This window comes from Cryptomeria japonica, chromosome 7, assembly GCF_030272615.1.
Source record: "Cryptomeria japonica chromosome 7, Sugi_1.0, whole genome shotgun sequence".
Classification (NCBI taxonomy): Eukaryota; Viridiplantae; Streptophyta; class Pinopsida; order Cupressales; family Cupressaceae; genus Cryptomeria; species Cryptomeria japonica.
Genome location: NC_081411.1, coordinates 194,750,174 through 194,822,262, shown reverse-complemented (window position 1 = coordinate 194,822,262; position 72,089 = coordinate 194,750,174).

Genomic DNA, 72,089 nt, shown 5'->3' with positions numbered 1-72,089 from the left:
ATTATCTGATGACTTGTAGGATTCTCAAGAGTTAGTGGAACAAATTGAGACATCATCTGAGAATAGTATATTTGAAGAAACTGAAGAAATGATTGGAGTATTGAAAGAAAAGAACAAAGCATTGGCTGATCAACTAAAAGAAATGAAAAGAGAACATGAACATTTCAGTACACAGATGACTGAAAATCTAGATGCATTGAGGACAGCTGAGGATAACGCAAGAGATCTACAGAGAGAGAAACAATAACTTGAAGTCTTAGTATCTGATAAGAATGATGAAATCATAAGGTTGACTGGCATTCAACAAAATATGACAGATCAACTAGGTTATGCACATCATGAAGCAATTCTGAAGAATGATGAAAATCAAGCATTGAAACTTGAAGTATCAAGGTTGATCGATGGACTTGAAACAGAGAAGAAATCCAAAGAAACACTGAAGAAGAGTTATGAAGCATCAAAGATGTTGGATGAGCAATTGAATACAAGAAGACCCAATAGAGATGCATGACTCGGTTACAAAGGAAAAGACTCTATCGAGAAAGGAATTCATACTACCGAGAGAGGAGAATCATCAAAGCAAGCTGGAAACATGAATAACATCAAAAGAAAGAAGCCTATTTGCTACTACTGTGGAAATCAAGGTCATACTGCCAACATGTGCCAAATCAGAAAAGGTAAGCAATTGAATATCACTAAGTCCAATGATTATTGTTACAATTGCAATAAATATGGTCACACATTTAACCAATGTAGGACAAAGTTTTTTAACAACTATCAGAAGGAAAAATACAAAGGGTTTTGTAGCAACTGCAATAGATATGGACATAGTACTGAGAAGTGTTGGCTTAAGCAAAAGAACTAGATGTGGTCTGCACATCGAGAAAACACTAGAGGTTACCGAACTCACATAGATCCTTACCGACAATATGCAGTAGTACCATGGGATTACAATACAAGGATATGGTGTGAATGTTGTGGAAGATATGGACATATTAGTGCCAACTATTTTATAAGGTTTGGAATGAATAACCAAAGATCATGGAGAAATCCTAGTATGGCATGTTTTCATTGTCACAAAGTTGGACATTTAGCTAGAGATTACAGAGATCAACCTAGAGGAGACACTGAAGAAATAAAAGAAAAATTAAAGATGATTTGGAAAAAGAAGGAAATCATGTCAAATGAAGAAAGCACCTTACCTACCGAGTTAGGTGCACCTATTCCAAATTAATCAGAAAAGGTATGAAGGGATTGCATTATCTGAAGGTTAAAATCATAACAGTTCCTATTATATTATGTACTAAATTCAAAATTTGCATAGTTAAGATGCATTAGTAAGTTTGAAATTCTATCAAAAGTACTTTACAGGAAACCTGTCAAGTCGGTGAATACAGGAAGCCTGTCAAGTCAGTAAATGAAGGAAATTTGGTTACTTGGTTAAAACAAAAAAAAGGAGAGTAAATCGGTTAAAGGTAAACCGATTGCATTTAATGTTTTGACCTAACCTGCATGGAGCCCGATAAGGTATTTTGTGTACTTAAAAGCATTTTCGCGGTCATTTACATTCACCAAGTTTTTGAAAGAGCAAAGTAGAGTGAATCGAGGTGATCAAACCTCATTTAGAGCGAATTTCAAGGTATTTACATCAAATCTCATCGCATTGTCAAGCTAGTTTATCTATCTTATCAAATTGCTATTATCTGCTAAGTGTGAAGTGTCTGCCATTTGTAAACCATCAAACCCTAAGGATAGTTTGCTAAGTTTTTACCTGAAATCTACAATGGTTCCCAAGATCCAAGATCCCATAGTTGTCAAGAATGTGGAGAAGCCCTCACTAAAATACAATTTGACTCCTAAAGTCACCTCTGAACCAGATGACAAAACCGCCTTTTCACTCATCCCGGATTGAGTCTTGTTAGTTGAAGATGTTAGATTCTTCACCAAATGTCGTGTTGAAGAACTCAGTCATGTTGAGATTAGAGACACCTATGATGAATTATGTACTGATGGTGTATTAAACAACAAGTATGAACATATAAGAATCAAGGGATTGACTGAAGCCCTAACCTACCCTCGTGTGTTCAAGCCCCAATGGGTTAAGTTTGTTTTAAGCAGAGTTAATGATGATTTCATGTGGCTAGAAGAGCAACCATTCAAAATCACCAAGGAAAAAATTAATGTGATCACCGATTATCCTATCTATGATCATGCACGAGCTCAGAAGATGATATGACAAAAGGAGTTAATCAGCTTAACCAGAGTAGAATCTAATTATAGACGACTGAAACTGAACAATGTCACTGATGCAGAACTTAAGTTTGCCATTAGAGTAATCAATTACTATTTCTTCCAACCAGCAAGGGAAAATAGTGTACCCTATGTAGCAGTTGACTTAGCCTGTAAAATTGTGAAAAAGGGAATGAAAGTTGACTTATGTGAAGTGTTATTGAAGAACTTGTTTGAGAATTTGAACACAATAAGGAAGCCAAAGAAAAACAACTTGACAAATACACTGAAGTTTGGTTCACTTATTGTATGCATGTTTTTCTACTTTGAGAAATTCTTTCCATCAGTCGGTAAAGTAGTTTGGGAGCTACACCGGCCAATCACCCATCAAATTAATGACTTTATCAAGAAGTTGGGAGATAATTTAAATGATATAATGGATGACTACTTCAGCAAATTTCAAGAGAAGATGCACAACAGGTACCGGATTCCACCCCAGCTGGTAGAGAAATATAAAGATGATATATGCTTTAAGGTAGACACTGATTACTGTTATGTGAATGCTGTGGAACCGAGGACTCAATCTTTGCCACCAATGGGTTACGAGTTTGACTTTGATATCACGCAACAACAAATTGATGCATATCTTTCATTACCAAGGCATGCTACTAAGCTAAGATATGGAACTTATGAAGAGGTGAAGGGAAAAGTAAAAATGAGCATTGTAGTACCCAAGGCTACAAGAAAATCAACAAAGATGATAAAGGTTTTAACAGAGAAATTTAGAGAAGAATCTTCCTCCACACCTATCAAAGGCACTCTTGCCATCACCGAAGAGGAATTAGAAGCTCAAGAGGTAGCTATAACATTGAGCACTGAGTTGCCTAAGGGTAAAGTGTTGAAAAGAAAGAAACTGGACACTTCAAAGGCCCTACCGACTCCACCAACAAAGAGACCTAATACAAGAGCATTAGCTACATCACCGAGTAAGAAACAAAAGAGTGTTACTACTCCCAAGGTAACCAAGACCTACAAGAAATCTACTCAAAGACTCATTCTGGCAAAAGAGTCTAGTGATACATAATCCGAAGATGCAAACAAATTCTAGATTGTAAAGAGAAAGAAGGTAAATATTCATAGTGTTGAAAACTTCTGTGCCAATCTAAAAGAATATGGTGGATTTGCAGGATTTAGATATGTCAAGTATGAGACTAGGAATAATGATGAGAAGAGACAAATTGAAGAAGCTATTATTTGCACACTTCTAAAGTTTCGGCTAGCTCTGTTAGAACTAGTAAAGTCACTTCCAAATGAACTTTACTTACATATTGATAATAGGTGGAAATATGCAATGGACTCAGAGAAACAAATTAGAGAAACAAGTCTAGTCCATCTATTTCCTGATATGTCTGTAGCAGAAATAAAGGAACATTTGACAACCTACAATTCAAAATTTCTTGTCAAACAAAGAACTTTAAAATTGATGAATGGGCTATATATTGATGTAGAAAATGAGACAAAAGCAAAATGGCAGGAAATCTTTGAAACTAAGGATGTCGGTGAACAATCTAAAGTTGAAATTGTTGATGTTAGCGAACAAGATCCTGATGTCACCGAGCATGGTCTTGATGCTACCAAGCAAGACCCGACTGACACTATTCAAATTGATGAAGATGTCATGGATGCAGAAGCACCAGAGCAGGAAATGATCGAAGGCACTACATATGCAAAACTTGTATCTAGTGAATCCGTTTTAGAACAAGTTCAGCCTTACCCACTAATCAATCAACCTGTCTCTACTGAAGCTCCTCAGGATATAGCACAAGGCACCGAAGATCACAAGTCTGAAGCAGAAGAAGGTACAACTCAAGAAAAGACCTCTCAAGCACCCTCGAGCACTGAAAATGTAGCAGCTAAGACACCCAGCACCGAGACACCGAAGGACACCACAATAGCTACAGGAACCGACCAAAGTGTTGCCTCTACCAAGCAACCTACCAAGGGTCAACAAGCCTCTCAAGCTATTATCTTGGTCCAACCGACCCAAGGTAAAGAGAAGAAGGTGAAAAAACATAGTTTCAAAGTTGATTTATCTAAACCAATAGTGTTGCCTAATGTGGATATCTCAAAATTAAAGGGGCAAGCACTTATTGATTTCGGTGAACTATGCAAAGCAAAGGCCGAACAAGAAAAATAGATGGCCATTCAAAAGAAGAATAAAGTACTTCAGAAGGTGAAGACACTGCTGATAGATATGCCACCATCAGCTACAGTGTCAACCGATGCAGCCATCCACATTCAACTAGATGAACTCCTTAATCAAATAGAAACATCTGGAGTTGATGCATCTGAGTACTTGAGCAAGCTAAAAGACAAGGAGCTTACTGCAAAAATGATAGAAGAAGTACAAAAAGCTCTAGCTATTAGGAAAGTCAAGCTTGTCAAATTCATTGTTGAGTTGTCCCCTCAACTCAAGCATATTCTTTATTTATTTCAGAAACTTTGCATATTTTCTATATTCATTAAAGATATCAAGAATAAAACTGATGCAATTGAGAAAGAGATCACTGATCTCTCAAATAAGTTGACTACTGAGCCCAATTCAGTTCAAAAAATTTATACAAAGCTTCAACAGCTCATGGCTCAATAATTGGAACTAAGAAATGAAGAACACAAGATCAGGATGGATATAATGACACTCCAGACATTATTCCTTCATCATCTTTCATCAATTCAAGAATAGATTAACCGAGCTACACACCTATCTACTACACAAGAGGGAAGCACTCTTGATGGCTTAATATCCCTATTGGCTGATATTCAAGCACAAACTTCTTTAATGGAAAGTGTAAAGGATGCACTCTTTGTTGCTCTCACCAACACCCAGAAGAAGTATAAATCTATATTTTATCAGTTACCACCCTCGGATGGAAATTAAGTTTTTGATGTTTGTCAAAAAGGGGGAGTGATACTATATAAGGGGAGTAATATAATATATCGAGGGAGTGATATAGTTTTGATATAGTATTCAGAGTATTGTATACAGGGGGAGTATATCGAGCAGAGTATCCAAGGACAGTAAGCAGAGCACACAAGCACATAACCGAGCATGCAAAAATTAGAGTTATGTATAGTATAATGATAAGGGGAGTATATCTGAATATACTATTTCATTGACTATTGTATATATTGTCAAGTATAGTCATTTTTGCAATGTATATAGATTTTTGAGTTATGACTTTGAAAGTAGTTTTGTCAAACATCTCAACTAATGTCAAAAGGGGAGATTGTTACTACTTATCAAGTTGCCATTAGTTTTTATATTCAAAGTCATACTATTTACTCTAGTCGGTTAGCACTACTAAATCATGCAGTCGGTATACACAGAGAAGTTGATATGCATAGTCTAGTCGGTTACAGAAGAAAGCAGTCACAGAACACAGTACACACCGAGCTATCTACCAACTATCTTTTTATGTCTACCGAGAAGTAAAGATGACACACCGAGTTGATATACACCAAGTGAAACGTGTTACCAGATACATTGAACCTGGACATGCATATGAAAACGTGTTACAAGATCGAGGCACATCTAACCGTTATTACATTGGAAATTGCACCAGAAGATTGTGTATGATTTTGAGATCAATCTAACCAATGAAATATTTTGTTTAGTTATTTATTCGAGGAATCATGTTTGTAAGATCAAAGCAATGAATCAGATCACCGTCTTAAGAGATCTATTTATACAACATGAGTTAAGGGTGTATATGTATATGTGTGTAAGAAGACTGTTACAAAGACACAGAGGTCACCGAGAAGGTTTTCAAAAAATAGTTGAAGAACAGAGTAAACAAAAGGGCTTATCGAGTTACTATATGGGTTACCAAGGTATGCTATAAGCAAGGTAATCTATTTTGAGCACATAGAATCTGTTATAACATTTCAGATGTAAAGTTGCAGATATTTGTAATGATTTTATTGTAATATTGTGAAGTTGAAAGAGAAACCTTTAACAGGGTAAAAGACTCTAATCAAGTCTATAAATTGTAAAGCCTCTAACCAGGTGCAACATTTAGAATAAATGTTGTAAAATCCTTTAGCAAGGTGGATCTAATAGATCTTGTTACTCCTAATAGGTTAAGCTATCAGAAATAGCTAAAATGTAGCTCTAACTGAGCACTCTTTATTATTGCAGTATTGAAGTTGTGGGTGCCATCCCCACCGCAGTTTTTCTCTCTAACCAAGTGTTTTTGCATAACCAAAATATATGTGTTATGGAGTGAATCATGTATGATTGTTATCTATTTGCTTTAACTTTATTTTATGTTATTGCACTATTCTGTTTATGCATAACAGTAAAGTTATTATTCAAGAAAAGTTTTGGAGTACTGATTCACCCCTCCCCTCTCAGTACATTAGCTTTCCATATTGGGCCTAACACATACTTCATGTTTTGAAATAAATTTCAGTCATAAGTGATGGGAGAAGTGTGTATAATTCTGAAAATTAGTGATTGCATATGTTTTGAAAAGAATTTGTGAAACAATAAGATGCATGGTTAAGATAATGGTTTAGTAGATGTTTTAAAATTGATGGATCTAGATGTAGTTCCTAGATCTCCAAATCCTTTGTCAAATCTGAAAGAAATTGATAAAGAGATTGCAATATGTCTTCAAGAGATCCAAGATAAATTTGTCTAGTTTTTAAGAAGGAAAGTAGGGAAAAGAAAAGAAGAGTCATCATATGTTTTCTATGAAAGATTTATAGTTGCATTGAATGAGCTTTCAGCTGATGCTAGACCCCATGAGTCTGTTTTGATTGAGTTATTCTTAGAGATTGATGAGCTTGACTTAATTAATTGGTCTACTACCTTGAGAGAAGAAAGTGTCACATGTATTAAAGAATGGATCTATGAGATTGAAAGGATTAAATATGAAAATGCACATAATATTGAGTATACTGATGCTGACAGTGAAATTGGTGAATACCAAAGTAATGGAGATGAATATGTGAACAGGGATATCTCCTATGGTTTTGAAAATGATTCTTATGATCAGCATGACAGTACAAAATTTTGTTCTCAGTATGAGGAGGATGAAAATATAGATTGTTGTTCTAGTGTGTATGATTGTAACTCTTTAGAGTTTTTAGATTTGAGTAATATGAATGACAGTATTGTTAAGTTCAATCCACAAAATATTTGCAACCAAAGTTATGAAACTAAGTTGCAACATATAGCAACACTTTATGAGCAGCAGTTTAAAGGCTATGATGTGGATGTGAGTTGTTGTAATGATGAAATAAATGTGCATAGAGACATAGTACTGCTGATTTAATACCTTTATCAGATTGGGACAATGTTTACAGATCAGAGGATGAAGCCAAGGAAAATGAAAATGAAGAAGAAGGTTCACTAAGTCGTGAACAAATTTCAGAACTCTTAGCTGCTGATTTTCAGAGGTATGCATCCAAAAATGTGCCCAATCTCTCACACCCAACCAGTACATGTTATGATATTGATGATGTTTTTGAGGGTGTAAAGTATGATACATATGTCATTGATTCTTTCCCTATATTTGATTTGAGTGATGGACAAGACGAAGATGCATATACGCTTGATAGGTGTGATAATGTAGATTCATATGTTGATATGAACTCAGATTTTGATATGCATTGTGTGGATATTGCTTTTAAAAACCATGACAAATCTGAAATAATTTTCCCTGATTTGCAAGTGGGAAGTGAACCATTGATAAGTGATGATCATGTGTTTTTACTTGTGCAAGAGGCTGATAGAAATTGTGATCAGTATGAAGATGAATTGTAGTCATGTTATGAGGAAGTTTTCCTCTCTAGTTTGCAAGCCATCATTGTGGAAGAGTGCTCATCATTTGAGAAAACTAGCAATAGAGATGTGCCTGATGTTTTCAACTTTTAGAATAAGTTAGGCCACTTTTCATTCCAGCTAGGAAAGAATGGTAAAGAGCATGACACTCTTATGTCACCTAGTGATCAGCCCTTTCAGCATTTGTTTAGTTTTCAAAGATTTTATGATTATGAACATGTTGCTGATTATGTTTTATGTGATCAGCCTATTAGAAATGGAAGTGTGATTGATCAAGCAGATGTGAATGAAACTTCTAGTTTACCTCCAGTTTGTGGAAATGAAAGTCATGTGTTTGACAAAGGTAAGAATTGATTTCAGTTTTTAATGGCTCGGGGCCATTTATATGTTGTATATTTTGTACAGTTGATTTGCTTCAGTTGTGTGGTTTTCAATAAGGTGTCCAGTTGTTTGGGTAGAATAAGGAAGCCCTTTTCTTTTGAGAAGAGAAGAGAAGTTTTCCGTTTTTGGGTGGTCTGCTTAAACATAGATTCTAAATTCTTGTGTTGATCTTGCAATCAACCATCCTCAGTCAGAGCCACTGTTGGGACTCATTAAATTTGAGTGAATTTGAGAGGCCTGTTTCAAAATTTTGCTCTGCTTTTCCAAATGATCATAAAATGAGTCAGTTTGAATGGCCTAGTTAGAGAGAGGGTAAAATGGAGCCAGTTGATTTTCAGAGGGTAAGGCTTGGGAAATGTGTCCCACACATTTTATTTGGCCTATGAAGTGTGTTGTAACTTTCAGTTTTCAGTTTGGATCAGTTTACCAAGTACCCATTTCAAGGGGTGAGCTGAAAGTGCATTTTAGGCGCAAATGCAGATTTTATTGAGTAGCCTACTTTGAGTGCTTATATCTTTTACCCTATTGATAGTCATGGTGAAATTCAAAATGGATTGAATTCTATGCATAAATGTGAGCCTTTGTGTAAAATTTCAAGTCTTTGTAAATCCATTTGCTCAGTTTACAAGTTTAATCCGTTTACAGTTGTATGGTTTGACAAGTCACTGTTCAGCAGCTAGTCAGAGCCCTATTTTGCATAAGTGTAAAAGTTGACTTAGTGAGTGTCATATTAGAATGTTTTTTCTGGGATATTGTTGGTATAAATCAAAAGCTATGTTTTAAATTTCAAGCTCCTGCCAATCTGTTTAATCGGTTTTCAAAAGGGTTTCTTGAGCCATCTGTTTCAGTGTTTTGTACTTTCATTGCCGCATCAGTTAAAGTTGCTATTTTCATGAGCGTACCATTTGCACCCAGTCATCCTTTTGGTCGAACTGAGCATTTTAAGTTTTTATATGTACTTCAAGCTACCTATGCCTCAGATTTGCAGGTCTACGGAGGTCATTTGATATTTTTAAGAAAGGCATCATGAGTTGCCTGGGCATTGACTTCATCAGGTCCGCAGTGTCGACAAAGCTAGTTGGTCATTTTTGACCATTAATATCTCTTCACTCGAGATTATTCTTGAAAAACCCCTTGGTATAGTTCATGTTTGTATACCAAAGTACATGCTTGTCAGTTTGCAAGGTCCAGAAAGGTATTTTGATCAGTTTGAAAATTACGTCTTCGCGATTAAATGTGAAAATGTGGCGCAGATGCCTGAAAGTTGCAAAACTCAATTTGATGATCTGAAAATGGTGTCGATCGATTCTCGAGGTATGTTTAAGGTTTGTGAGGAATTTCAAAGGTCAGTTGCATGAAAACAAATTTTTTTTTAACCGGACCCACTTTGGGGCCCAACCTGGATAAATGCCTATGCATTAATTTTGTGGCAGAATGTTCTAATTTCATGACGATGCAACTTCCCATGCCTTGGTCTTCACATCACCATCATCATTGTTCAAATGATTCTACCTCTCATGACAATAATAGTGATATGATTAAAGTTTACTCTAGAGTAGTGGGTTCAGGAATTGCATATTATTTTCAAGAAGTATGTATGAGGATAAAGGGGCCTTTATTTGCTACTGCATTCATTCCATTGACAATTCAAGTTTTAGCAATCATGGATTCCATTATTCTTCATCAAAATATCTAGTTGGGCAGCGTGGTTGGAGGAGTGCTGATTTGTAATATGGATGGTATGGTGTTTGGAAGGCAATTAAAACTTTCAAGTAATGTGTTTGGCAGGCGATAAAGCTTCAGCAATAAAATTTTCTACAAATGAAATGTCAGTCAGAATACTCCCTCCATGTGTGAGCAGCTCCAAATAAACCAAATGTGATAGCAAGTTCAATTGCCAAAGCCAAATCCTCCTATGTGCATGGTGAATAGATTACATTTTATGGTTTCAGCAAATTTCAATTGGCTAGTGAAATGCTAGATGGAGGCGTTGAAGAAGGAGGCACATTAAAAGTCTTTATTCAAATGACATAACCAATATCCTCCCATGCATGGTAAAGAAAATGAAACATTTTAAGCAATTGCAATTTGGCAGGTGTATTGCTAGAGACTCCCATTCAGCATAGCAGACCATGTTATAAACTTCAAAGTAAATGCCATGACTTCTACCAGCACCCTTCCTCCTGTGTAATGGCGTTAAAAGAGAAAGGTTAAATTAGAAAGTTTGAAAGGCCAATGCAAATGGCAGACATTAAACCAGTCCTCCCTGTGTGATGGTTGAAAGGATACTAATTTTCAATGCAAGCTGAAACTAGCGCGACCCTTGCCACAATGTTTCCCTTGCCTGCGTGGATTTGACACTCTCTAGCAAATGTAATGGTAGTTATAAAGCATTCTCCCTGCTATGCGTGGAGTGGTATGGAGGAAGGCATAAGTAATTAAACAAACTCCATGATTTGTTGTATTCCCTGTTGCGTGGATGGTAAAGGCAACATGAAACTTGTTAGCAAATGCAAATAGCAGGGGTGTGTGGCAAACAAGATGGAGAATAGCAACATGGTAATTAAAAACCTCAGAAAATACCAAACAAGTGCAAACAAGCCATTAAAACTCAGGGTAAAACCTTCAAAATACAGTTCCAGGCTAAAATGCATTATCCCACATTGGCTGGGTGGGCAAACTTTTTGACATTTAAAACCAAAGTTCCACACTAATATAATGTCAAAGTCTCAAGGGCTTTTGACACAAGGTGCTGGCTGGGTGGCCAGGCGGACCCCACATGCATGGGCATGTTTCTTGAGGCAACCAAGGAGGCCGAGTGGTGAGCAGGTGGACCCCACATAGGCATGAATCCCAAGGTAAGTGATTTTTGTAGAGAAAGAATGGATTAACTGGTGAGCAAGTTTATCAAGATCTGACAGTGTGCGTTGATTCACAAAGGGAAGATGATCGAAACTTACCCTTCATGAAATGGCAAAAAGCATGTGCAGAAAAGCGAAGGTTAGGCAAAGGTTAAAGATCACACAGGTTCGCAGCAGATCGATGACCGGTGTGGTTTCATGAGCTAAAGATACACGCCCATTAGCCATCACAAAATGGTGAAAGATGACATGGCGTACAAGTGGCAGGTCCAAGTGGAGGTCTAGCTCGTGGGTCCTGCTGACGTGTCACTGAGGTGGTGATGAGGTGGCATACAAGCAAGCAGTCGAGTGGCAGTCGAGTGGTGGTGATGAGGTAGACAAGTGGTGAAAGGTGAGGTGTCATCCCAGGTGGCACCCAGTGGACCCCATCAGCAAATCATAAGATGACACGTGGCAGGGCATCAGGCCAAAAATTAGGGAAAAAATCAATGTTAAATATATAGTTTCAACTATAAGAGAAATTAAAAAATTTAAATGACAGGTGCACTCCAAGTTTAATTCGCCTGAGAGGTTATTTTTTCCCGAAATGGCAAGTATTATATACCGTTGGAAAGCCCTCGAAATGAGGAATCCAACTATGAAGTTTGTTTCAACAAATCTTAGATATTTTGAGAGAAGTTTCCACAGGAGAAAAGGAGATATTCTTGCAGTTATGAAAAAGGGACACTTGGCATGTTCTGATGGATTCTGATCTTTTCCCCTCTCCTCCTTATTCCCAATTATTCTCAATTGTATGGGTTCTAGTTTTTTAGATATTTTCTCCAAGGGAGAAATCCGAAATTGCAGGTTCCAAATTTGCAATGAATTTTCCAGTTCAATAATGTTTTCAAAGTTTTAGTTTTGTATGTGGGTATTTTGCATAAGATTGTAATTGGTTTAGTTGCAGGTCATACATGTGCAAGGCAGGTGTAAAGTGCCATAGAATTGTCTTCAGGCATTTGTTGTCAATCTCAATATAATTCAATTTTCAAGGGATTTTGAGATTATCCTCTCCAAGGGGGAGTGAAATTCTCGTCCTTAGGAATCTTTTATAGAAAGGATTTAAATTCTTGGAGCAAAAATTGTGGAACTGAATCATTGTTTGGATATGTATGGTTCTGTGAACGAATATATAATGTATTAATGTCAGGCATTAATGCAGGGATATTTTGGTAAGCCATATTTGCAACTAGGTTCTCTTATAATGTTATGTATTTGACTCCATACCCAGGTTATTGCATTGGTCCATTACAACTAGAGGTCATTTGCATCATTTTAAAAAATCAAATCAGAATTTAATGTCTTTTCTTTCTATTTTGTGGTAATGTCCCACCTATCTGAAGCTCCAATGTAGTTGAGAGTCAATGTGAATGTAGCTAGTTTGCAGTACTTTCCTTATTGTTGAGCTATGTTTGAGATTTCTGCTTTAATGGTGATGTTGTGTGTGATTTTAGACTGTATTTGAAGTGCATCATAGGTAAACCCGCCTAGGCCTTGCAGAGCCTCAAGAGAAGAAGGATTAAATATCCTTGTTAATTTGGTCCAGTTAGTCCTTTGAAATCATATTTGGGGTTGGTTACCTTCCAAAATTTGGTTGTAAATTATACTGGTTGTTGATTTTGTTGTTCAGCATAAAAAAGAGCCAAGAGTTTCTCAGTGAAATCTCTGTCAGTTAAACCTTAAACCCATGCCGGTAAGGGTTTACAAGAGTGTATGATAGCATCTGATTACCAAGTCAATACCAACTGACCAAAAAATTCTCTAGAAGCATGTAACACATAAAACCAAACATACTCCATTTATCCAAACATGTCGGAAGTGTCCAACAGATAGTCTCTTTTGTCGATAACACTAGATCTTCTACCGGTAACCAAAACCTATCTACCGGTAACCAACCATAACAACTAGTGTTGACATCAATTACAAAACATCAATGCAACACATAATCAATTCATCCATATTGCCAACATCATAAACACCTAATTAATTAATTCTCAATCATCAATGTCACATGACAATTAAATCATTCTATATTGATTAAATAATTATTTAATTAATTAATCATTCCAAGTAAATCATTTTAATCAATTATCCTACCTATTTAATTAAATATCCTAGCATATTTAATTAATAAATCAATTTTCCATTAAATCATGAAAAAAGGAATTAATTTGGAAAAAGGAATAAAAATTTGAGAAAAGAAATCAAAATGGAATTAAATTGAAAAATATCATAAAAGCAATTAAATATGAAAATTGAATAAAATATGGAATAAATCAATTTTTCTGATTTTATCTTAAAATTAGTTCAATTTCTTTTAAAGTTGAGAAAAAGAAGCCAATCACATCAATTCACCTGGAGTGTGCTTCCTCTTGGACAATCTCTGTCGTTTATCATTGATCGATCTTGACTGTTGATCTCTCTCTGGATTTTTTATAAATTTAGGCTCTCATCTCTCATAAAAAAACCATGGAGATTATTGTTATTATGTTGTTTTTGCTCTAGGTCTATTGAGAATATTGCATTAGCTTAATCATATTGCTTGAATCATGTTAGTTTGATTAAAATCATATAGATGGATAAATTGCTTAAATCATGTTAGCTTAATATTGCATATCTTGCATCCATTTAGCTCAATTTTGTGCTCATATAAATTAAATCCTTCATTTAGGTGTTGTCTAGTCACTGGTGTTGCATATAGAAATCTGAGAGCAAAACTAAACTCACATCTACTAGAAGGCTATAGGTCGCTTTGTAATTGTTTTCTTATTCACTGATTATTGATATACTAACCATGCATCTAATGACTTAATTTAAGTGTTGTGTATTCAAATACAAATACAGATACAGATACAAAAGCACTTTTCAAACACACATTTTTGGCGCCCATTGTGGGGCTTAAGAATTCAATTTTCGGCCTTGAAAATCTTATTTTATTTTTCAGGTTTCGTCCGTACAACCTCTACAAAAGGTCATACGAGTTTTTGTGCATTACAACACGAGTTCTAAGAATACTCATTTGGCTCTGTGGAAATTATCATACAAGTATCTGCTTTGTTCTCTTCTTTTGGGGTTTACTCGTTTGACTCGGTGAGAATAAACATTCTGATCTGTGAGAATTGTCATACAAATTTATGATTTGCTTGTTTTATAAACAGTATAGATTTTGGGGTTTTCTTGATTTGGCTTTGGATTTTATTAACTAACTCTGAATTGTCTTTTGTCTGCTTGAGATTTTTACAGCCTAACTGATTTTCTGTAGAACACTTGTCAAAGAATTTGTCAAATCAAACTCATGCATGTCAAAGAATCGAAAACAATATGGCTACTGATGCGTTGGTTTTGCAGGTTGCCCAAGAAGAATCGACCAAATATTGTGTATTCTTTAATTCATTTTTAGGCACCTAATTTTCTATTTGGTTGATGAACAAATCTGTCTTTTGTGTTTGAAGAAAAATCTAAGAGGTAGGATAGTATGCTCTTGTTTGCATGGACAATCAGAAATCCAGACCCTTGAAGCTTTTTCTAGGTTTGAGATTTGTGTACCTTTTAGCGGACCTGTCATAGTGGGAAAAAGTAATCACCCTGTGAGAATGACACAAGTGAGTACAACTAAACCCAAGCATTCCAACTCACTATAATAAATAGGCTTTTTGGGATTAAAGTCTCGGAGGATGAGATTATTTGAGTTTTCTCTTTTGAGATCTCTCATATCGGGCATTTTGTATGATGGTATGATGAAATAATAAGGATCTAGTCAACTACTGAGAGGGGGGGGGGGAATCAGTAGATAGAAAAATTGATATAAACTTTCACGAATCTCAGAAACAACCTCTCAAAGTAAACTTTAAATTGACAAGTTAAACCACTGAACTATAAATGCAATATCACTATCAAGATAAACTAGTTGCCTATTATAACATATTAATAGTAAACAACTAGAAACTCCACAAACATCCAAATACTTTACTGACATAAGTAAAACCTTATTTCATATTGTTGTCAGTTATCATGACATATATAAGTGGATTAAGAAGTTAAGGAATTCAACCATAGAAAACATAACCACAAAAACATTCACCACTTGACACAATATTTTTGACATGGAAACCCAAATGGGAAAAACCACGGTGAGATGAGACTCACAAGTTAACTATCTGAACTCTTCTGAAGTTCACCCTGTTAGGAGCCAAGCTTGTTAAAGCTTTTACGAAAAGTCCTGTTAAGAACAAATCCTGTTAGAGACCACCCGATTAAGGGATTGACTATAATGCCTTGTTAGAAGCAATACCCTGTGAAGAGTAACCTCAGTAGAGGATTTGAAATCCAAGCTAATGGACCACTTGGTTAGAGGATTTGAATAACACTAAGCTTGTTAGAGCTTACCTGATTAGGGGATTTTAACTGCTGTAATTGTTGGAAAACAACAAGAGTTTGTTGATCTGTTTGAATAGCACTACACTTGCTTGTTCAGATCCTTTTCATGCTCCTATATACCTTTACACAAACTACAGATATTTCATCCAATTTGGAAACCACACACTCAACTGAAACTTTGCCAAGTCTTAAACAAAACAACTCATCGACCTTATAAATAAATCACTAGGTCAGTAACACAACAAAAACCTAATTCTCTCATAGAGATTACACACAAGTCAGTTCAAGTATGATCATTGGATTACATAACAATCTCTACACATCATTCAAGAAAACATCAACCTCTCCTTGATGACCACTTCATCGAACTCGATAACTCATCAAACACTTTTTATTACATGCAATATACTTGCTCATTCCCAAGATAAAAACTGTTATCTCAACACACCAAAAACACTTTGAAACTCTCCTCACACAATATGCATATGTGTCATAATCATTACCACTCATAATCAGATCATAAACCAATATAACCAGCTTAATCAATTAGGGTTTATCAAATCAATAGGTAGGGTTTATTGGTTCAACTCTCCAATACTTAGCAATACCGGTTCACTCCACAAACTCACCTACCGGTTATAGTTCCTTTCACTAGCTCTTCATACTGGTTACAAAACAACACTATAATAATATCATTACCGATTAACTGACATCAATGACAACATAACATATCATTAATGCAATCTTTATGCAAATGCCAACATTGTAGGGGCTCGTGGTCTCAATCACACTTTCGTGAGTACAACTTTATTCAGTACCTTGTTGGGCTATAGGCCTCAATCGCGCTTGCACGACTTCATGGGATAATTTTGAACGAAGATCCTTACTATAAACTTTAAAATAGCAGCTACCTGGTTCACCTCTGAAAGGGGGATAACCTTTGTGCCAGAGAGATAGCAACTCTCCCAAGATACTTGCCATTTCATTCCCCCATTAGCATTTAGAGTCAGCTAATACGGTGTTGAGAATCCATTGCATGAGACTCAACAGTCGTATTCTGATTAGCCATTGGGTGTGTACCTGAGTCTGCAAGCAAAGGTTTTCTCTCTCAGCCAACTTCCTTAGAATTAGCGTGCTATGTTCGAAATCAGTTTGGATCTTCGTGTTTGCTATGTTTTTTGCCCAAAGCTGAAAACTGAAACTCTAAAAATTGAAAAAAACTCAAAAACAAATAAATAATCAAAATTTAGTGGTCAAAAACTCAATTTCCTTGTCAAAAATTTGTCTCTGGTCATAATTGTCATAGGAGCTTCCTAATTCATCGTTCGAGTCATCTAAATTGTCATACGAGTCACCTAGTTTTTCATTATGGTCCCTGAAGATTGTCATCTGAGCTTATAAACTTTGTCGTACGAGTCATAGTGGTCTTTGAAGAGTTGTCATCTGGTAAGATTTAAATTGTCGTTTGAGTATAGGCAACAACTCTTACAAGTATTTGTCTTTATCGTTTGAAATTTACTAAATTGTCATTCGGGTTGTCATATTTGGTCATACAAACCTTTGATTCTGTCACTCCAGAAGTCCATCTTTTGTGTCCTTTTTCAATCTATCATACTTGCCTAATCAGTCAGCAGTAAGCGTAAATATGGTCATTTTAATCTTTAGCATAAACAACCTTGATAGTATACCTCTATCATTATGTTGCATGACTTTGCCGATCATCTTCCATTTGTTTCAATCAATTGCTTATCAACTTATCAATTGCTTATCAACTTATCAATCGCTTATCAATCACTTATCAAACTTAATCAACCTAGGTTGCTTAGATCACGTCTTATACAAGATAGATCATTCCTGAAACCAGACTAGGTCTTTGTCACCTCTCTCAATCAATATGTTAAACACATAGTAGCTTTGATTTGATCTTGACATCTGCATCACATCTAAGCTACCGATCATGTCAGTTGTAAATGCATGTTCAAACTAGGAGCTCTTTTAAGAACAAGAACAAGAAAAAGTAAGGATAGTCTTACTCATTACAAACTAATCCATTCTCGCAAATCAAAACTGTCATAAATCTCCATGGCTACCTTGGCCCAACAAATTCAAGATCTCAAGAGATAAGTATATGACATTCAAGCCCAACAAAAAGATTCAACGACCCCTCTTGAGATAAAATTTTATAATACCAAGAACACCATACTTCAAGAAATGCTAAAACAATTATATAAGGTGGAACAAAAAGTGATTGAAAATAAAAAACAAATCTCATACAAGATCACAAGACATCTTCACCAAGACAAAAATACATCTATCCCCTAGATAGACAATTCACACCTTTGGGGCAATCTATTGAGTCATCTTTGAAAGAGCTTCTTGAGCACAATCTTATCATATTGCCTAACAAGACCACATGGGGATGTGAAATTTTGAATAATTATTGTTCATATCATAGACATAACAAATATAAGACTTCAATTTGCATGGAATTAAAACATAAAATTCAAGACCTCCTTGATTATGGTGTTATTGAAATTGAAGATCATAATAATTTGCCTAAGGAGAAACCAAGAATGATCAAAATTATGAATCAGTGTCTAGAAATGGCCCACATGTAGCCTCCATCTCTTCTATGATGCCTTCATCTCCTAAGGATTCTCAACAACAATCCATACCATATCCCTCAAATAATGAACCCAATGATGAAACTTCTCATGTTGACCCTCAAGGGCTATCTCAAGGGCCATCCCATCCAATGGTTGAAAAGGATCTTACCTCCCTAGAATCCCATGATGATCCCCTTATACCTTTCCATTTCTTTTAAGATGATCTCCTTCCATCTCAAGATCAAAGCATCTTTCCAAATCTCATTCCTAATCCACTTCCTAAGAAATATCATGATGCCTCTTCCACCTTTTCAAATGATCCTATTCAAAATGAAGAGTCAAACACCCTTCCTACTCTATCCAATGGTCTTATTCCATGTCAAGATCAAATTATCTCTTCATCTCCTTGTCATAATCCTCCACGTTCACCTCAAGGATCCATCATGCCTACAAAATCCTCTCATGATCCTAAAGGTCAAAATATTTATAAACGCAAAGGGGTAGACCTTCACAAGCAAGAACCCCTCCATGTTAAAGACAATATTAAGGGTCATGGGCTCAAGTGACATTCCTCAAGATGTTGGTATTCCTACTAAACCAAAATCCAAATACATGCCTTCCCCTTCATCTCTTCCATCCACTTTAGACCCTATATCCCTCCATCCCTTATGCAGGATCAACAAAGGTATACATCTTTGTGTACCTTCCATCCATCTAGAAGGACACAAAGGCCAGCTGAGCAAAAGAAAGAAAAATCAAAAGTTATATGGGTTCCTAAGGCACTTATAGATGCAATGCATTCCAATAAACTAAAAAAGCATGAAAAAACAAAAACCATGTGGATCCCTAAGTGGCTCCTTGAAGCACATCAGTTTAAAGAAAAATCCAAATCAACATCCAAAATTGTTGTTCCTCCATCTAAACTTTCCAAATCTATTTCTCCATCACCTCTTTTAGCAATTTTGGATCCTTAAGTCCCAAAATCCTTGGTTGTTCCTCCATCCAAATCTTAAAATCCGAGATCCACTTTTCCTCCATCACTCCACCATGTCTCAAATGTGTGCCAATGATGATCCCACCAACATTTCCATTCAATCATGCACCAACCTTTCAATATCTGATCCATTATCCAACACATCTTTTTCATTCTTTCATCCCCCTTATCCAATCCTTTGCATAAGACTTTACCCTAGTTTCATCGCAAAATCCAAAAACTAAGGAAATGTACACTTAGCTGAGTCCTTATATCCTATTGGACATGACAGCTTTATTTGACTCTTCAAAAAAAGACCAACAAACTACCTACACAAAAACCCCCTGACCCTATGCATAACATGCACCTTAAATGATACTATATTTAAGGGTTGGGTTAGTTTAGGTTTTTCTTTCTACATTGCATATCATTTTATTCAAAGCACTGCATCACATATAGTTTCTTTTTTAAAAATGCATCGCATTCACAAAATGTTTGTGTTTGCATATAGCAACATTAATAAAACAAGGCAATTGTCCAAGTTTATCATTTGTTTGCATTCAAGACAAAAACAAAGGTTGTCTCCTTTCTTAGATATTTGGGCATGAACTCTTTGAGGTCCTAAGGTCATTCATTTTCAATATTACTTCATGACGATGCTTTACTTATGGTTGGGTAGTGATTTCACTATTTGAGTCATGGTAACCCAAAATCTATGAATTTCTATATCTCAAACACATTAACAAAATCTCCAATTCATTCTAGACACCTAGTTGATCAAATGACTGGTGAAAAATATAACATTCTTCTTCAGCACCGCTGTAATTGTCACACCCAAGTAGTTTTTATTACTTACAAGTCAATGAAAGAAAAATAAAAAAGAAAAAGTGCTATGCCAAATATTCATCTCAAGGAAAAAGACCAATGATATATAACTGAAATATTACGCATACAAGTGCGACAAAAATCTTGACCATGGGAACATGTGAGTAACTCCATCAGGGCTATGAATGTGTGTTGGAAATGGAGCAATATTTGAGAAATTACAGTCTATAACCTCGTCAGAGCTCTAAAAGCTTGCTGGCAGTGAGGCTCTATTCAAGATGCTTTTTAAGTTTGAATAATCCATGTAGCTAGTCATATAGGATGCTAAGGATCTTTAGTGAACACAAGGGCAAGAATTAACTCATTTGCACTCACATGGGAAAAAGAAGATCAAAGTTTCAAGAATCAATGGGGAAGTTTTCCATGTCTCCATTTGTAAATCCTGGTCACTAAGTGTGTTAATTTGGATGTTCCAAGGGACCTTAAGGATCAATTGATAGATTATCCATGAAATTTTTTGTACCTCCAATTCAATTGGTGTATTAGAAAATGCTAAATAGACATAGTGATCCTTGTTCGAATATGAAAGGCATCTTCATCATGCATATTGCATTAACATAGGTCATATTGAAAATTCATTGTCTCTACATGCATTTTGCAGATCATCATGTCATACAGGTCTCCGTACTAGGGGCATAGTTGAAAAAATCCTAAAAATCCTAAAATCTTTTAAAAAATCCTCAAAATCATAAAATGTCATGAACAAAATCCTAAAAAATAAAAAACACCACAAAATCAAAAACTAAAAAAATAAAAGCAAGAAAGCATAGACCATCCATCAAACCAAATCAACAACAGACAAACTCTCAAGGTCTACAATCAAACTTATCACATGTCTTGTTAATCAGTCTACCAAACTCTATCAAACATCAACATCTCTTATACAAGGAAGGGTACACTCGAAACTAGACAGATCAGTCTTATACGAGGTACTTACTCTTTGAAACCAGACATTCCTATCAGCGATCACACAAATCAAAACAATGACATAGATCAATATGGCTACTGTATTTTGTCTAGGTTGATCTTATTTCCTGTATTGAAGTGTTGCATCTTTTCTTTAGCTTATACATATCCTTCAGTCACTTTCGTGACACCTTTTTTCTTCTTGGAACCTTCATGGCTTGAAACGGATCAATGTCCTAGTCTTAGGTTAATCAACTGATCAATTTAAATGTCCTAAGCAGTTCAACCAATTCATATTTCTATCAGTAGTACCAGGTCATCCAATCTAAGTTAGCCACTTGTCTCCTATCCACTACAGAGTTTTACCACTGAAGAAACACATAACGCAAAGAACACTGAAAACAATCACTGAAAATAGTTTGAGCTCCGATTGAAACTTTCTTTGAATTCTATCTTTTAACTTGGTTTTCAATTATTATTCCCTCTAAGTAACTCGAGGAAATCTATCTTGACTAAGAGGAACAAGAACTGGGGGAATTATACTTTTCTTTGTTTTATGCTTGTAGGAATGATTCTGATGATCTGAAAACATCTCATAAGCTAGGTTTCTATGATAAGTACCTTCACATCAAGGTGAACTCACCACACACACCTCAAATCCATTTATTTGTATGCTACGGAGAAGTTGGAATCATTTCCTTGTCTATTTTGAGTTACTTTATTTATCATGCAATCTGGATACATGCTTTATTTGTCGTAGGATATGAATGATACAAGGGTCATTGCAGACAAGATACTCAATATTGCATATAACATGAAAGGAACTCTACTTTGTCTAGTGTGTTTGCATGTAGACAACATTCAGGTCATCCTGGCTCTTTATTCCTTGATGCTTATGTTTTTTTTCTATATTAAAAAGGACGTGACATTTAGGTAATCATGACTCTTTGTGCTTTGATGCTTATGTTTATTCCTACATTTCTGCTCAATGATGATAAAAAGAAAATTTAACTCCAGTGACTCAATTTTAGGTTGCATTCATTCTTAATTTTGTGCATTAAAAGTGATTTCAGCATAATACAATTTATCTCTTTGTTCTTTGAATGAGTTCCTGACTTCAAAACAATCATCATTTCTTCGCCAAGTGGTCAACTGACTTTATCGACATGATTGAGTTCTTAAGCATCAAAATCTAAAATCTTACATGATATGTTAGATGCATTCATGAGTATATCATATATAGATCCATAAGTTCATTCAACATTCATTTGCATTCATACTATTACATGAAAAACAAAAAAATATACATTTACATCATTAGCTCATCATTTTTATCATTTATTGCATATGAAAAAGTAACAAAAACATCCATATTCATCTGCATTACATACATGCTGAAAAGATATGCATTGATTTAGAACATCATGTAGAAAAATGCATATAGAAAGACATCTCATATAACTCAACACAAGAACAATGAGATCGAATCATGTGTCAGATATATCTCATCAAAATGTCAATGTCAAAGGGGTAAAAATGATATAAACTGTCATAAATAATGTCTATTGGGGCAAGAATCGCGTAAACTACAAAACTGGGGTGTACAAAATAACACACATCCTATAAAAATCTAGCTCTATCCCTCTCCCTCATCACCTAGTGGAGGAGGAGATGCTTGTGGAACATCGACTTATTGAGGTGCTTGTGCTCTTGTGGACCTAGCCATATACTATGAGTAAGGAGCCCCATGTCTGTTTGCTGGCACTGTTGCACTGTATGTTGCCACATAATACATTTATTAACTAGACTGATGTAGAACCTCATGCTGGGAGACAACAAGCTCTACTCTCAATCTCTGTGCCTCTTGATCACGCTCTGATCTCAATCTCTGAATCTCCTAGTCACACTTTGTAACCCATGTCTGCGTGACTACTAGTTGGATCTTGAGGGTCCTCACCTTCCCTCTCAGTATACATATCATATCCGTTGGCGTGTGTCCTCAAGGTATCTCCTTCTCTCCTACCTCAGTCGGCTCATCTCTCCATTATCGCACCTATCAAGGGGAAGCTCTCTCTCCCATCTCCCCCTCACCACCAATACCACCTCTAGCCGCTACATCCTAAGCTGCAAATCCCTCACCTCCGGCTGCACCCAATGAACCACCCTCTCCCCTCCTCTGCTGCTCACCAATCACTGGTGCCCTGCTATTTCCCTCATCAGGATCACCTCCAACACACCTAGGTGGATCTCCTCTCTGTCCCTGTACCTGAGCCTATCCCTGCACTTGAGCTAGTACATATTCTCCATCCTCATCAATGCATGGCGCTCACTCTCCTAGATCTGTAAACCGCGAGAATGGATGTCTCAAGGACTCATCTGTTGAAATGTGGTGACTGATCAGCAAAGTACTGTACACTCAGCACGTATCCTCACCGGGGTCCGGGGCCAGGTCGGGCCTCGGGCAGGGGTTCGGGGGCAGCAGCCCCCAAGAAAAGCGGGGGTTCAGGGGCGGCAGCCCCCGAGAAAATTTTTTTTTGCCGTTTTTGTTGATGAAAACCGACATTGTAATAAAACCCTAAAAAGGCCGACTTTGTTTGTTGCCCTAAAAAATGCATGTTATAAGTGGCTGGGATGCTTAAGGCATTGTAAGGTTGATGTACTATTTTTGCTGGATAATAAGAAAGATTGGACGGCTGTGTATGGTGGATGTAACCCATTTTGGGTGAACCACGTTAAATCTCTATGTTATCTGTGTCCTGTTTTATTTCTTTATCTTTTGTATTTAAATCTGCATATAATTGTTAGTTCATATTTGCTTCGGATCTGCTTGAAACCCTAACATCATCCCTATACTCTGGGGTCACCCTGCATCAGTAGTATCCTCCAAATAATCCCAGCGCTGTGGCTGGAGGGCTATCATCTCCTGTACTGCTAGGGAATAAGATAACTTTGGCCCTCATCCCTTCCTCTCCTCATCCCCAAACTGAGCATAAGTAGTAAACTCCTATGAAATAGCCTCCACTCGACTATACTGCCTCATCACCCGGTTACAACAAACCTCTCAATAATTGTATGTGATCTCCCAATGAGTGGGCATGTCATAAACATCAATCTCCGCTCATGCCTCCAGTCATCCCACTCTTCTAATCCCCTGTGCGACCTCCAAACAACTACAATTAAGTCATCCAATTGGAGTCTCTAGAAACTTGTCCTCCCCAAGTGGGCTGCATCATGTAACCTAAATATCGACACACGATGGGCTGATGTGCCTCTCTCGAATCATCGACCACTGGCCTACACATTAGATATGCTACCATGCCCATATCTATAGAATAAGAACTCCAGAAGCCATTCTCTTCACACCTTGGTATGCGGTATCATGCATCTCATGATACATGTGTGCCAACAAGAAAGATCCCCAACCTAATCTCCTCACCTGAGCCACTAAAATCTCCAAAATCCTCCCCCAACCACACAAGAATCCCTGTTGACCTCTATCCAGCATAATAAAGCATCCTATCAACCTAGCCATCACACAAGGGACAAAAAATCTCCCTCCATATCTGCTCATCAGGTCATCCCATGAAAAGGATTGGCCTATTAGACTGTCATCCTAGAAAACCCCCCATAATGCTGTAATCTCCTAATGCAGAGAAGAATCATAGTCCACTCTGACACCTGAAAAAGGAATCATTAGAATCCTATATACTTCCTCAGGAGTAATCGTCATCTCCTCAGTAGGTAGGTGAAATTTGTTATGCTCTGAATGGAATCTCTCGACTAATGCACTCAACAATCCATGATTCACATGAATATATGGCATCTACAACAAGTATCAAAAAATAGATGCATCAATATGATGCCTCTGAGCATTTGAGAGCTGCCAAACTAATTTCATGGTAGGCGGATAGGTACATCGATATTGTATGTCCGACAAGCTAACCTACAAAATTAAAAGAAAACTCATCAGTACGCAATACAAATTGAGTTAGAAAGCTGTCAAAAGTGCCCATAAAATGAGTAAACGCAAAGGGGAAACAACTTGTATGAGTAAATATTTCATGTAGTATGAGTAACCTACCCGATATGAGTAACTAAACATTGCAGAATGACTAAACAGACCTTAATGAAATGTCTCGTACGAGTTGAGAGCACACACTGAATGACAAAACAAATGACTTTATATGAGTAAACACTATTTAATAGATACTTGTATGACAACCCCTACTTAGCAGTATGACAAACGATAAGACACGAGCTAAAACTAAATTTAAAACGAGAAATTCATGAAAAAATTTATAAATTCAGAAATTTAAGAAACTCAAGATTTATCACTTACTGCAAGGGATAGTTCCTAGGTTGATTATGTCATCTTTGCAGTTTGAATCAGTGTGTATGCTCAAGAACTACCATTTTTCTCTGTTGGCATTTGGCATTATAACAGACAAGAGGAGATTGTTGGCATTTCAATAAGGATATTGAGAAGGTTGTTGATGATTATGGATATAACTGATTAAGGATGTTTACTGTCTTGATATTATTATTTTGTCATTGATGTCAAGAAATTGATTTTTTAATTTAGTATGATGTTGCCATATCTTGAGAAGTATGATTTGAAAAGTATAAAGATGCTGGTAAAAGACACAGAAAGAATATGATGAATAAGGGGATGAATAAGATATTCAATGGGCAACTATTACCGAGTCAGACAATGATGAGATCATGATGTATAGATTGTTTTAACATCATACATATGTTGTAAATTGTAAGGTTAATACTATACTATGTTACCGAGCAAAGAACCTAGTCGGTAAACCCTAAAGAACCTAATCGGTAAACCCTAAGGTTATCGCTATCAGTTAATGAAGGCAGAATGTCTACCGAGTGAAGTTTAGTATTTACCGAGTTGTTACCGAGTTGTAACTGAGCTGTAATAGAATACATTAAATGGTTACATGCATTATTTAATGAAGGAAGCTGATGAGCTGGAACTGATTAAATGATTGGTATGTCGTGCATGAAGTTTGTTAATGAATCTATGGCAAAGGAAAATCGGCATGAAGATCTATAGCTTAGATTGAACCGCAATACCCTAGCACAAGTTCCAATAAATGTATGCAAGTTCCAAGGTAGGGTAAAATGTTTTTAGATTGAAGGATACATTGACCCTGGTCAAAGTTTGAAGATCTGATGGCTATGATTGATCATGGGAAAAGTGATCAAGGAGATTAAGCAGTTAGCTAATTGTTTAAAAATAGGGAACTATTGATAAACAGTGTATGCGGGCAAATTTATGCACAAGGATGCTACATAGTGATTACCGAGCATAGAAGCTTGAAGACCTATTTAAATAACAGAGTATAGAAGCCCAACAGATGGACATGATTAGTTCTATGTCTAGATTGTATTGAGCAAATAAGAATCTGCTTTAGCATTTTAGATGTGAAGTTGCAGATAGATTTTTATTACTGTTATTTTATGAAAGTGACAGAAAATCTCTTAACCGAGTGGACTTAACAGTCTTATTTGTAAAACCCTCTAGCAAGGTGACATTCTGATTGAGTGTTTGAAATTCTTTAACAAGGTCACTTCTAACAAGGTGAAGATCCTAACAGATCTGAGGGAAATCCCTTAACCGGGTCACATCTAGCAATGTGTTTGTAATCTTTAATAGGATTTGCTTTTAACCGAGCATACTCTAGAAGAGTAAATTTTTTAGTGGGTCTGAAATCCCACAGTGGTTTTTCCCTATTTGGGTTTCCACATTAAATCTGGTGTTATGAGGTTTATGATGTTTATATGCTTTTGAGTTTGCATGTTTAACAGTTTTGGTTATATTACTGAAGTATATGTTATTGAGGTTGAATCTGATGTTTTTATGGTAGATTAAGTTTGTATGATTCACCCCCCCCTCTCATCTTGTTGGCTATTGGATCTGTACTTACATTAAGTATCAAAACTATCAATTAGTATCAGAGCTTTGGACTCCGGAAGAAAAGTTTAAAGGTACTTGAGGAAAAGATCCAAAGATGTATAAGAGGGATGCACCGAAGCTGAACAAGTCGAGTTTCTCTACATGGCAGAAAAGGATGAAGCTACACCTATCAGGAGTTGGAGAATATGTTGTATATTATTTGGAGAATGATTTCATCACACCGAGCACCTATCCATTGACAATGGAAGAGATAAAGGCAAAGCAAGAACATATCGAAGCAATGATTGAAATAACATTTGCATTGACCGACTCAGAGTTTAATGATCTAGAAGGCTGCAATGATGCAAAGGCAATGTGGGATAAGCTCATATCAGTATATGGAGGAGATGAACATGTTCAAAGAGCAAAAGTAGATAGTCTAAGAGGACAACTTGAATCTATGAGGATGAATGAAGGTGAGAACATAACCCAGTATAGTACAAGACTAAAGGAGATTGTCAATCAATTCAAAGGAGTAGGTGGAACTATTGAAGAAAAGGATATAACAAGTAAGTTGTTAAGAACCCTTCTACCGACTTATGCAATCAGAGTCTTTGCAATCAATGAATTGAGGTTTGTACCTAATATGCCAGTTTCTTTAGATGCTACTATTGGTAAGCTACATGCATTTGAGTTAAGTAACTTTGATAACAGTGGATCTTCGGTAAAAAAAGTTGAATCTGCATTTAGTTCTTTTCATCTTGATGAATCTAATGATTACAATGAAAGAAAGTATAAGTACTCTGAAGGAGATCACAGTGGAGCAAGTGAAAGATTTCGTAAGAACATGGAAGAAGTACACAAACTGTATGAGGAAATCAGAAAGCAGGAAGAGTTTGAAGCACTATTAGCCAGAAGGTTACTGAGAGGCAAAGGTAAGTATAAAGGAAAACTACCTTTGAATTGTTTCAATTGTGATAAAATAGGACATATGGCTTCTAACTATCCTGACAAAGAATCCACTGAAAAGATAGATTACCGAGATGACAAACAGAAAGACAATCATTATAAAGGACACTGAGACTTCAAAAGAAGAGATAGAAAGACATGCTTAATAGCTGATGAGGGATCCAATGATGATAAATTAGATGAAACTGATATAGAGGAAGTAGTTTATGTGGCTATCAAAGATGGATCAGATGAAGAAAGGTATGAAGAAAAAGCCCTAATATCTCATGTAAATACTAATGATTCTTGGATCATAGATAGTGGATGCTCACATCATATGACAGGAGATAAACACAAGTTTGTTATGTTAGAAGATTATGATGGAGGCTATGTAAGATTTGGTAATGATGCACCATGTTTGGTTAAAGGTAAAGGATCTATAACTCTTCTTGAAAATGCAAGATGCAATGATGTTTATTAGGTTGAAGGTTTGAAATACAATTTGTTGAGTGTAGCACAGCTAAACAATACAAGTTACCGAATAGAATTTCAGAAGGGAATTGTCAAAGTTCATGACAAGAATGGAAAGTTAGCTGCCACCGGGACACAAACAAAAGGTAACACATTTCACCTTGACTCAACTCAGAACAAGTGTTTGTATGCAAAAATAAATGATACCTAGTTATGGCATAAAAGGTTTTGTCATGTAAATTTTGATAATCTGATAAAAATAAGTAAGAAGCACCGAGTAAGAGGTCTACCGAGTCTTGAAAAGCTTGAGAATGCTATGTGCCAAGGATGCTAGATGGGTAAGATGACAAGATAAATCTTTACAAGTAAGTCTTACACTTCTAAGGGAATTTTAGATCTTGTGCAAACTGATCTTTGTGGTCCTATGAAAGTTCAAAGTTATTATGGTGATAAATTTTTCATATTATTTGTGGATGACTATTCATGGATGATGTCAGTTATGTTTTTAAAAGAAAAATAAGAAGCTTTTCAAATGTTTAAATGGTACAAGGCAAGAGTTGAAAATGAAACAGGAAGACAACTGAAATGTCTTAGATCAGATAGAGGAGGAGAGTTCACATCTGATGAGTTCAATTTATTCTGCAATGATCATGGTATTAAAAGATAAGTCTCTGCACCGAGAACTCCACAGTAGAATGGAATAGCTAAGAGAAGAAACAGATCTATTGTAGATTGTGCTAGAACACTAATGATTGAAAAGAAAGTGCCACAAACATTTTGGAGAGAAGCAATAAGCACAACAGTTTACACCTTGAACCGAGTACAACTAAAGAAAGGTACTTTGAAGACACCATATGAAATCTGGTATGACAAGAAACCTAATGTAAGTTATTTTAAAATCTTTGGAAGTAGATGCTATGTACACAAAGATGATAGAAATGGCAAGTTTGATCAGAAAAGTGAAGAAGGAACATTTCTAGGTTATTCTTCTAGAAGCAAAGCATTTAAATGTCTGATCAAATCATCTAACAAAATAGTAGAAAGTGCAAATGTGAAAATTGATGAATTTGCATAAAGAAATGATGAAGGAAATTCCAAAGAACTAGAAGATTATGATGAATTTGTCTATGTTCAAATGACAAGTTTTACCAAGAAAACTGTTGAAGAAAATATCTAGTTATAGAGTGATGAAGAAGATCATACAGAGCCTACCGAGCTTGTATTAGCTAAGTATGTCAGAAGACATCATGCACCAAGTCAGATTATAGGAGATAAGGATGATTCAGTGATGACAAGGAACAAACTGAGATAGAACACATGTCTGATATCTGAATTTGAACTGAGAATAGTGAAAGAGGCATTCAACAGTGAAGATTGGATAAATGCTATGACAGAAGAGATTGATCAAATCAAGAAGAATGACACATGGACACTAATCCCAAGACCAAAGGACAAAAATATAATCGATACAAAGTGGATTTTCAGAAACAAGCTAAATGAAAAAGGAGAGGTCATTCGAAATAAAGCAAGACTAGTTTGCAAAGGTTATGCTCAAGAAGAAGGAATTGATTATGGTGAAACTTTTGCACCTGTGGATGGACTTGAAGGAGTAAGAACATTGTTGGCATATGCTGCTTTCAAAAACTTCAAGGTATATCAAATGGATGTCGAATTTGCATTTCTGATGGAATATTAGAAGTTTTTATTGAACAACCTAAAGGATTTGTTGAAGACAATAATAAAGATCAGGTATGTAAATTGAACAAAGCATTATATGGTCTGAAACAAGTACCTAGAGCATGGTATGAAAGATTGCACTCTTATTTGATTAAGATTGGTTTTATAAGGACAAGTGAGAACAACAATATGCACATGAAGAATGATAAAAATGGAATATTGATCTCAGCTATATTTGTTGATGATATTATATTTTGTGGAAATGACTCTCTTTGTAAGAACTTTGGAAAGGAAATGAGCAAATATTTTGAGATGTCATTAATCGGTGAGATAAAGTATTTTATAGGTTTACAAATACTACAAATGAAAAATGAGATTTTCATTACTCAATCCAAGTACATAAAGGAAATCTTGAAGAAATTTGGAATGGAGGATTCAAAACCAGTAAGTACTCCTATGACTACCAACTGTAAACTATCAAAGAATGATGAATCTGCATTTGTTGATGAGACACTTTACCGATCCATGATTGGAAAGCTACAATATGTTGTTCACAGTAGACCAGACATAGCACATGCAGTAGGTATAGTTGCAAGATTCTCTGCAAATCCTAAGGAAACACACATGACAACAATCAAGAGAATTTTCAGATACTTGAAAGGCACTGAAGATTATGGCTTAGTATATCAGAAAAGAAATGATTTTGATTTAAAAGTTTATATTGATGCTAATTGGGCAGGCAACATTGATGATAGGAAAAGCACAAGTGGAGGAGCTTTCTTTTTCGGAGAAAGACTAGTGAGTTGGCTTAGCAAGAAACAAGGATGTGTTTCATAGTCAACATCAGAAGCTGAATACATTGTTGCAACATTGAATTGTACCAACATAGCATGGATCAAACAACTGTTGGAAGGAATAAATGAGAAAGTTACCGAGCTAGTAACTATATTCTGTGACAATACTAGTGCCATTAACATTTCAAAGAATCCTATTATGCACTCTAAGACAAAGCACATCTCTATCAAATATCATTATCTTAGAGAAGAAGCTCAAGAGAAGAAAGTGGTGTTGGAATATGTTAGCACAAAGGAACAAATAGCAGATATCTTCACCAAGCCACTACCAAGGGACACTTTTGAATATCTCAAAAGTAAGTTAGGGGTCCTACCCCTATCTTCTACTCACTGACCAAGTTCGATGAAAGCATCAATTCAATGACTCTATCGAATATCTTTTTAGAGTTGATGCTGATTTACACACTTTAGGATGTTTTCTAAAGGTGTGCAGTAAACAATACATGAAACAATACATGATACAATACAAGGAACATGAATTGAAGACAAAATTCTCTGACTGAGACTCAGTTGATAAACATTACAACAGGAATTCACTTCATACAAGAAGAAATTATGTTTTAATTCTTTACTTTTTGGCATTGTTGTCAAAGGGGGAGAAGACTGATTAAAAAGACTGAAACTAAAGGAGAGAAGACTGAAAAAAAAGGAGAAGTCTAATGTATGGAGGAGAATTCTGATGACAGCAAGAGAGCATTTCAGCATTTCAGAATCACAGCAATCCGAATCTTTTTAAGGTCAAATCAATTGGATTTTCCATCAATGCCAAAGGGGGAGATTGTTGGCATTTGGCATTATAACAGATAATGGGAGATTGTTGGCATTTCAATAAGGATATTGAGAAGGTTGTTGATGATTATGGATATAATTGATTAAGGATGTTTACTGTCTTGATATTATTATTTTGTCATTGATGTCAAGAAATTGATTTTCTAATTCAGTATGATGTTGCCATATCTTGAGAAGTATGATTTGAAGAGTATAAAGATGTCGGTAAAAGAAACAAAAAGAATATGATGAATAAGGGGATGAATAAGATATTCAATGGGAAACTATTATTGAGTCAAACAATGATGAGATCATGATGTTTAGATTGTTTTAACATCATACATATGTTGTAAATTGTAAGGTTAATACTATACTATGTTATTGAGCAAAGAACCTAGTCGGTAAACCCTAAGGTTATCGCTATCGGTTAATGAAGGCAGAATGTCTACCGAGTGAAGTTTAGTATTTACCGAGTTGTTACCGAGTTGTAATCGAGCTGTAACAGAATACATTAAATGGTTACATGCGTTATTTAATGAAGGAAGTTGATGAGCTGGAACTGATTAAATGATTGGTATGCTGTGCTTGAAGTTTGTTAATGAATCTATGGCAAAGGAAAATTGACATGAAGATCTACAACTTAGATTGAACCGCAATACCCTAGCACAAGTTCCAAGAATTGTATGCAAGTTCCAAGGCAAGGTAAAACATTTTTAGATCAAAGGATACATTGAACCTGGTCAAAGTTTGAAGTTCTGATGGCTATGATTGATCGTGGGAAATGTGATCAAGGAGATTAAGCAGTTAGCTAGTTGTTTATAAATAGGGAACTATTGATAAACAATGTATGCGGGCAAATGTATGCACAGGGATGCTACATAGTGATTACCGAGCACAAAAGCTTGAAGACCTGTTTGAATAACAGAGTATAGAAGCCTAGCAGATGGACAAGATTAGTTCTATGTCTAGATTGTATTGAGCAAATAAGAATCTGCTTTAGCATTTTAGATGTGAAGTTGTAGATAGATTTTTATTACTATTATTTTATGAAAGTGATAGAAAATCTCTTAACCGAGTGGACTTAATAGTCTTATTTGTAAAACCCTCTAGCAAGGTGACATTCTTATTGAGTGTTTGAAATCCTTTAACAAGGTCACTTCTAACAAGGTGAAGATCCTAACAGATCTGAGGGAAATCCCTTAACCGGGTCACATCTAGCAATGTGTTTGTAATCTTTAACAGGATTTGTTTTTAACCGAGCATACTCTAGAAGAGTATATTTCTTAGTGGGTCTGAAATCCCACAGTGGTTTTTCCCTATTTGGGTTTCCACGTTAAATCTGGTGTTATGATGTTTATGATGTTTATATGCTTTTGAGTTTGCATGTTTAACAGTTTTGGTTATATTACTGAAGTATATGCTATCGAGGTTCAATCTGATGTTTTTATGGTAGATTAAGTTTGTATGATTCACCCCCCCCTCTCATCTTGTTGGCTATTGGATTTGTACTTACATTAATTATCAGAACTATCATGCTCCAGAGAAGGTTTTTGAATTTTTAAACTTCAAAAATTGAAAATGAAATGAAATGACCATTTTCACCCCTTATATAGAAAACCCTAATTTTTTAACTTGCTTCGATGGATGTGAAAATTATACCCTTGACTAAATTGACTGTCCTGAGTCCATTTTCGGGATCAAAATCAAAATATGAGATCATATTTCTAGTAAAATTCTCACACCATTGACCATTTGGTACTTTCATCTTTAGGTCACTTTTTCTCATCATTTTGTGCTCAAAACAATTTTGATTTCAACTTAATTCTTCGATACATCTTCGTGCTCAGATTATCATTGCTAAATATTTTTATCCTATCAATGGCTTGAAATAATTGTAATCTCTCCATCTTTTGATTTGACTCCCAAGGGGGCATCATCATTACATCATCATTATCAATGATTGCATCATCAAAAGTCAAGATTTTTTTTCAAATCTTCATCTAAAGTTGATCAAAAAATCTTTTTAATCAAAGATTAATCAAACAAAACCTTATTGTTCTTCAAAATTGAATCAATATCTAGGGGCATATTAGTTTCATCACATCAAATCAAGCTGATATTGTCTTCATCTGAATCACATTTGATTCAAGTCAATCTGTTTAGTTTCATCGCTTCAAATCAAGCTAAACAATCTGTTTCGCTAATCGGTTCTTATTCAATCAAGTTTGAAATCGGTTCCATCTCTTCGCTCAATCTAGTTCAATCAAGTTCTAGATCGATACTCATTTCTTGATCCATGAAGTTCAAGATCGATATCTCAATCTTTGTCGGTCCTAGTTCAATCAAGTTTAGGATCGGTGTAACTTTAATCAATCTGTTCAATTTCACATGGCAAAATGGGTGAAAGAATAGTGTTGTGTCACACTTTTAGCTAAGTGCGACACAAAAAGAAATCCTACTCGACTGAGGATGAGTGGCGAGGTACACTTGGCCGAGTCCTACTCGACCGAGTACTACCTGACCCTACATATACCCACCTTCTTGCTTTTAGCCCCCCATTTGCACGGTCTGAAATAGTTGAAGCGGAAGGGGGGCTAAGAAGACTTTCAGTCGAGCAAGGTAGGGCTGAAAGGCTTTTTTTCATTTTTTTATTGTTTTAATAATTTATATGTATAGATTTTTAATTTTTTAGTTATTTTAGTAATTTATATGTATAGATTTCTAATTATTTTAATAATAATATATGTATATATATATATATATATTTTAATTACATATAATTAAAAACATATACAACCAAAAAACATATACAATCGAATCATATACAACCAAAACATATACAACCAAAAATTATATACAACCAAACTTATACAACCAAAAAAAATATACAACCAAAAAAGATATAATTACAAACAATATAAGAGATTATAATTTACAAACAATCTCTCTAATTACATTCAGGTATCCATGTATACCTTTCAATAGTTTAGGAGATCTTTTAGTTTCATGGAGTACCAAAGAATACCATATTTAATAAAGGTAAGTTTGATAAGATCATATTTGAGACACTTGGATAATGTCAAGGTTTCGGAAAAACATACACATAATTGGGAAGTAAATTGGACTATAGATCAACCCATCACCTTAAGATTGATCAACAAAAAGAGAGTGAACCAAATTCTTGAGGACTTGTGAACAAAAAGCTGGGAACTTATTTACCATTAATCGAGTTTGCATATGATAAAACTAACCATAAACACACTTCTCATTTCTTCATTGGAGGTTCATAAGCTCAAGTATTGTATGCCTAACAAATAGGCAAAGACATGGTAGTTGTGGATCCAAATGAACTAGAATAATGAAAGACCAAACTTAGATTGATTAGCAATTGGGAAATGTAGTGGATTTTTAGAAAATTTATAAATGACAAAAATATATACATCAAAATAGTCATGTATCGGAGAGAGTGTTTCTAATATATTAGCCACTGACAAGCTTGATTAATTTTTGTCTTCCAAACTTGCATATCACTTTGTGGAACCTTTTGAGGTCCTAGAACCATTTGGTGCAATAAATACTATATAGTGAGCTTCATCATTTCAAATTCTAATTATAACTTTAGTTATTTAAGTCTTGGCTCCATATATCCCCTACTTCTCTCAAGTTCTACCCCCAAATCATGATTCTAAATGTTGGTTCCCTCCCATTAATCATTATTTTGATTAGAATTCTTAGAACATTTTAATAGCTTCATTGACATTTCCTGAATATTTTTGGTCCTTTGATCTTTGGTTCAATTGTTTTGTGTGATCTTTGGTTAAACTAGATTAACTAGATTAAATTTTACACTAATGAATTTGCTTATAAAAGCAAAATGAAAACCCTAGATAAAGTAAAAGGAATGTAATTAATGATTTATTAATAAATTAGGCGATTGTCTATTTTACTCCAACATTATATACATATTACAAAATTTTATATTTGAAGTACAATTATGCTAAAATGATTATTATTATCAACATGATATTTGGTGTAACTTTCTAGTTTAATAAAATGATCTCATAATCATCATCTATATTGGTGTAGTCGCATATGCATATTATAACTTTTATGTTAAATAAGTTCATGTGTATGTTCATATAATTTGTTTTGCAATGTAATCTTTAAGTTGCAATGTCTATAGGTCGTAGTTCATTTGATTCATTTTCTTTAAAATATTTAACTGAATTGCATATTTGTACAATGTTTCATCTTGTTTGTGGCATACATTGTATATGAACTTGTTTTTAATTTGATTTAATGTATACATGAAGATTCACACACACACACACACACAAACATATTCATATATTTCACATCACATCTAGATATGGCTTCTAGTGGTTCACATCATTTTTCTTTTGAGCAGAGTGTGTATCCTGATCCTCAGTAGACCTCACGTAGGTTTCAGACTCTTAAGCGTACTCTTGAGAATTCAGAGACTGCTCGTACTGAGACTATTTTGAGAGTGCAGTCCTCTCTAGCACAGTTACAACGAACTTTAAATAACACTTTTGTGCTGGCCAATAAAGATAAATTAGAATGTATTAGAGATGAGTTGATGCATATGATTGAGCTTAAACCCATATGATGACCCTCACATTGAGCATTTTTATAGGACTTTATCTCACACTGTTTATGGCACGGTTAAATGGAAAACAATAGATAGAGATGTTTATGTAGTGAATGTGAAATCCATGTTCCCATTGTACGTGGAAATGGCTATGGTTAGAGGATATCGAGATACTAGATGTGAGGATCTTATTGTCACACCATTCATATATCCTAGATGGTTGGTGATGCATCATAGGTGGCTGCAAAAGGATGAGCTGCCACAGTATTTCTATAAACAATTGTATGCAGAATTTCATCTAGGATATGATGTTGATTACACAGACTTTCCATGACATGTTAGGGCATGGTAGGGGCAGATTTGTAGACAAATTTAGACACCATGATACACAACCCCCTAGTAAGAGGGCAATGGTGGGCTAGAACCTTTCAATTTTTTTTGAAAGGTTTGGATTTGGTCACAGGTGGTGTTGGTGATATGTTAGTTGAGGAGGCACACATTGGTATGTATTCTAGCATTGCCAACTATTGGTTAATAGATTTGTCTCCTTGAAATTTTAATTATTTTCTTCTTAAGCAAAATTTGACTCCATTTTACCCTTTAGAAAGAAACAAAAATACCAATAGTTGGAAGAATTAATGATAATTCAACCTCTGCATTAGAGGGCAGCTCCTTTTATGATTTACAATGAATTAACTATACAATTGATTTTTTTTATAACACTTTTAACCAGAAAGTATTGAAAAGGCTTCAGCATTTATCCATCCGCATAAATAAATGCCTAAATTTTCCTGAGAAATTGCTCAAAGAAGAGTTCACAGACTCTGATTAACATATGTTTACTGCATACATTTGAAACAAAATGGAAACTCAACACAAGAAACTAGCAGCTTAATCGAGACTCTCTCATGCCTCACAGGGCAAGGGGGATCAAGCTGATTAACAACATGCGAGTCATCCAGCAATCTATAACAAATATGAACCAAAAGGACATGCAGAGATAACTGATTATTTGATTAAATTATGCCCACATAACAACCTAAGAAAAATTATGAATCTCAGATTGCATAGATTCAAAGATGTCTCAACATTCCATTAATAATCAGTCATTACTTCATTTTCCATAATTCGTATCAAAAGAAACTCTTCTATTGTTTCTAAAATCACAGTTTCAGAACCTATTCAAAACAAAGCTTTTCAGCTTAAATAGCCACCAGGCCATAGTTTTTACAAAATTAACAAATGACATTTACTTTCACTTTAGTGAAAGAAACCATTCAGATGACACCAAAGAAATCTAAACTAATAGCCGTTGAAAGGCCGACATTTCATTTTAGCACAACTAAGCATCTACTACAACTGAGGAAGTTACGAGCTTGTCCTGTTTTGTCGTGGATCCTCACCATTCTAGGTGTGCATTCAAAAAGTTCAAGATAACTTGGAAATAGGGCAGGCCAATGTGAATGATCCTCTGCTTCCACACTTCCTTGTCCATATTCACCTGCGTGACCTTCGCCTTGTGAACCTCCAAGTGATCCAAACAGACAATGAGCATTGATTCAATCCTCACTACTTTCGAAAAGTCATCGGTAGTCAAAGATTTTGTGGTCTAAATGGAATGAACTCTATCTTGGAAGACTTTAATCATGTCTACAACTTCCTCAATCACTTTATCTCCCTCCTTCATGAGTTGGATATCAATACATTTAAGGTCCTTCTGTATAGTGTCAATCAAATCAGTCAGTCCCCTGAGTAGCTTAGTCAATTATTCATAGCCCTGTCCGATGATTGAGTTGTGCCATTCCACATTTTTCTTTGACACGTATAGCACATTATCATCTAGGTTCTCCACTAGTTTCTTAGCTAAGAACTTCATCACTCCATACTTTTGAACATCATTCATTTGTGCGAGAACCGCTACCCACTTAACACTTTGCTTTTCCTAGGCGACTATAAACCTTGACCACATTAGTAATATATTCTAATCCTTGTTGAATTATTAGATCCTACCATTTGTTGAACATCTCCATCACTACCCTATTCCTTTGAACTTGATCAAGCTTCTTCTGGTTTGTTGGAGACTTAGGATCAAATGACACTGGTATTTGTGACAATGGTTGAGGATTTGGATTATGAATAGCATCGATGTACTCTGCCATCTGTGTGACCATTTATTTCATTTCCCTCTTGTCTTTTTCATCTTTCCAAGTCCTGGAGATATCCTCTTTGTAGAAGATTCCAATTTTTTTGTGATGCCCAAATCTATTTTCTCCATAGTAAAATATTCCTCTGTAGCCTTATCTGCATCTCTCCTAGGAATGGGCTTGGCCACTTCAGCTATCTAGTGTCCTGTTGTGTCATCCACATCAAGCATTTCTTGTGTTTTGAGCTTTTTGGGCTTTAATTCTTTTCCTAAGCATTTACTAACCATGTCCTCCAATGGGATGGTGACCAACACCACACTCCTTTTCTTTCCAATGGCGGCTTCCAGCCATCTTAGAGCATTAGTAGATCCTTTAGGTGGTGGGGTGACCTATGTATCTTTGGAAGTAACGATTACTAGGGTATTCATGGGATGCTGTTGAGCTCCTACTCCTTCATTTGTATCCACTTCTTGTATCCCAAGTTCATTTTGATCCTGTGAGTCCATTATTTTTTCAAGCTCTTCACTGGGGTCTAAATCCACTACGACCTGTTGCAGAACAGGCTCTCTACTCTTCTTCTTGCTTCTTGACCGGGTTACTCGGGCAGCTGTAAGAATGGATGGTGACCTTCTTGACCTTCTTGGCTATATTTTCTCTACAATGGGCTTTGAGACACCCGATAACACCATGAAAACTAAAAATTCTTCTAGAGAATAGAGTTGGATTTACCTTCAGCGCCTCCAATTAATCAAAATCAGGCAATTGTGCCCTTCCTAAATATGAAAATAAACTCATACATCCTCCTTTAACCAGACAGGAAAATATCAATGGGGCTGCACATGCTTCATCATGATTTACTTAAGCATGCAAAGTAATGGTGAAATGACAAACCTGACACCTTCTTAATTACCCATCACTTCCACACAGGAAATTTGATATTTTCAAGATTACTTTCCACATTTAGAATTTCAAAAAGCCAAATAAAGGAATATTCCTTCTTGTCACGCCACTTTTATTTCCACCAAAAGCTTTTTTTGGATTAGTTTGAAAAGAACTTATGAACCTTGAACCACTTGAACACAAGGTTCAATGGTTCAAGTTCATTTAAGTAATAAAACAGTAACGGTTGGCACATAAACAACATCAAGAACAAGCGACAAAGAAAAGAAATAATTAAAGTGAACCTTGAACCTCTTGAACCGCTTGAAATTTAGTTCAAGGTTCAAGACCACATATCAACTTAACATAAAAAGAAAGAATCACGCTCATCATATAACAATACGTTGCTGCGACCCACTAAAAAGGCATTTTTGAACCTTGAACCCTTGAACCTTTTGAACACGAGGTTCAATGGGTTCAAAACTTCAATGACCGAAAACCAAGTGAACACATTTGAAATTTTGGTGACAAAGACCAGAACAATTGACTTTTCCTTTTTTTTAAATGCACTTTGAATGTTGAACCCTTTGAACCTTTTGAACACGAGGTTCAATGGTTCAAGTATGAAGAGAACAAATGACCCGATGGGAACAAAAGGCACAAAAAGATAACCCACAAATTGGAATATTTTTTTTTTTTTAAAGGAAAACTTACGGGTGGACTAACATCGGCTCTGACTGGGCACTAGAATTGTGAAGGAACTAGAAATGAACTTCAAAATCTCTAGTTTTGCACGCCAAACTTTATTCAAAGAAACAAACTAACTAAACCAAAAAGACACACAAACACACAAAAAAAAACTAGACACTATGTACAAAAACTATGAGGGACTCTCATTTACAGTTGATACAATTTCAGATCTTGACCATTGTAGGTCAAAGGAAGAACAGTACCATCTGAATATGCAAGTTTAAAATAATTTGGTCCCTTTACCTCATGAATAAGGAATGGTCCCTTCCACAGCGACTCAAACTTAGCATGTGCTCCCTTAGGTTCTCTTCTTCTGTCCTAGAGCAGTACCTGATCACCTTGCATGAACTTTCAAGGCCTTGCTCACTTGTCAAATATTCTTTTTACTCTCATTTGATGTTGTGTTATCCTGTCCACCAGTCTATCCCTCTCTTCGTCAATCTTTGTTAGGTGCATGATTCACTTTTCCAACGAACTCTGGAAGTAAGTGTCTGCAATCATTGTTTGTAACCTGGTGGCTGCTAGCTCTAGAGGAAGTGCTACTTGAACGCCAACACCATAGACCAGTTCAAACAGAGACATTCCATTTGCCCTCTTTGGTGATGTACAGTCGGCCCAAAGAGCTTCATATAGCTTCTTATGCCAATCCTTAAAATTCTCACTCACTAATTTTTTCATGATATTAATGAGGTTTTTGTTACTGGATTTAGCCTAGCCATTTCCTTGAGGATAATAATCAAATGAATGAGCAAGAGAGATTCCATGATCATAGCAAAACAAAGATATTTTAGCGGAGGAGAAATTGGTAGTGTTGTCTGCCACAATTTTTAAGGGGACTCCAAAACAAACTAAAATGTTATCCCTCAGAAAATTACAAACAACCTATGAGGTTGTCTTTCATACCGGAATGGCCTCGACCCATTTAGTAAAATAATCTATAGCTATCAAAATATGGGTATGACCAGCACTTGAGGTTGGTGTCAAGGGACCAATAAAATCCAAACCCCATTGTTTGAAAGGTTCATCCACAATCATGGGTCTAAGTGGTAATGCTGCAAGCTGAGGTTTACTAGCAAACAACTTACATTTTTCACACCTGGCCACCCATGTATATGCGTCCCTGAACATTCCTGGCCAATAATAACAGTTCCTCAGGATCTTATAAGTAGTTACTGTGTGAAGAAAAGTGAGCCCCACAGGCTTCGTCGTGGAATGTTTTCAAAAGAGACTCCTGGAGTGATTTATCGACACATCTTAGAAAGGTCCCATCTAATCCCCTTTTATATAGTACATCATTAATATGACATACTTAGAAGCTTTCAGTCTCAGGTTCCTCTTTTCCTTCGCAGAAAGGTGTTCTAGACAATCTCCATATGTCAAGAAATAAGCTACATCCACAAACAAGGAATCTTGTAGAGCAACAAATAAAACTAAAGGCAATTCCTTTGTCACTTCCTCCTTACTTTCAGCGATCAGCCTGCACAAACCTTGCCCCATCACCAACTTTGTGGGTCGAATGTCTAAATCGAACTCCTAAATTTTTGATACCCAAGAAGCTCTTTCATTTATTCCTATGTCTTGCTGCGTTAGAATGCTCTTGACAAATGAATGAGGTACATAAACCACAGCATGAGAATGGAGAATATAGTACCTGAACTTTTTCATTGCTTTTACGACCACATATGCTTTCTTTTCTATTATTGAGTATTTAAGTTCATTCTTTTTCAAAGGTACGCTCGTGAATGCTATAGGGATCTCATCATTATTATCATTCTTTTGTAGCAAAACCCCTGACATAGTGTGCTCTGATGCATAGCAGTAGATGATAAAATCTTTATTGAAATTAGAATTAACCAAGACAGGTGCCTGACCAATTGCATCTTTTATTGAGGAAAATGCCTTCTTCCCCTCCTCCCTCCATTTGAAAGATTGTTTCTCACTCATCAAGTTCACGATATATCTAGTAATCTCAGCAAAGTCTGGAATGAACCTCTGAAGAAAATTCACCTGTCCAAAGAAGGATCTGATGACATTCCTGTTTGACGACAAAGTTAATTATTGAATTGCTCTTACCCTTTCAGGATCTATTTTTACCCCTTCTTTGGAGATAATATGCAGAGCAACTTATCCTCTGTGACTCCAAACACTGATTTCTTGGGGTTCAAGGATACCTCATTGTCGCAATAGCTCTGCAACACTCATTTTAGGTCCTGAATGTGATGTTTTATACTTTTTGAGAACAATGTCAAATCATCTAGATATACAACAATGATCTTATCCTTTAAGTGGCCAAAAGACAAATCCATGGCTTGCTGAAACATTGCTCCTACGTTGATCAAACCAACAGGCATCCAGTTATATGCAAATGTACCCCAGGGAGTAATAAATGCAGTTTTGTGTTGATCATTTTCCTGAACACTGATCTGATTATATCCAAAAAATCCATCTAACATGGACATCATCTCCGACCCTGAGAAGGTTTTCAAAATGTGTCCATGGCCGGCAAGGGATAGTTGTCTTTTAAGCTGGCTTGGTTTAGATTTCTAAAGTCAATGCAAATCCTTATTTCCCTGTTTTTCTTTCTGACTGGTACAATATTTGCTATCCATGTAGAATGATGGATGGGGTATATAATTCTGGCCTTTAGCATCTTATCTACTTCCTGGAATATAGCCTGTACCACCTTTGGATTAAAGCTTCTAAGATTTTGCCTGAATGGGCTTGCTCCGGGCTTCAAGGGAATCTGATGCTAGAATTTTCCCTCTCTGAAGTTCTTAAGATCGTCATAACACCAAGAAAACACATCCTTAAACTCCACCAGGAGATTAATGAACCTCTCATTTTCTTCCGGTGTACAACACTTTCCTAGATTTATACATCTAGGTTCATTCTCAGTACCAATGTTGACCCTCTCATAGCCTCCGCTATCTTGAGCCTCTCGAGACTTGTCACCTTTGTTATTTCTATAGGCATCATTACGATCAAACAAATGCTCCAAAGAAACTAGCCCTCTAGGAATCTTATTTCCTTTCAATTGCATGATTCCATCAGGTAATTCCTTGGCTTGTTCAGGCAAAAATTCTTTGCATTCTGCATCAGAACCTTCAAAATACATGGTAGAAAACATATCCAAACCTTGCATAAAATTATTAATTTGTTTATCATTCTCAAATACCTGCCACGAGTCAGAGTTGTCTGGAACATTGGGTTGATATACCAACTCTATCCTGTAAGTTTCTTCAACAAATTTAGGGTGTGGGACAAGCAATGAAGCTGAGACTGCCAATGAATCAGCTTTTGAGTTCAATTCCCTGGGTATTGCCTCAATGGAGAATGCATCGAAACCTTCAATTTTGTCCCAAACTCTATTTCGATAGTGCTTCAACATTTCATTCTTAACGCTAAACAATCCCCTAACCTACTTAACAATGAGCTCAGCATCTCCTTTAACCCATAGGATCTTAACTCCCAACTTTGTAGCTTCGGCTAAGCCTAACAGCAAGGCCTCATACTCCATTGTATTGTTGGTGTTTTTGAACTCTAGTTTAAAGAAAAAAGGAATAGGATTTCTGGAAGGTGGTATCAACACAACTCCTGTGCCAGATCTTGACGCTGCATAACTGCCATCGAACTCCATTAGCCATAGGCTTTCTTTTTTCCCATTTTGGGATGAATACCCCCCCCACTTCACTATTAGAAAAAATCATGTAGCTCCCACACTGACAATCATGGTACAAAATCTGGGCCCTAGGGTCATCAGATGGAAAAACAATGAATTTGGACTTTGGTTTAGGTTTCAGGATGACTCGCTATTTTCCGACAGGGATTGTGGCTTGGGACCAGTCCATTTTGATTTCTCCACCTAAGTCCCTACAGAAAGTGCGACTTAAAAGAATGTCATAACTGGCTGGGATATCAGCTATTAGAATTGTCAAATTGATCCTTCTATCAAGGTGAGAGGAAAGAACTACTTGAGCATCCTTAATCTGGCCTAGCAGAGGAATTTGTTTTGAGTCCATGGAGTAGCATCTACCAAAGGTTTTGGTCAAGGATAACCCCAATGCTTTGGCTACAACAGAGGGTATTATGTTATCAGATGCACCTAAGTCTATAATACAATTATTCAACCTATGACCATTAATGAATAATGATATATAAAAGGGCTCTGGTTTTGACTCAAGAAGGGGAACAAAATCATCTATTTGAAGAGCATTAATTTCAGGCATCTTTTCAAAAACTGGGGAATGAACCGACTCATTGCTATGTGAGGGCAAAAAGGCATTTACTGACTACTGCATATCATTAATCCGTTGTGTATTATTGCCTTTCACGAATTGCACCAGTCTATCTAATTCTTTAGGATTTAGTTTTAGGTACTCAGTAGGTGTGATTTGAATTTGTGAGGACTTGCAAAATTCTACTATATCAAAGGAAATTTCCTTTTTAACAGTCTTTAAAAATAAAGGTTCTTGCAATTCTTGATCATTATGATGTAACTTTGAATCAATTCTTTTACCTTTGAAGGCCATCGCAGATGAAGAGGAAGACATCTAGGGTTTAACATTTTGCTGATTTCTTGTGAGCACCCCACATGAAGGATCCTCCAAAGTAACCAAAATGTCACCACCTCTTTCTGAATCAGACTCATACTCAAGAAAATGGATTTCAGAGTCGCTAGGTTGCTTTGGAGATCCCTCTTCACCCCACTCATTCGAGGTATCTTTGAAATTCATCAATTGCACATATCATACCATCTCAGGGTAGGAACTACCATCATGTTCATCAGTTAGGTGAAATACACACATATTTCCTTTAGCAGGAGGTGCTTCAATTGCTAGTCTTTGTTGAGCAGGGGGTAACTGCATGGCCTTATTCCCATAGCCTGGAGACTGGTTCATATTCCTTCTAGGTATATCTTAGTAAGGAGATGGGTACGAGGTACTAGCTTTGGGAAATTGTCTTTTAAGGGTGATCACGTCATAAACTAACCTCTAGATAACAGGATCAGAAGAAGAAGAAGAAGAAGAAGAAGTTGAAGGCTGAGAATTAGGTGTTTGTACTTCCCTTTTCCATTTACCTGCTATGATTAGATCATCTTCCAATTCAAATGCAAGGGTTTTGGCAACATTTAGATCTGCAACTCTTTGCCTATGGATCAAGAAACCTATTTCAGAAGGTATAGAATTAATAAAAAACACTTAATATTATCATCTGAGGGCTTTCGAGTAGTTGGAATCTTGTGCAAGATCTTATCAAACTTTTCCACGAAATCCCTCATTGATTCAGGAGTTTCCTTCTTTAACTAGGCTAATTGGGCTAAGAGGGAATGCTCATCCTCTGCTATTTTAAACCTCACTTCAAAATGCATTTTCAGATCCCATCAGGTCATTATCACACTATTTGGCAAGTGATAAAACCAGTTTGCTACTACCCCAGTTAGTGTCTGGACAAACAATCTCACTGCAACATCCTCATGTTGAACTGCTATTATTCCACAAGCTATGTTCAAGGCATTTAGGTGTTCATCAATAGTAGTCTTCCCATCACCACTAAATTTTGGCAAATGATCCCTAGTGCCCTGTGGTAAAGGGTTAAGATTCAGACCTAGGTTCAACGGGCCTACAACTACCCCCCAAGTATTATTTGCTACCATTGGAAATATGATATTGAGGGGAGTAGGATTTATTATATTAGGTAGGATAACACCGTGCAAGGTGAGAGCTTGACAAAATGAGGACACAAGTGGTGATGGCGATGAGGAAGGAGGCCTACTTCTTGCCCTTCTCTGAGGCGAAAAGGTGGGTTGAAAATCTAGGTTCTATAACTCCTAAAAGACGGAATGAAAAACGCCTTCCCTTCTCTGGGACCTAGTATATATCCTTGACTCCAGACTTGCAACTGGGCAACTAGTCTTATAATTTGAGTCCCTAGTAGAGTCACCAAAAATTTGTTGGTTAACAGATTTGTCTCCTTGAAATTTTAATTATTTTCTTTTTAAGCAAAATGTGACTCCGTTTTAACCTTTAGAAAGAAACAAAAATACCAACAATTGGAAGAATTAATGATAATTCAACCTCTACATTAGAGGGCAACTCCTCTTATGATTTACAATGAATTAACTGTACAATTGATTTTTTTATTACACTTTTAACCAAAAAGTATTGAAAAGGCTTCAACATTTATCCATCTGCACAAATAAACACCTAAATTTTCCTAAGAAATTGCTCAAAGAAGAGTTCACAGACTCTCATTAACATATGTTTACTGCATACATTTGAAACAAAACATAAAGTCAACATGAGAAACTAGCAGCTTAATCGAGACTCTCTCATGTCTCACAGGGCAAGGGGGATCAAGTTGATTAACAACATGCGAGTCATCCAACAATCTACAATAAATATGAACCAAAAGCAAATACAGAAATAACCGATTATCTGATTAAATTATGCCCACATAACAACCTAAGAAGAATTATGAATCTCAGAATGCACAGATTCAAAGATGTCTCATCATTCTATTAATAATCAGTCATTACTTCATTTTCCATAATTTGTATCAAAAGAAACTATTCTATCGTTTCTAAAATCACAGTTTCAGAACCTATTCAAAAGCAAGCTTTTCAGCTTAAATAGCCACTAGGTCATAGTTTTCACAAAATTAACAAATAACATTTACTTTCACTTCAATGAAAGAAACCGTTCAGATGACACAAAAGAAAGCTAAACTAATAGCCGCTAAAAGGCCGACATTTCATTGTAGCACAACTAAGCAACCACCACAACTATGGAAGTTACGAGCTTGTCCCGTTTTGTCGCGGATCCTCGCCATTCTAGTTGTGCAGTCAAAAAGTTCAGGATAACTTGGAAATAGGGTAGGCAAATGTGAATGATCCTTTGCTTCCACACTTCCTTGTCCATATTCACTTGCATGACCATCGCCTTGTGAACCTCCAAGTGATCCGAACAGACAATGAGCATTGATTCAATCCTTGCTACTTTTGAAAAGTCATCAGTACTCAAATATTTTATGGTATGAATGGAATGAAACCTATCTTGGAAGACTTTAATCATGTCTACAACTTCCTCAATCACTTTATCTCCCTCCTTCATGAGTTGGATATCAATATATTTAAGGTCCTTCTGTATAGTGTCAATCAAATCAGTCAGTCCCCCGAGTAGCTTAGTGGATTCTTGATGGCCCTGCCCGTTGCTTGAGTTGTGCCATTCCACATTTTTCTTTGACACGTATAGCACATTATCATCTAGGTTCTCCACTGGTTTCTCATCTAAGAACTTCATCACTCCATACTTTTGAACATCATTCATTTATGCGAGAACCGCTACCCACTTAACCCTTTCCTTTTCCCAGGCGACTGTCTCCAGCTCAAGTTCTTTACTCACAATTTTTGCATCTTTATAAACCTTGACCAGATTAGTAATATATTTTGATCCTTGTTGAATTATTAGATCCAGCCATTTGTTGAACATCTCCGTCACTACCACATTCCTTTGAACTTGGTCAAGCATCTTCTGGTTTGCTGGAGACTTAGGGTCAAATGACACTGGTATCTGTGAAAATGGTTGAGGATTTGGATTATGAATAGCATTGATGTACTTTGCCATCTGTGCAACCATTTGTTTCATTTCTCTCTTGTCTTTTTCATCTTTCCAAGTCCTGGAGATTATCCTCTTTGTAGAATATTCCAAATGTTTTACATCCACGGCCCTTGATGCGACGCCTAAATCTATTTTCTCCACAGTAAAATCTTCCTCTGTAGCCTTATTTGTATCTCTCCCAGGAATGGGCTTGGCCACTTCGGCTGTCTAGTGTCCTGTTGTGTCATCCACATCAAGCATTGCTTGTGTTTTGTGCTTTTTGGGCTTTAATGCTTTTCCTAAGCATTTACTAACCATGTCCTGCAATGGGATGGTGACCGACATCACACTCCTTTTCTTTCCAATGGTGGCTTCCAGCCATCTTGGAGCATTAGTAGATCCTTTAGGTGGCGGGGTGACCTGTGTATCTGGGGATGGAACGATTACCAAGGCATTCATGGGATCCTGTTGAGTTCCTACTCCTTCATTTGTATCCACTTCTTGTATCCCAGGTTCATTTTGATCATGCGAGTCCATTATTTGTTCAGGATCTTCACTGGGGTCTAATAAGGGAATATTCCTTCTTGTCGCGCCACTTTTATTTCCACCAAAAGCTTTTTTTTGGATTAGTTTGAAAAGAACTTATGAACCTTGAACCACTTGAAGATGAGGTTCAATATTTCAAGTTCATTTAAGTAATAAAATAGTAACGGTCGACACATAAACAACATCGGGAACGACCGCCAAAGAAATGGAATAATTAAAGTGAACCTTGAACCGCTTGAAATTTAGTTCAAGGTTCAAGATCGCATATCAACTTAAGATAAAAAGAAAGACTCACGCTCGTCATATAACAATACATTTCCACAACCCACTAAAAAGGCATTTTTGAACCTTGAACCCTTGAACCTTTTGAACGTGAGGTTCAATGGGTTCAAAACTTCAATGACCAAAAACCAAGTGAACGCATTTGAAATTTTGGTGACAAAGACCGGAACAACTGACTTTTCATTTTTTTTAAATGCACTTTGAACCTTGAACCCTTTGAACCTTTTGAACATGAGGTTCAATGGTTCAAGTATGAAGAGAACAAATGACCCGATGGGAACAAAAGGCACAAAAAGATAACCCGCAAATTGGAATATATTTTTTTAAAAAAAGGAAAACTTACAGGTGGACTAACACCAACATTGATACTCAGGTTGATGAGATGACTTCTGATCACATGGGGAGATATATGTTATGTTCTAATACTGCCCCTATTGTTGATGAGATAGATCCATTTTATGACCCATATATTCGTTATGAGCTACTGTTTCCTGCAGAGATATCATGTTTACCAGAGGATTGTCTGTGTCGGATGAGCTCCTATTTAGTGAGTGATCTTGTGGATGCTTATCGGGTTCTCTCTATATTACATGGTATCATTCCTTAGTAGCTTCTTGTGTTCATTGGACGAGTACTTCAGAGATCCTCGACTAGTACCAGCCATGGTGGAGGAGATTCAGAGCTTGGTAGTTCTAGGCAGGAGGATATTTTGATACCTCCTATAGCTCCCAAGACTATAGTGCATACTACACCATAGACTCCAAGAGTTCGGTGATGAGGTTTTTTATCTCTTCTTATGGATGAATTTATTGATCTAAATGCTATTTCATTACACTCTTCGGAGATATCTGGCATCAGGCGTGCATTCGAGGAGAGGAATAAGGTAAGAAACTGGAAATTTTGATTTTAACTTAGTTGTATATATAATTTTTTATGTATTCACGGTACTGACATATTTTTAAATATATATTACAGGAGATTATGATGGACGTGATATATGAAGATTTGCAAGCACCTAGTGATCCTATTCATCAGGATACATAGGTAAATTTAAATTTAAATTGATGTGTCTTAGTTTTTCCTATTCATCAGGATCCACTATATATCTAATTTTTTTAACATGGAAATTGTGTACACAATGTAGGCCCTTGGAGTAGGTGATGGATCAGATCAGGGATCGAGATAGGGTGCGACATAGCTCATTATATTATTATGTATACATGCTTGCTTCTTTTATTATGTATATCTGACATTTCTATTATACATGTTGTGGACATTTCTATTATACATGTTGTGAATATTATATTTCTATTATGCACTCGATTTCTATTATACATGTTGTGGACATTTAGATATTATACATGAACTGTGGACATTGCATTTTTACCTCGACATTTCATACATGTTACATGTTTATCTAGACATTTCATGTGTTACATGTTTATAACTACATTTCATGTGTTGCACATGTTTATTTTATTTGTTACAATGAGCTCTCACTCTCAATTAGGTGCACACTAGATCACTCTCCTAATTCATCAACACCTTTTCTTAATATTTATAATTTATTATTTAGTGCATAATTTAGTCGAAAAAGGATGTCTTAAGGGGATCATAATACATGCTAAATTAGTATTCAATTTATTCAAACTCATTATTATTGAATTTGTCTACTTAGTTGTGTTACATGATTATAGAAATTTCATAATTCTGAGTTACATGTTTATTTTATGTGTTACAATGTTCAAATTTCATGTGTTATATTTTAGCTAGATTGATATGCAAATCATTTCTACATTTCAGTTAGATTGATATGCAAATGATATATACTAGGTTTTATGGTTGGTATTGGAATTTATATAGGTTTATGGATCATTTTAGTAGGTTGTGAAAATATTATTAACAATATTACATGTTGTGTTTGTTGTAACACTTAAACTTTAATGGCGATGACCACAAGTAGTATGGGATGCTTTCTTTTCTTCACAACTAGTATTGAAGTAAGAGCTAAGTTTGATATTAATCTAGAGTTTAACATTATTTAAGACTACATCCTAGGACTATACCTAACTTTTCTTAAGGGGATGTCTTAAGGGTGCTAGCAATTGACACTCATTGGATTTATTTTGTTGTCATTGATGGCAACAAGATATGATGAAAGTCATAAACTGGCACTAGAAAGCATATATCAATAGATACTGGCTTTGGAGCATTCAGGGCTACACCGACACCGACATCAATACTTCTTTGGAAGCCGACATCAAGAAGGATTAACTTAAATCATTTTGTAATTAATATTGTCAAGGCCGACATTGAATATCTTTTTTAAATGTATTGTAAGCCGGAATAAAGCATATCATTTGTAATAGGTATATAGGTCAGTCTGCTAGGTTATTTTTCAAAGGAAGCAAGATATATAAAATGTGTATAGGAGAATATAGCAGAACTGTATGATGCAAAATATATGTATGTAGATCATTTTGTATGTGAATTCTATATCATGCAATGATCTGTAGATAGCTTGGAAAGTATTCTTGGAGGAGAGGTGATACCAGTAGCAGTTTAGAGTTTATAAACCGATACAGAGTAGAACCAGAATTAGAACTCTATTTGGCATAGCAGATGCATTCTTGAGTTCATTTTCAGTAATTTTCTTTGGCATAAAGCTTGTAGTTAGTGAGGCTCTTTAGTGATGAGTAGTATGCTCTAGGCCATTTGCCTTCCTGCAAGTGCAGGCCCCTTTTATATGTAATATCTTTTCATATGGCCAGTGAACTGATATTGTGGGTCACAAATCCCACTGTGGTTTTTCTTTGTTGAGGTTTTCCATGTATAAACTCCATGTGTTATGGTGTTCATTTATGTGGATGGTTTGTTTGCTTCTTGTTATATGTTTATTTGTTTACCGATTTATATATGCATGGTCTATAAAGTTTAAATCTGTTCATTCTGACAAAACACTGATTCACCCTCCCCTCTCAGTGTTCTTGGATCCCAACAAAGGAGATGTCAATGAAAAATCAAAATGTATTTTCTAAATTTCAAGTAATATAAATAATCACTAATAAATATGAATAATGCAATTATGACTAGTGCCTTGTTCTTAATCGAGATATATAAATAATTTCTTATAATTTATTAATCAAGCAATATAAATAATTACTAATAATCTAATTCAAGTAATATAAATAACCACTAATAATCTAGTGTAACAAAGAAAGGAATTTACATGTGTGTGAACTCATGAAAAATTGAATAACAATGTATATATATATATAATTTAGTATACTTAGTTCATAAGGGGATCTACAATTAGGACCTATTAGGATGTCTTAAGGGGATGTCCAAAGAGGATGTCTTAAGGGGATGGCCAAAGAGGATGTCGTAAGGGGATGTACATAACATAAAAGAATACATATAAAAGATTTTCAACCAAGCACACATATGTAACAATTTATATAATTTAGCATACTTCACATAAGGGGATCTAAAGTTAGGACCTATTAGGATGTCTTAAGGGGATTTCCAAAGGGGATGTCTTAAGGGGATGTTCAAAGATGATGTCTAAAGGGGATGTTCAAAGTGTATGTCTAAAGGGGATGTATATCACATGTATGTATATAATTGAAGAATACATAAAATCATAAATATAAAAGCATTTCAACCTTGAGCATGCATAACAATATATGAAAACCATTGTTCACCATGTTAAAAAAAACACTAGATATGATCCAATATGAAAAAATAATCTCTAAGTTTTAATATGGTCCAAAAATATATATACCCAGTCCTAGTTAAAATTAAACATGATTTCAAACTCTAGTTCAAATATAAAAGTATTCAAGCTATAAAAACAAGTTAGATAACCTAAGTTAGCTCCTGATACATATAGTCTGGATCCTCTCTATCTTTTATTATCTCCAAAAAAATTTCATGTTCTTCAAAAGGTAACCTCCACTTTTGGTTGCCACGTCCTCTTTTTGGCAATGTCTCAAATTGCAACTTTGTCTCTATAACCAAGTGATTGTAATGTAGAACTATTTTTCCAGGCATGTATTCAATAAATTGAACACCATTTTTGTCTATCTTAGTTTGTTGATAATAGGTGCCTTCTATAAAAATTGAACCGGTTGGATAAGATTGTCCATTACCATCTACAATTACTTCTGGCAATTTGAATTTTGCTTTCGTGCATCTTAGTAGATAATAATCTACACCTTCCACATTGTCAGGATCCACAACCACATCAAAAATATCACCTACATGTATGTACATCTAGATGACACCATATAAAAGAAAAGTAAGATGTATCTATAAAATTTGAACATGCCACTACATGATCTAAAGTAAAACTAAATAAAAGAACATGTATGCACACACACACTTGAAACAACTAAATCAAAAACACATTCATAATCAGCTGAATATATAGGATCATGAATGCCTATGCCATTTTCATCATCTTCATAAGGAGGCATTCTGATTAACTCTTTCATATCCCATTGTGAGACATATCCATTTGCAATATTTTCATATTGACTCATTGGATTGTCCACAACGCAGTCAACACAAAAGCATGATTTTTCTTTTACTTGAATCAATGGAGGCTTGTGGTGTCCTATAGTCATCACTTGATGTAAACTTCTTATAACAACAATAGTTTGACAATTGTAAAGATTAGATCGATCAATACCTATTACAAATATGAAATGAAATGTACACATTTTAAGATCAACTACTTTAGGATAAAAGTGAAATGCAGAGTTGATGAATTTTTTTAATAATTCTCGAGAACAAAAATATTTTACCTTTCACTTCCCAAAAATAACGTTTGTTGTATGGTGTGTCTCGACTATAAAAATGACTTTGACACCATTCAACACTTTTGTTTGAATTCTCTATGCTATTACCTACATAAAAGAACTTAGAGATGTTGTTATGTGCACTTCTTTTTAAATGAAATTATATTAAGAAATAGATACAAACAAATTGAAAACACAATTAATAGCATCTGCAAGTTCATGTTGGCAAAGTGCACGCTTCACACATGCTCTTGCTCCATCGTTCTCTCATTTTCAATGTCCACTTTCAAAGAAGTTCCACATAAACTTAACATTGTGTCTAGCATGTTGCATGGATAGCCAATTAAAGGAATTTGCATATTTAAATTGTCCTATTCCATAAAGTTGTATGTCATGTACATGTACAATTGAACATTTAAAATACAATTTATCAAATTGAAATCAAATACAAATTTATATATAAATGAAAATGAATTGAAAGTTATGTACTCACCTGCACAACTATCCGACCAAATCCAGTTTTGTGAAACATTTATCCCATGATGATAATGCGTTCATTTGGATCAGTACAGTTTTCTACCCCATCCACATCAAATTGTGCATGTCTATAGGTCACTTGCACAAAAATTGCAACTTGATCAGAATGATAATATTGAGCTTGAACCTACGATTGAGGGGCAAATGTATAGTTCTTGAAGAAATCTACAATTGAAAGAACACAACGAGGCGGAAAACAATTTTTGGAATCACAAAATTGTTTAGCTTGCCATCACACACATGACAATGTTGGATATGTGGATAAATCATAGTATAAAATCTGTTCATAAATTCAAGGTAGGGCAATTCACTCTCCTTCAATGCAATTTTTTTGGATTCATCTCCTGACTTAGTTTGATATGTCTCATATTGAAATCTCTTCAACTAGCATTGAAACATCAATATTCTCAATTTGAAATGGAATTTTTTGCAAATCTCGATAATCAATGCATGTAATTTTTGTCATGATATTATGAAGTGTACATGTACCTACAAACAAAAAACACTCAATAGATCATTACAAGCATGGTTAATGAATTTTAATCAAGGAAAGCTAAAACCATAACTAAGCGATCTATTGCCTCCTAGTAAATGCGAGTATGAATTTTGCTCTCAAATCTTGTTATGTGAATTCCAGTGACTTGACTACACTTAGATGGAGGATTTGAATGATGAAGATGCATGATCTAACAATGATAGAATGAATAAGCTACATGATTCTAGAAAATAGGCTAGAATGAAGATGCAATTAAGCTAAAATTGAGCATGATAACATTGCTAAGCATGATAAACTAGAAGCTAGATGCCTATAGTAACAATGCTTTGAATGCACATAAGATGAATCAATCGGAATGCAAAAATGACATGAAATTTAGACCAATCAATTGGGTGCCCTTTGAACTCCAAAATGGGGTCTATTTATAGGATTTCCCAAGGCTAGGGGTGAGGTGGCATGAATCAACGGTCAAGATTGATTTGAAGATATCAATGGTTAAATTGGAGGAGGTTGGCAAAGGGGTTGGACTAAATGGAACATCTATCATCTCCATGGTGACAAGTGTCAAGAGGCTTCTAGAAGAGGTTGGATGAAAGGGAACATGGGAGTAGGTAGAATGGGTTAGGTTTAGGAATGGTTGGGTTAGGTGGTTAAAAGTTAGGAGAATTTGAATTTAAAAATTCAATTAATAAGAAAATGCTAGTTAATTTCAACAACTCATAATTGATTTGTTTTAATTAATCAAAGGATTAGAAGAAATGATTTTGATGGAGAAGAATTAATTAATTTGAATTAATTAATCAAAGAGGATTATTGAAATGAACCTATCAAATAAATCCTTAGATTTATTAATAAGTAGATGAAAATGTAGGATTTAATCAAAATGTTGATGAATTCAATTAAATTGGGGAGGGGGATTAATTAAATAATTGCTTATTCAATTAATTATCTTCAGACCATTTTTAGGTGTATACACTTTTTATACACTGTACATTGAAGTCATCTAAATCTTCTGATTTATCACATAAAATTGATTTCACAAATTGTGTCGTACTTCCAGGGATGACCATATCTGGATTAAGTATTTCCATAGCTTTTTTATATGAATCTAAGTATAGATGAAGCTCAACATGATTTCTACAACAACAAGTTTCACGTACCTTATTTATGCGTACAAAGAAAGGGTACAACCTCTCAAACATTCTCTAACATATTTTAACATCTGAAAATTCTTCCTTGAATGCTTCAAATAGTTCACTTTGTGTTGTATCTACAAAATGTTTAGGATGTGAAATCTTCATACCAGTCTCTTCATCTTTCATCTATATAGTGTCTCTTCTATTGGAAGAAACACGGGAGTGGTTGGTCCGATATTCGATGACAGGTCTTCTTACATCTTCAGAAATTATGTCTTTTCGAGGAAGTCTACAAATATTTACCCAATTCATTTCAATGTTTTCATCTAACATATATCTCCTCCTATATATCTTTGAACATTTTATCTAGATATATGTAGTAATTCAGAAATTGTTGTAACTTGTCTTTTATGTGACAACCTCTAACTAGAAATCGTAGTCATCAACGCTCTACGTGCAACACTTGAATCAACTCCTCGACTTGTGGTATCAATAAGGTTCAATGTATCTTGCAAATTTTCAACTATTGTTTCTTTTACATGACCTCTTGAGCTTTTTCTATTATCGACACCCAACAACTCCAAAAAAGGAGTCATTTCTCTTTTCCTGAATAACTTTACAAATAATTGTGCTCTCCTGACCATAGATTTTTTTCAAAATATTCCTCCCACATGGTTTTGCAATGCAATTTAATTGTGCTCTTAGGTGCCATGTGTTTAGATGAAATTTGACTGAAAAGAGAATCCTCATTCATCTCCATCAAATTTCTCATGACAAAAGAAAAATTTGTACCCTGACTAGTACTAATTTCTTTCGCTACTTCAGTTGCATCATCTTCAACATCAACAGGATCTTCCTCAACATCGACAGCTTGCTCTTGATTACGTTTTGTATGACCTTTCTTTGAATCATCCCTTATACGATCATATTTTTTTGCTCTATTTCTTTTATTCCCTATTACACAAAATATTGAAATTTGCTTTCCTAGAATCACAAGTGAATACTCCTTAAGAAAAAAATCAACTTCTTTGCAAAAAATCACCTCCTTCGAAAAAATCATCTCCTTCCTTGAAAAAATCAACTTCCTAGAAACAAAATTGAAGATTTTATGAATTGTTTTTTGTTTTTAAAAAATTAAAAAAACACCTCCATAATATATTAGTGAAAGGGTGGGGAAGCAAGCGCTCGCTTCCCCATGCGACCGCACGTAGAGGGTCCTGCCACTTGGGGGACTCGATCAAGTCCCACTTGTAATACCCTAAAAATGGTCATCTAAACCATGAGCCCCTAATCTTGACAACATCACCAAGGTTCTAACCAAAGGCAATTAAATCAATCTTGAGCACACAATCAATTTATAAAATCATCAAATGTCACATGGCAAATCTATAACTTAATATTAATTAAATATTTATTTAATTAATTAAATCATTCCAAGTAAATCATTTTAAACAATTATCTTATTTATTTTATTAAATATCCTAGCATATTTAATTAAATAAATCAATTTGCCATTAAATCATCAAAAAGAGGAATTAATTTGAAAAATAAATAAAAATTGTCACAAATCTTCAAAAAATGAAACAAATCAAGAAAGAGGAACTGGAAATTATGAGCACAACTCTTCAAAAAAGGAAATAAATCAAAAAAGGAATTAATTGACAAAAAAAGAACTAAAATTTGAGAAAAGAAATCAATTGGAGATAATCTTGAAAAAAAAAACTAAAAATTGATAGATAATCTCAAAGAAAGCAATTAAAACAATTAAATGTTAAAATTGAATGAAATAGAGAATTAATCAGTTTTTTCTTGATTTTATCTTAATTTTAGTTCAATTTCCTTTAAAACTGGGAAAAGAATCCAATCACATCAATTCACCTGGATTGTGCTTACTCTTGGAAAATCTTGACTGCTCATCATCATTTGATCTCAGCCGTTGGTTTCTTTATGAATTTTCTAGAATTCAGGCTCTCATCTCTCATTCAAAGATCCTGGAGAATATATTGTTATTATGCTATTTTTGGTCTAGGTTCATTGAGAATTTGCATTGAGATATTGCATATTAGTTATTTCACATTGCTTAAATAATTTAGCTTAAATATTCATATATTGCTTAAATCATGTTAAATTAATCTTGCATATCTAGCTTAAATCTTGCATCCATTTAGCTTAGATTCATGCTCATATAGATTTAAAATATTTCGTTTAGGTGTTGTCTAGTCACTGGATAACTTAGCAATCTGAGAGCAATCTAAACTCGCATCTACTAGAAGGAAATGGGTCGCTTTGTAATGGTTTATTATTCATTGATTATTGATTTACTAACCATGCATCTAATGACTTAATTGAACTGTTGTGTATTCCAGATACAGATACAGGTCCACTTTTCACACACACATTTTTGGTGCCCACCATGGGGCTCAAACCCATGACTATAAGATTTCTAATGTTTCTTGAACAAATTTAATTTTTCATTTTTATAACTAATAAACATGTGTTAAATTTGCAAATATAAATCTTTATTTTTGCTTGTTCTTCCGTGATAGTAAAAAATGGTCTTTTTCTGGAATGGATAAATTATTATTTAACCATTGGATATCAACAAATTTTTGATATGTTGTTGAAAACCAAGTTGTCTATAGGTTCACCAAAGCGATTTTCCTAATAATGTCTAGTTTGAAAGTTAGGAATGACAGAGTGCAATGCTATTATTTTACTTATTCTTCTGTGATAGTAAAAAATGGTCTCTGTTTGGAGGGCATAAGTTTTTATTGAACTGTTGGATCTAAACAAAATTTTATTATGTTCTGTTAAACCACATTTTCCACATTTCCACTAAAGCGAGTTTCCTAATTATCTTTGTTGAAAAGTTATAAATGACGGAGTGAAGTACTATCAAAATTGTCATAACTAGGATAGTCATAAAAAATGGAAATTCTTGTTAAATTAGTTTAATTTACAGTTTGCATGCTAGAATGTTATTTTGATGATTTTTTTTTTAATGTTATTTTGGCAACTAATCTTGGGCTTTTAATGTTTGCAGGTTCGCTTGACAAAGAATTCAATCATTAAACATACACTTGCCAAAGATTATAAACTCGAACTATTGATATCTTTGTTTTGCATGTTGCCTTTAGAGATACAAACAAACATTCTATCTTCTTAATCTTTTTAGGAACACTTCAATTTATATAAGGGAAAAAACTTTGTTTTACATGTTTTGGGGAGAAATCTAGAGTAGGAGAGTATGCTCTTGTCCATTTGGACAATTAGAAATCCAGACCTTGAGGGTTTTTCTATTAGAGTTTGAGATCTGTTGATACCTTTAGAGGGCCTGCCTCCTGAGAAGCCCCTAAGGCTCGGTGAGAGGGAATGACCCAAGTGAGTCCGACCAAAGCTAGGAATCCAACTAACTATAATAAAATGCTTCTAGGGTGAAAGTCCCAGGAGACAGAATAATCGGTGGCACTGCTTCATTTATGAGGAGTGTCTCATGTTGAGCATCTTGTAGGGCCTCACGTTCTAAATCATGCTTGCGTGACTACATGGTTTCAACATCCTGCTGGGTTTGTATCTAAATCACGCTTGCGTGACAGTCAAGTGGTCCTTCTGAATGGAACCATTACTAAGAACTATAAGATAGAGGCTACCTGATTCACCTCCAAAATGGGGATAATCTTTGTGCAAGAGAGATAGTAACTCTCCAAAGATAGTTGTCATATCGTGCCCCCATTAGTGTTTGGAGTCAGCTAATACGACATTGAGAATCCATTGCGTGACACAACTATATTCTGATTAGCTATTGGGTGTGTACCTAAGTCAACAAGCAAAGGTTTTCCTTCTCAGCCAACTTCCGTAGGGTTAGCATGTTGTGCTTGAAAATTATTATACATCTTGTGTGTTTTATGTGTTTTCACCCCTGAAACTAAAATACTGAAACTGGAGAAAACAAATCAACAACTCAGTGATAAACTCTATCGTATGAATTCCTGATTTTATCAGTTCGAATAGTCAAACTTGCCTAAACCAGTCTACAACGAGCATAAAATTGGTTATCATCCTCCTGAGCATAAACAGTCTTGATAGTGTACCCCTGCCATTGCGTTGCACGATTTTGTTGATCATCTCTCAGTTAGTTCAAATGACATCTTATCAAACCTAAGTTAACTTAGATAACATCTTACACAGGATAGATCATTCCTGAAACTAGACCAAATCTTAGTTACTTCTCTCAAATCACTACGTTAAATGAACAACTAGCTCCAATTTGATCTTGACTTTTTCAACACATCTATCTCTCGGTCCCGTCGATTGTAAATGGTTGTTTAAACCAGAAGCTCTTCTAGTTTTTTTGATAAAAGTAAGAATCCCATGGCTACCTTGGCTCAAATGCTTCAAGATATCAAGAAAGAAATATATGACATGAAAATACAATAGAATAAATCAATGACTCCATTTGAAAAACAAATGCATGATATCAAGAGTGAGAAACTTCAAGGAATGCTAAAATGATTATATGATTTGACAATAAAAAACCAACAAATAACTGACAATCAAAAGTCAAATCTCAAACAAGCTCACAAGACATCTTTACCAAGACATAAAGACATTTCCTCCAAATATCCTCTAGATAGGCAGTTTACACCTTTGGGGAAATCTATTGAATTGACTTTGAAAGAGCTTCTTGAGCATAATCTTATTATATTGCCTAAAAAGACCACATGGGGATGTGAAGTTTTGAGTAATTATTGTGCATATCATAGGCATAACAAACATAAGACTTCAATTTGTATGGAATTAAAACATAAGATTCAAGATCTCCTTAATGATGATGTTATTGAAATTGAAGATCCTAATAATTCACCTAAGGAGAAACCAGATGTCATTACCAAGCATGATCAAAATGATGAACCTATGTCTATAAATGGACCACATGTCACCTTCATCTCCTAAAAATTCTCAGAAACAATCCATACCATCTCCTTCAAACAATGAAACTTCTCATGTTTACCTTCCAAGGCTATCTCCTATGGAAATCCAAGTTAATGCCAATATTAATACAATTTCCTCTAAAGATTTAAAAATCCTAGATCCTATGCCATCATGCACTCCAATTCCAAACGTACCCACTCTTGAGAGTCCCACTCAAAATGCTTCCCCAAAATGCCAAAACATGAACACCTTCCAATAATCCTCCATGCATATCAACAATATTACTACTTCCTTAGAAGTGACTCCATGTCAAGAGGATAATCTAAAAAATGAAAAAACAAGTCCTATCATAAATCAAGATCAAGAAACCAAAACTCCTCGATCGCATCTAATGATTGAAAAAGACCCTATTTCACTAGAATCCCATGATAATCCTGTTATACCTTTCCATTTCTTCCAATATGAACTCCTTCCATCTCAAGAGCAAAGCATCCTTCCAAATCTCATTCCTAATCCACTTCTTAAGCAAGATCCTGGTGCCTCTTCCACCTTTTCAAATGGTCCTATTCAAAATGAAGAGTCAAACACCCTTCCTACTCTATCCAATGGTCCTCTTCCATGTCAAGATCAAAGTATCCCTTTGTCTCCTTGTCATAATCCTCCATTTTCACCTCAAGGATCCATCATACCTACAAATCCCTCTCGTGATCCTATCATTCCTTACATTCCACCTCCATCTCATAATGGACTCGCACCTTCTTTCTAAAGCAAAGTGTATCCTACAAGTCAAAATATTTATAAAGGTAAAGGGGTAAATCTCCACAAGCAAGATCCCCTCCATATTAAAGAAAATGTTAAAGGTCATGGCCTCAGGGACATTTCTCAAGATGTTGGTATCTCTCATAAATCCTACATTTCTCTAGTTAAATCCAAATATATGCTTTCCCCATCATCGCTTCCATCCATTCTAGGTCCCCATATACCCTCCATCCCTTATGTGGGATCAACAAAGGCACATGTCTTCAAGTACCTTCCATCCATCTAAAATACCTCCATATCATTCCTATCCATTCATACATTCTTTTCCTTCTCCAAGCAATTTGGATGCCAAGCATAAAAGTCATAAGTCAAGTAATCCACATGTATTCAAGGATCAACATGTCCCATCTAATTGACATGTCAAAAAAAGGAAAAATATGATCCAAAAAGAAAAAGAAAAATACAAAATGCCACAAAGGGCCATAAAGAAAGAAGAAAAGTCAAAAGTTATATGGGTTCCTAAGGCACTTGTACAAGCAATGCACTCTAAGGAACTACAAAAGCATGAAAAATAAAAAACCATGTAGATCCCTAAGCGGCATCTTGAAGCACAACAGTCTAAAGAAAAATCAAAACTGGCATCCAAAATTGTTGTTCCTCCATCCAAACCTTCTGAATCTATTCCTCCATCACCTCCTTCATCCATTTTGGGTTCTTATGCCCAAAAATGTGTAACCTTTCCTCCATCAAAATCTCAAAATCTGAGAATCACTTCTCCTCCATATGTCCACCATCCCTCAAGATGTGTGCCAATGTTGATCTTTCCAACATTTCCATCTAGCCATACACAATTCTTCCAACATCCCATCCATTATCCAACACCTCTTTTTCACCCTTCCATCCCTCTTATCCAATCCTTTGCATAAATCCTTGACATACTTTCATTTCATTATCCTATCAACATCTTTGAGCATACCTTCATAGCCATGGTCTATTGCAACTCATATTCCAAAGGTACCATCCAAATAAATGAGACGTTGGGGTCCTTCTTCCATCCCCTATCATGCCTCCATTATCTTCCAAAATAAAATAAAAATGATGAAAAAATGAAAAAAAAAATCAAAAAAAAAAAGTAAAGAGAAATAATTTCGTCCATGAGTGAAAACCACTTCTTCTGGTGCCTTGGGCAAGTAACATGATGAAAACTTGAAAAACAAGTGTCATGTGTAATCCATTATCCTTTTACACTTTACACTGGGGGAAAGTTCCATCCATGTACATCCATCTATTATCCTTCTTCCTCCATTATCCTTCATCCTTCATTATCCCCCATCCACTTTATCTATGTTCATATCCCTTTTCCACCTTTGATCTTGACAAGGTTAAGGATCTTTGTAGGCTTCATGTGTCCTATTTATTACACTTGATCTAGATTCTAGACCCTTTAGCTCATATCCATTGCTTGCTTACATCCTTCATTACTCCCTTTTGATCTTGCTTATCATATCTGCCTCCTATCCAAATCTATTCCTTGATCTTGATCAACACTATGGACAAAATGTAAAAACATGCTTTCCACAAACCTCTTGACATGGCCACTTCTTTGGACCATATGGCTTTGTTACGCTATATCCTTGCTTCACTGCGCTATATCCTTACTTTACATCGCTAAAATCCTTGCTTTACATCGTTAAAATCATTTCTTTACATTGTTATATCTGGATCTTGTGCTTGGGTTAATGTTGTGATATAGTCCTTGAAAGCATCCACCATCATTTGCTTATCCATTCATGTACTCAAAATCCCATTTGCTTTGCTAGACACTAGGAGCAAACATCAAAATCCTAAAAATCATAAAAAGTCCTGAACAAAATCCTAAAAATCATAAAATGTCTTGAACAAACTCCTAAAAATCATAAAATATCCTAAACAAACTCCTAAAAATCATAAAATGTCCTAAACAAAATCCTAAAAATAAAAAACTCACAAAATCAAAAACTGAAAAAAAATTAGAGAAAGAAAACATAGACTATCCATAAAACTAAATAAACCATAGAAAACCTCTCAAAATCTAAAATCAAACTTATCTCATGTCTTGTTAATCTATTTATCAAACTCTATCAAACATCAACATGTCTTATACAAGGAAGTGTACACTCGAAACCAGACAAATCAGTCTTATATGGGGTACTTACTCTTTGAAACCAGACATTCCTATCAATGATCACACAAATCAAAACAATGACATAGATCAGTATGGCTACTGGATTATGTCCAGGGTAGTCTTATCTCTTGTACTGAAATGTTGCATCTTTGCTTTAGCTTGTACATATCTTATAGTCACTTTCATGACATCCTGGTTCTTTTGGGACCCTCATGGCTTGAAACCAATCACTGACCTAGTCTTAGGGTAATCGACTGAACAATTTACATGTCCTAAGTTATCAACCAATTCATCTTTATGTCAGTGATACCCGGTCATTCACTCCAAGTCAGTCACCTGTCTCCTGACTACTGAAGAGTTTTATCACTGAGTACACAAGCAAAACAAAACTGAAAACAATCACTAAACTGTTTGAGATATGCATGAAATTTTCTTTGTGTGTTGTCTTTTATATTGGTTTTCAATTATTATCCCTTTGAGTAACTCAAGGAAGTCTATCTTGACTAAGAGGAGAAAGGATTGGGGGCATAATATTTTCTTTGTTTTCTGCTTGTAGGAATGATTCCAATGATCTGAAAACATTTAATCAGCTGGGTGTTTGTGATAAGTGCCTTTACATTAAGGTGAAATCGCCACACATACCTCGTCTCCTCTTATTTGTATGCTATAGGGAGGTTCCCATCATTTCTTTGTCTGTTTTGAGGGAATCTTTTTATCATGCAATCCAAGTCCTTGCAAAATTTGTCCAAGGATATGAACGAAAAAAGGGTCATTGCGAATAAGATAATTAATATTGCACATGAAAATAAAGGAATTCTAATCTGCCTTCTGTGTTTGTTAACGCTCAATGATGAAAATTAAGCTTTTCAAATCCAGTGACTAGGTTTTAGTTGCATCTCATTTTGCATCTCATCTTGCATTTCATTTTGCATCTCGTGAATTTAGAGTGATTTTGGTATGGTAACACTGATTTCTTTATCTTCTGAATGAGAAGCTGGAAGCATCATCATTTCTCAGCTAGGTGGTCTCTTTTTCATCATCATTTCTTTGATCGAGTACTTGTGTATTGAGATGTTAGCTACATACATGAGCATCTTATATCGATCCATACATTTCATTTTATACTTATTTTCATTCATATTATTGCATGAAGAAAAAATAAACATTTGCATACTAGTTACTCATTCTCCTCATTTATTTGCATAAAAAGAAACAAAAATAAACATCCATATTTCATTTGCATTCATTCATCTATACTGAAAAGATATGCATACATATAGAATAAAGCATATAGAACAACATCTCATAATCAATCAACACAAGTACGATGAAATCAAATCAAGATCTTGTAAATTGGCTGTCCTGAGTCCATTTTCAGGATCGAAATTGAAATCTGATGTCAATTCTCTCATCAAAATTTCACGATGTTGACCACTTAGCGCTTTCATCAAACTGCTCATTCTCTTCTTCAATTTGCACTCAATTTCTCGTTAATCAACACTAAATCTCAATTGAATTCTCACATTAACTTTGATTTTAATCTTCAACATTAATCTTTGTGCTCAAATAACTTATAATCACTCAAATTTTTTTTGCCTATAATCATGTACCCTTGCTATCTTTCTATTTCTCTCCCGAGGGGGCATACTCATGACCTTATGACCTCACATCTTCAAATGTCGAGAAATTTTTCAAATCTTCATCAAAAGTCGAGCAAAAATCTTTTTCAACTAAAGAAAATCAAACAAATTCTCATTGCTAAGGGGCATCTCAGCTTCATCACTTCATATCAAGTTGAGCTCTCTCGATCATATGAATTGAATCAATCGCTAGGGGAATATCAGTTTCATCTCTTTTTATCAAGCTGATATTGTCTTTGTCTAATTCAGTCTCTTAACGTTAATCAGTTTCATCGCTTTTCATCAAGTTGATTATTTGTTTAAACTCAATTAAGGGTTTAAAGAGTATCTTTGATCACAGTCAATCTAAGCAAGTGTTCAGTTTCATCGCATTGAATCAACCTGGACAATTTATCTTCGCTCATCATATCTTGATCAATCAAGTTCAAGATCAATTTTATCTTCGCTCACTGTGTCTAGTTCAATCAAGTTCTAGATCAGTAAGATCCACTTCTTGATCAATCAAGTTCAAGTTCGGTATCTTCTCTCTCTATCATTCCTAGTTCAATCAAGTTCGGGATTGGTATCACATTAATTAACTCTTCTCAGCTTCATCACTTCAAATCAAGCTAAACACCTCACTCTTCATCTAGTTTGTGATCAATCAAGTTTAGAACTGGTATCTCCTAGACATCAAATTTTCTTTGAACCAACGCACTGCTCGCACATTAATTCAAAGGGGAAAATGTAATACCCTAAAAATGGTCATCTAAACCATGAGCCCCTAATCTCGACAACATCACCAAGGTTCTAACCAAAGACAATCAAATCAATCTTGAGCACACAATAAATTTCTAAAATCATCAAATGTCACATGGCAAATCAATAACTCAATATTAAATATTTATTTAATTAATTAAATCATTCCAAGTAAATCATTTTAAATAATTATCTTATTTATGTTATTAAATATCCTAGCATATTTAATTAAATAAATCAATTTGCCATGAAATCATCAAAAAGAGGAATTAATTTGAAAAATAAATAAAAATTGTCATAAATTTTCAAAAAAGGAAATAAATCAAAAAAGTAATTAATTGACAAAAAATAATTAAAAATTGAGAAAAGAAATCAATTGGAGATAATCTTGAAAAACAAATTAAAAATTGATAGATAATCTCAAAGAAAGCAATTAAAACAGTTAAATATTTAAATTGAATGAAATAGAGAATAAATCAATTTTTTCTTGATTTTATCTTAATTTTAGTTCAATTTCCTTTAAAACTGAGAAAAGCATCCAATCACATCAATTCACCTGGATTGTGCTTCCTTTTGGAAAATCTTGACCGCTCATCATCATTTGATCTCAGCCGTTGGTTTCTTTATGAATTTTCTATAAATTCAGGCTCTCATCTCTCATTCAAAGATCCTGGAGAATATATTGTTATTATGTTGTTTTTGCTCTAGGTTAATTGAGAATTTGCATATTAGTTATTTCATATTGCTTAAATCCTTTAGCTTAAATATTCATATATTGCTTAAATCATGTTAGATTAATCTTGCATATCTAGCTTAAATCTTGCATCCATTTAGCTCACATTCATGCTCATATAGATTAAAAATCCTTCGTTTAGGTGTTGTCTAGTCACTGGATAGCTTAGCAATCTGAGAGCAATCTAAACTCGCATATACTAGAAGGCAATGGGTCATTTTGTAATGGTTTATTATTCATTGATTATTGATTTACTAACCATGCATCTAATAACTTAATTGAAGTGTTGTGTATTCTAGATATAGATACAGGTCCACTTTTCACACACACACACACACACACACCACTCAGCCAAGGTTGCCTATGTGGCATCCCACATGGCAGCCTACTCATCAAACCCCCCCCGATTTGTAGAACTTTCAAGTTCTGCTAAGAATTTGACCATCAAATTTTATTTAGAAAAATAAAATGAAAATACCCTTTTCGAGAGCTCGGAGTGAGGAATGTTGAAATATATTTTTTAGAGAATTTCAATTAGAATTATTATATTAAAATTACAAAATACTACAAGTAGTATATTAACATTCGAGAAGACTCTGATTCAGAAAAATGAAAAAAATAGTAAACCATATCCGGAAAATTTAAAAATTATATATAACACTAGAGGAGAGAGTCCTCTTCAAGAATATATAAGTTTTTTGGGGGATTTCTATAGTTTTGATAGGGGAAATTTGGTGGAAGACGAAAACTGACGATTTCGGGAAACTTTGACTTTGAATTGTTATAATGATGAAAATATACATCAAAATCAGATTTATTTTTTCTGCACTGATTATAGATGTCATCTAAAACATATTTCAAAATTAGAGGAAAACAAGATTATTTACATATAGTTTTGTGGTGGGAGGTGAAACCCTCGATTTGCAGTATTTTTCAATAATTAAAAAAATGACTTTAATAATTAAAAAAAATAATCAATTCTTGTTCCATTTTTAAAAAAAAATTAATAGGCATAAACTTCATCTAGTTTTACACTTTTCATCAGTTTATATCATCTTCAAATACCAAATAGCAATATCACTTTTGTGCCATTGAAGTTGAACTATTTTGTTGTTGTTAGCCTTTTCCTTTATAAAAGTGAGACACAAGTTTGAACTTTTACCCATAAATCATTCCATGTAAATCATTTTAATCAATTATCCTACTTATTTAATTAAATATCCTAGCATATTTAATTAATAAATCAATTTGCCATTAAATAATGAAAAAAAAGGAATTAATTTGGAAAAAGGAATTAAAAATTGATAAAAGAAATCAAAATGTAATTAAATTGAAAAATCTTAGAAAAACAATTAAATAAATTAAATCAATTAAGTATCAAAATTGAATAAAATATGGAATAGATCATTTTTCTGATTTTAGCTTAAAATTAGTTCAATTTCCTTTAAAGTTGAGAAAAGCAGCCAATCCCATCAATTCACCTGGATTGTGCTTCCTCTTGGATAATCTTTATCATTCATCATTGAATGATCTTGACTATTGGTCTCTCTCTGGATTTTCTACAAATTCATGCTCTCATCTCTCATAAAAAAAACCCTGGAGATTATTGTTATTATGTTGTTTTTGCTCTAGGTCTATTGAGAATATTGCATTAGCTTAATCATATTGCTTGAATCATGTTAGTTTGATTAAAATCATATAGATGGATAAATTGCTTAAATCATGTTAGCTTAATCTTGCATATCTTGCATCTATTTAGCTCAATTTCATGCTCATATAGATTAAATCGTTCGTTTAGGTGTCATCTAGTCACTGGTGTTACATATAGAAATCTGAGAGCAAAACTAAACTCGCATCTACTAGGAGGCAATAGGTCGCTTTGTAATGGTTTCCTTATTCATTGATTATTGATATACTAACCATGCATCTAATGACTTAATTGAAGTGTTGTGTATTCAGGTATAGATACAGATACAAATCCACTTTTCACACACACACACACACACACACACACACACACACACACACACTGGTGAAGTTGAGCATTTGGATATTTCAATTAGGTCCATGTTATATTATGTAAATCCTCATATTGGTTTGGTGGTCGATCTTTGTATTGTGTGATGTAATTTTGTAATTGTGAGTTGAGGGTTTAGCCGACCTTGTTGTTAAGGTTGATGAATTGTGTATGTAGGTGATATTGTCATGTAATTTAGGTATCAAGATTGTGTCTGCATTATCAGAGAGTGGTGTATGTGAGATCAAGTGATTCATCCTTAGACATTGTGATTGAGTAGAGATCGGTGTTGCTGAGCAGATATTGGAGATGCTATTCTTTCAGTTCATTTCTTCTAGATTGTAGTCCAAATCTTGTTGTAAGTTAGTGAGACTTCCCTGAGGCTTGTAGCCTTCTGGGTCATTGTATTGAGCAGTGAGCTCTAGGCAATGTGTCTGAATGCATGTGCATTTCATATTATAATGTTTTCACATACTACTGCAGAATATCATCTTACTGTGGGTAGGTTCCCATCGTGGTTTTTTGGTTAACTAGGTTTTCCATGTCAAAATATTCATGTTGTTTGTTGTGCTTTCAAATTGCTTATCTTTTCTATTGCTGTAGTTTATCATATCTATTTTGTGATTAAGTTAGTAGATCTAGTGAAGACTGATTCACCCCCCCTCTCAATCTTCCTTCATTGTTTCTGCCAATAGATGTAGTGTCTGCATTATCAGAGAGTGGTATATGTGTGATCAAATGAATTCATCCTTTGGTGTGGTGTATTGAGAAAAGATTGAAGAATTGCAGAGCAGACAAATGTGCTTAACTGAAACTATCATCAGGCATTAGCAGATGCTATATTTGCAGTTCATGTAATCCAGATTGTAGTCTGAATCTTATTGTAAGTTAGTGAGACTTTCCTAAAGGTTGTAGCCTTCTAGGTTATCATATCTTGAGTAGTGAGCTTGAATGCATGTGCATTCCCCATTGTAATCTTTACACATACTACTTAAAAGTTTCATCTTATAGTGGGTAGGTTCCCACCATGGGTTTTCCCTTAACTATGTTTTCCATGTCAAAATATTGGTGTTGTGTGTTGTGCTATCAATTTTCTTATCTTTGTTGTTACTATAGTTTATCAGATTTGCATTTGATGTTAAGTTTGATAATCTGGTGAAAACTATTCACCCCCCCCCCCACCATCCCCTTTCAATTTTCCTTGATTTTTGTTGCCAACAATTGGTATCAGAGCTAGATCCTTCGGTAGAAGCTTGACCACTTGAGGTGATCCAGGATGGCAACTGGAAGTGGAAGTGTTATCTTTAAGAAGGAAAGTTTGAGATTCGATGGAAATAACTATGCTATATGGAAGAACCAAATGGAGGTGCACTTGAGATGTCTTCAAGAAGATTATTGGAAGATTATAAAGAATTCCTATTCTATTCCTCAGAATGGATCGGTTACTGTTGATGAGATCAAGGAAGCCAAAAAAAATATTAGAGCTCAATGCCCTGATTGATTATGAGATTACTAATGTAATGGGACTTTAGACTACACATGAGATTTGGGAGAAGCTAGAGACCTTTCATGAAGGAGATAAACAAGTCAAAGTTGCTAAGTTGTAGAGTTTGAAAGGGAAGTATGAGATGCTAAAGATGGGAGAAGATGAGAACATAAACTCTTTCATAGCTAAGGTGAATGAACTTGTCCTAGGTATCAGATGTGCCGGTGGAATGCTTGAAGAAGATGAAATTGTTTCTAAGGTGCTAATATCATTTCCTTCTTCTTACAAACATAAGGTAGCTTCTATTGATGAGATCCAGAGTGTGACTACTGTGACACAAGATATGTTAAATGGGAAGATTGTTACAATTGAATTGAGTGAATTTGGTGAATCACATGGAAATTTTGAGACAATATTTAGAGCATTTGTATCTAGAAAGAAGAAATATGATCCCAATGAATGTAGAATATCTAGATATGAAAGAGAGAGAAGAGAGATGGAAGAGCAAGAAAGAGAATTGGATGAACTTGAAGCACTGATTGCCCAAATATTGCCTAAAGGAGCTAGTAAGTATGATGGTACATTGCCTCTGAAATGCTTTTCTTGCAATAAGATATGACATTTTGCTTCTAGCTTCCTAGAGAGAATGTCTAAGTATGATTGACATGATAATTTTGATAAGCATGATAGAAATGATAGATATGAGAAGCATGAGAATTATGACAAGCCCTACAAGCCTAACCAGAAATATAAGCATAAGAAGAACTGTTATTATGGTGTTGATAAAGGTGTTACAGATGAAGAATCAAAAGGAGATGAAATTGTGTTTATTGGTATCAAAGAAGATGGACCAGTGCCTATTGATTCCACAAGCTGCACTATTGAGGAGAAAAATTTAGCTGCTAAAGTTGAAGAGAAAGATGAATGGGTCATTGAAAGTAGTTCTTCACGTCATATGACCGGTGATAAAAGAAAATTTGTGAATATGGAGAGGTATGATGGTGGAATAGTAAGATTTGGAGATGACAAATCCTATGTGATCCATGGTAGAGGTTCTATTTCCCTTCGATAGTAATCATAACACTGATGATGTCTTGTATGTTGAAGGTTTGAAGCATAATCTTGTAATGTGGCCAATGTGTATTGGTGGGTGAAACATGTGTGAATGAGAGATCAAGAGGAAAAATACCCTTTCCCTCCAAGGAGAGATGAGAGTTTCACTATGGATTTCCCTTCAAATACTTTTCACCCAATTACATTGGAAGAGGAGAGGAGAATTCACTAGATTGAACCTTCAAAGAAGAACATAGAATTCTGATTCAAATGGGAATGATAAGCTAATCCCACTCTTCCTATTTGAAATAGAAAGGAATTGATTGAATTATGTAGTGCAAAAGTGACAAAGAACTAATTATAAGTTGAGATCAGAGTATGGGATGAATCTACACACCTAGATCTAGCAGTAATATGTCGAGACGAAGTTACTTGTGAAATTGAGGAAAAGTTACCCAGATAGTGGCAAAAATGTACATAGTCCTTTGGAAAATCCGCGAAATGAAAAAAGTTTTTCCGCCTCTGTAAATGGAGCCCGAATATGAAAGTACAACTGCACACCTACAACCTACACACAGAAAAGAGAGGAAAATGGGTTGGGATTGGGGGTTTGCCTTTAGATTAAACCCAAGTTTTGGAATTAACCAAGTAATGAAAGAAAGTACTTGCAAGTAGATGTAAATGAAAGACCGAAATGTAAATCACCTCAAGCGAGGTTGTGATAGCAATGTTGATAGAAATTCTTATGTGGAATTGAATGTTGGAATCAATCTCCTCTTCAATGGTTGAATCCTTGACTTGAATGCAACACCTAGCCTTCAAGGGAGACTTGAGATGCCCAATGCTTGAAAGGGATGCTTGAATGCTTGATCAAAAAATTTCACCTTATTGAACTTATGAAAATGAGAGGGAAAATGCTAATTAAATACATGTCAATTAGGGTTAATGAAACTGATTTTCATCATAGGTTGATATCGAGGAAGCTTCCCGCTCATTGCACAACCTACAATGCATTCTTAGGAAAGGTCCTACCCCAAAATAGGATAGGGAC